The sequence below is a fragment of the Bidens hawaiensis genome, unplaced genomic scaffold (assembly GCF_021521415.1).
Source record: "Bidens hawaiensis isolate Kalapana, Puna unplaced genomic scaffold, B.hawaiensis_p1.1 tig00020232_1, whole genome shotgun sequence".
In the NCBI taxonomy this organism is placed as follows: domain Eukaryota; kingdom Viridiplantae; phylum Streptophyta; class Magnoliopsida; order Asterales; family Asteraceae; genus Bidens; species Bidens hawaiensis.
The window spans coordinates 1-66,661 of record NW_027493080.1 but is presented as its reverse complement, the minus strand read 5'-3'; the positions used below and the strand labels follow the sequence as shown (position 1 = coordinate 66,661).

At 35.8% G+C, this 66,661-nt stretch overlaps 5 protein-coding genes and 1 pseudogene across 7 annotated transcripts; 3 read left to right on the top strand and 3 right to left on the bottom strand.

Moving 5' to 3' along the window:
* The first annotated feature begins 2,583 nt into the window (after positions 1–2,583).
* Positions 2,584–6,423, top strand: LOC143560195 (ERAD-associated E3 ubiquitin-protein ligase component HRD3A-like). The gene is made up of 6 exons (XM_077048550.1): positions 2,584–3,211; positions 3,926–4,417; positions 4,854–5,069; positions 5,159–5,482; positions 5,573–5,815; positions 6,034–6,423. Exons 1-6 carry the CDS (start codon positions 2,648–2,650, stop codon positions 6,232–6,234), a joined length of 2,040 nt encoding a protein of 679 aa, XP_076904665.1. The 5' UTR covers positions 2,584–2,647; the 3' UTR covers positions 6,235–6,423.
* A 2,806-nt stretch (positions 6,424–9,229) lies between these two features.
* LOC143560194 (putative serine/threonine protein kinase IREH1) lies at positions 9,230–19,678 on the bottom strand. 2 transcript variants are annotated; one of them, XR_013140075.1, is made up of 18 exons: positions 18,989–19,678; positions 16,356–16,423; positions 16,068–16,250; positions 14,302–15,612; positions 13,901–14,073; positions 13,251–13,497; positions 13,034–13,126; positions 12,799–12,939; positions 12,273–12,365; positions 11,955–12,156; positions 11,761–11,846; positions 11,581–11,669; positions 11,416–11,467; positions 11,293–11,349; positions 10,740–10,910; positions 10,122–10,199; positions 9,509–9,645; positions 9,230–9,423 (listed from the first exon to the last, which is right to left on the bottom strand). XR_013140075.1 is itself a non-coding variant. In XM_077048549.1 (17 exons), the coding sequence occupies exons 1-17, from the start codon at positions 19,641–19,643 to the stop codon at positions 9,562–9,564; spliced, it is 3,783 nt and encodes a 1,260-aa protein (XP_076904664.1). In that variant the 5' UTR covers positions 19,644–19,678; the 3' UTR covers positions 9,487–9,561. The 2 variants fall into 2 exon arrangements, 1 of the variants encoding a protein (XP_076904664.1); XM_077048549.1 differs by lacking the exon at positions 9,230–9,423 and having other exon boundaries at positions 9,487–9,645.
* Positions 19,679–22,100: 2,422 nt separating this feature from the next.
* LOC143560177 (protein C2-DOMAIN ABA-RELATED 4-like) lies at positions 22,101–24,136 on the bottom strand. Its single transcript, XM_077048537.1, has 3 exons — positions 23,720–24,136; positions 22,737–22,832; positions 22,101–22,495 (listed from the first exon to the last, which is right to left on the bottom strand). The coding sequence occupies exons 1-3, from the start codon at positions 23,828–23,830 to the stop codon at positions 22,205–22,207; spliced, it is 498 nt and encodes a 165-aa protein (XP_076904652.1). The 5' UTR covers positions 23,831–24,136; the 3' UTR covers positions 22,101–22,204.
* A 2,234-nt stretch (positions 24,137–26,370) lies between these two features.
* Positions 26,371–29,692, top strand: LOC143560176 (putative lipid phosphate phosphatase 4). The gene is made up of 7 exons (XM_077048536.1): positions 26,371–27,538; positions 28,434–28,521; positions 28,789–28,898; positions 28,978–29,068; positions 29,171–29,359; positions 29,458–29,517; positions 29,607–29,692. Exons 1-7 carry the CDS (start codon positions 27,314–27,316, stop codon positions 29,690–29,692), a joined length of 849 nt encoding a protein of 282 aa, XP_076904651.1. The 5' UTR covers positions 26,371–27,313.
* Positions 29,693–35,233: 5,541 nt separating this feature from the next.
* On the bottom strand, positions 35,234–40,475 carry LOC143560192 (TPR repeat-containing thioredoxin TDX-like; annotated as a pseudogene). Its single transcript, XR_013140074.1, has 10 exons — positions 40,284–40,475; positions 40,166–40,199; positions 39,183–39,284; positions 38,999–39,086; positions 38,518–38,598; positions 38,211–38,275; positions 37,422–37,562; positions 37,165–37,281; positions 36,951–36,978; positions 35,234–35,820 (listed from the first exon to the last, which is right to left on the bottom strand). The product of XR_013140074.1 is annotated as a TPR repeat-containing thioredoxin TDX-like (transcript).
* A 1,507-nt stretch (positions 40,476–41,982) lies between these two features.
* Positions 41,983–45,528, top strand: LOC143560175 (ycf20-like protein). Its single transcript, XM_077048535.1, has 3 exons — positions 41,983–42,131; positions 43,554–43,720; positions 44,777–45,528. Exons 2-3 carry the CDS (start codon positions 43,557–43,559, stop codon positions 45,246–45,248), a joined length of 636 nt encoding a protein of 211 aa, XP_076904650.1. The 5' UTR covers positions 41,983–42,131; positions 43,554–43,556; the 3' UTR covers positions 45,249–45,528.
* The last annotated feature ends 21,133 nt before the right edge of the window (positions 45,529–66,661 follow it).

Below are 66,661 nucleotides of genomic sequence, written 5' to 3'. Positions count from 1 at the left end.
TCCTTTTTCTTTCTTTTATAGCAATTCTTTTGCTTTGTCATCATCATCAAAACTTAATACAATCTGAGTTGGTTCATTTCCATAAAGATAGTTGAATTCGACACGTCAGAACTTCATCACTCGATCAAGATCTTGTAAGCGAAACCAACAAGTAAAACACATAAAACTTGTTGATCATATAAGAAAACAACCAATTTATTAATGTTGTTTGTACACCAAAAAAAATGCAAATGTATTTCAAAACATAGGAGTTGTTAGTGCTACCACCTAGTATCAACTGTACGAACAGAGTAACTACAAACTTGACAGTTAAAAATAACATAAATTAGCATTTTACTCTGCGCGTTGCACCGGGGCAGGTTGGCAAAACTCAGGCAATGGTAAAACTCACGAGGTATCGTCTCAAGTGTTGAGGCGGTAAGTCGATGGGAAATCGGTCGTTCAGTCACGTGTGTTATTGTACCGGAACTAAAACCAAATTAAATAAAAACAAAAAATAATAAAATTTGAGATGGACCAAGTGGCGTCGGCTGGTAAAACTCGGTCGTAGATAAAACCTATCGTTGTCTTTCTCGGGCATTGAGACGGTGAGTCTACGCAAATTCGGTTGGTTTCTGTCACGTTCGTTACGTTATCGGAACAAAAACAAAATTGGCATTTGGTAGGTTTTAGCTACGTTTGTTACGGTACTGGAACTAAAACAAAACGTAATTAACTTTCGGTCGGTTTTCGTTACGTTTGTTACAGACCGAAACTAAAACAAACCAAAAAGGACCAATAATTGTTCGAGCGGTTTTCGTTACGTTTGTTACGGACTAAAATTAAAACAAACTAAAAAGGACCAATAAGGTACCGCAAAGTTGCCCAGTCAAGATTTTGCGGCACCAAAATTTGTAATTGTATTATATAATAATAATATGGGTCATATTTATTTGTCTATTTCCTCATGAATGAACTTTGAAAGCCACACCCACCAACCGCACTCGGATTTAGTCTTCCTGTCACTAGTCATCGTGGGTTCTTGTTTACTCTAATGGGATTCAAATAATTTTCGAGTCGAACCCGCAAACCGCTTAGCTAAACGTAGGGGTGTTGTTTGGGGCTTTTTTTTAATCGGGTTTTGGGTTTTATGTTATAGAAATTCTACTCGTTTACCGGCCCAACTAAGATTTGGGTTAATTGGTTTTGGGCTTTTAAGTAAAACTTGAAATGCATACTATAAATTTTTTACTTAACATGGTATTCATTAGATATTAACACAAATTATCAAATATAAAAACTAACAATATGATCATCATTCAATACATATCACTTAAAAAAATGTCACAAATCATAACAGTTATAACGGACGACACTCAATACAAATTAAATTAACATATTATACATACGAATAAAGCACTATTAGCTAATTAATTTAGTTATTTGTAAGCTTTTCACTTTAAAAATTATTTGTATTTGATCCAAACACCATAATTACATTCGAAATTTTGGTTTTTTTTACATGTTTTATATCGACTTTATTTTTAAATAAATTAAATAATAATAATTGTTTAATAAAAAAATCATAATATCTTGATGAGTTAATTGAGGGAAAATTCTCAAAATAACTCATTTGAAAAAAGAAGTTCCTAAAATGTCTTCCTTTTTTAAAAATTTCCAAAATAACCCGTCTCAACTTCATCTTCACGTATAAACTCGAAAGTCAACGATGAGATTCAAACAATCAAATTAGAAACTAACACGTGGCTCCAAAGATTGGTCTCAAAACTCATCATCACAACGAGATCAAGACCAATCTCATCATGATGATGAGATTTAGAGTCACGTTTCAGTTTTAATTGGGTAGTTTGAATCTCATGTAGACTTCTGAATTTATGTGTGTAGATGAAACTGAGACGGACTATTTTTAAAGATTCACAATAAGACCTATCCTCTATAGGCAGTGTAGGGGCGGTATCCCCGCGGGAACACCCCGAGGGGTGACTTTGGAGGGGTAGCAAAGGGGGAGTGGGGCGTTGTTGTGAAGACAAGGCGACTTTGAGGGGGGGGGGGATCCCACCTCTCTCTCTCTCTCTCTCTCTCTCACACACATGTATATATAGAATAGGGCAACAAACCATAACGGAGTGTCTTCAAAACCGATTTCCTACGTGACGATGACGTGGAGGGGATGGCGAATGGTCTAAGGCAGGGGTGTTAATGAGCCGAACTTCTCGCGAGCTACTCGAGATCGGCTCGTGAAAAAGCTTGATCGAGCCGAGCTTAAACAAGCCTAAACGAGCTTGTCATCTATATATTTTTTATAATATATATATATATATATATATATTAATATATACATATATATTTAATAATTATTAATTTCTATATATATTTTTATGAAACAAATAACTAAATATCATATATTATTATATATAAATTATTATATGAAAATAAATACACAAAAATAATAATAAATATACAAAACTTAATTAATAAATATTAAACGAGCATAACTCGTCTAAGGGGTCATTTTAGTAAATATTCCCGTTAAAAAAGAACATGGTGTTTTGTTGACTTTTGGTCATCAACCGGATTACCGGAAATATCTTTTACACACCGTTTACCCAACCAACAAGAAACCAATCAAAACAAACCCACCGGAGATATGCGAACTCGCCGGAAACCTAACTGCTCCGGCCACCTAATAATAATAATATCCTTCATCCTCCTCACCACCACCGTACATTCCCGTCCATTCGTTCTCATCCTCTCACAAGACGACCTCAACGACACTCCCGTAGACACCGCCACCACTTCCGACGATCCTTCATCCGTCAACGACTGGGACGAATTCGGCGATTCAAACGGTTCAACCGAACCGGACGAATCCAGTTCCACCGATCCAGCCTCCTGGCGTGTTATATTCGAACCGGACGAGTTTAATTCCGGTACAAACCCTAGGTTAGACGAGTATTATTCTATTGTACGGAAATTAATTGATGCTGTGAGTGTGAGTGATGGTGGAGAGTTGGAGGATGTTGTATTGGAGATTGAATCGGTTGCGAAGACTGGTAATTGTTATGCGCAGTCGTTGTTAGGGTTTGTGTATGGTGTAGGGATGGGTAGGGTGAGGAATGAGGCGAAGGCGGTGATGTATCATTATTTTGCGGCGGAGGGAGGTGATGTGCAGTCGAAGCTGGCGCGGGCGTATATGTATTCGAGACAAGAGGTTGTTAAGAGTTAACTTGTATACATGATGTTTGTTTTGTATGTTGGTGGCTTAGAATTATTGTCGTAGGCGTGTAAACGAAGTGAATGGACATGAACGGGGGCTGTTCGTGTTAGTTTTTTACTTTATTTAGTTTTAACGGAACACGAACGTATGAACGTAGAATCGAACATATGTTTTTGTTCATGTTTGTTCGTTAAGAAAATGAGCGTGTTCGTTGTCGTAAATGTTTGTTCATATGCGTTCGTCTAAAAGCTGAATGAACAGTTCACGAATGTAACCGAACATGAAAGACACACAAACGAACATGTGAACAAATATAAACAAACAGAAACGACATGATTGACGAATTATAAAAGAACAGAAACTCTAGTGGATGATCACAATGATTAGTTTTTTCAATAAAAAGTAATCTAGTGTGTGTGTGTGTGTGTGTGATTTAAAGAGCCCCTTTTATGTTTATATTTATATGAATGTAACTACTTATGTATTTATTAAAATTTAAACAAACAAAACATGTCTTCATGTTCTTTCATTTAATTAACTGAACAATAATTTTTGTTCATGTTCGTTCATTTATTAAAGAAATGAGCTTCCAGCTGAACAGTTCATGAACTTTCAGTTCGTTTGCAGGCCTAGTTATTGACAGTTTGAAATTTGATTGATGATTTGTTTTCTCTGTTAGGGTGAATGATATGATTTCATCTGTTGCAGTTGTATGATAAGGCAGTAGTTTTGTATGCTGAACTAGCTGAAGCTGCTGTTAATAGCTTCCTGATCTCAAAAGACTCCCCAGTGATTGAACCGGTTCGAATTCATAACGGAGCAGAAGAGAACAAAGATGCTCTCAGGAAATTCAAAGGGGAAGATGATGAAGATTTCTTGATATTGGAATATCAGGCACAGAAAGGAAGTGCATCAGCAATGTATAAAATTGGGATATTTTACTACTTTGGATTAAGAGGAGTGAGGCGTGATCATTTGAAAGCGTTATCATGGTTTTTAAAAGCTGTGGATAAGGGTGAACCGAGGTCTATGGAGCTTCTTGGTGAGATTTATGCACGAGGTGCTGGAGTTAAACGTAACTACACAAAGGCTTTTGAATGGTTAACTTTAGCATCCAAACAGCAACTTTATTCGGCTTATAACGGGATGGGATATTTATATGTTAAGGGTTATGGAGTTGAACAAAAGAATTACACAAAGGTAAGTTTGCTGAAACTTAGAATCAAGACTTTATATAATAGCTAGATGCCAAAATTTACCCTTTTGAAATACACATTTTAGGAATGTGCATTTATTAAAATAGTTGTGTATCAACTATCAACTTTGTATGGCAAGATCGATGTGAAAAATAGATAGTTTTAGTTTGTTGATGTTGCACATTACTTCACTAAATCAAGGTTTGATATTGATGCTGATATTGTCACAGACGTTTCACGAACAAATTTGAACTGGTAACGCATGTCATAAAGTTTAAACCTTTTGCCAAGATTTCCCACTACATTTAGAATCATAACTTTGTATGTAAAATCCATCCAGACACTTTTTCATAGTCGAATTCTAGCTTTTATTAGGTTATTAATTGTGTCACAAATGGATTTTATGGTATCTAGTTAAAATAATATCATTTTGATTGCAGGCGAAAGAATACTTTGAGAAAGCTGCTATAAACGAGGAACCCGGTGGCCATTACAACTTAGGTGTAATGCATCTCAAAGGAATCGGTGTTAAGAAAGACGTGAAACTAGCTTGCAAGTGTTTCATATTAGCAGCTAATGCTGGTCAACCAAAAGCCTTTTACCAGCTGGCAAAAATGTTTCACACTGGTGTAGGGCTAAAGAAGAACATTCCAATGGTATTTATGTACATCTGTTTGAAAAATATTATTGCAATAAACCGATAACACATTCATTAATCTTTGTTTTTGATAATATTTAATTTCAGGCGACATCATTGTATAAGCTAGTGGCAGAACGGGGCCCATGGAGTTCATTATCAAGATGGGCATTGGAAGCATACCTTAAAGGTGAAATTGGGAAGGCGCTTTTGTTATATTCAAGAATGGCGGAACTAGGGTATGAGGTGGCACAAAGTAATGCAGCATGGATTCTTGATAAATATGGCAAATCTAGTATGTGTATGGGTGAACTAGGGTTATGTACAAATTCAGAAAGACATCAACGAGCACATTCGTTATGGTGGCAAGCTTCTGAACAGGGTAACGAACATGCCGCATTACTAATTGGGGATGCGTATTATTATGGTCGGGTATGTTCTTTTAATGCATTCATTTTTGTTTTCTGTTTGCTTTTCAGTTTTTATATGTAAAACTGATTTTTTTTGTTTTTATCTGTGTAGGGTACTGAACGGGATTATGATCGGGCAGCAGATGCATATATGCATGCAAAAGCCCAATTAAATGGTCAAGCTATGTTTAACTTAGGATACATGCATGAACACGGGCAAGGGTTACCGTTGGATCTTCATCTTGCAAAACGTTATTATGATCAAGCCCTAGAAGTCGATTCTGCTGCTAAATTACCCGTGATGTTGGCCCTCGCTAGCTTGTGGGTCCGAAGAAACTACCCAAACACTTTTCTCGTGAGTTTTCCGTTACAATTTTGAATGTTTTAAAACCACCCCAAACAGGAAATGAGTAACTAGTACTTAAAAGTTATATTAGTAAATTGTATTTGCAATAAAATGACACAGGAGGTTTTACGAAGTAAACGAATACACAGTTTTAACTATTATATTTATGATTTGTGTACCATTATTATTATTATTTATATTTTTGTAACTTGTTTAATTTATTACAGGTGGATATTATAGATTCTTTACCGAGTGTTTTCCCGAAAGTCGATGAATGGGTAAAAAACGTTGTAATGGAGGAAGGAAACGCAACGATTCTCACCTTATTCGTGTGTCTGTTGACGGTTCTTTACTTTCGTGAGCGGAAGCGGCGGCAGGCCGCTGCAGCCGCTCCGCCGCATGTACCTGATGGTAATATTGTTAATTAAAATATAGTTGGACTCATGTGTTTTGGGTCATATATATGTTGTTCAGATAGCCAAACTGCAAGCTATACAGGAAATGCCAAAAGAATTAAGAAACATATATAGGATCTTTTTGTCTTTTTAAATAGTTTTTTATTTAGATTATTGATTTTGAGACTTATAGATGATACATTTTAGAGTATATAATACAATCTAGGTGTTTTAAGCTTTAATCCACAATTAGTGTTGTTCAAAAAGCTTGTGGCTTGCTCGATAAAAGCTTGAATAAAACTTGATTTGGAACAAGCTTAGCCGAGTTTGCTCATTTTTGTAGCCGAGCCAAATCTGTCCTAAGCTCAGCTCGGGTCATGGCTCGCCTCGTAGGCTCGATCTTAGACTCGTTTAACTTCAAAATCGAACTAGAGCTTAGCTGAGCTGCCTCATTTAATTTCGAGCTCAAGCTTGAACCCACCTTGGCTCGACTCGGCGATCAGTTGGAGTATTGGGCGATCCCGGTTTTGGTGATTTTGTCTACATGGAAACTTGATATGGTTTGATATCGGAAGGCGGATGTTAATAATAAATCTTAAAACGTGACGTGACTGATAAAAACCATATACTTTTAACATTTTACAAGTCCCATAACTCAAAACTAGTTAAGAAAATAGAAACATATAGAACCCAATATGTACAATATTTTAAACTCCTCCAAAGATGTGGATCAAACCATAAAGCCTATTTGTGTAATTAACTTACTATAAGACCATTCTTATTGGTAAACCAGTGTTCTACCGCTGTTTGAAAAAGAAAATAATAAAAAAGCAAGAATAATAGACTAACCGCTCGTGCAAACAAGCTGGTTTGCAAACAATTCTTCGACCTTTTTAATGCCACATGGCATATAGAAGTGGCTCTCTTTTTAATTTATTTTTTATATTTTTGCACTAACTAGTTTTAATTTTAATATTGTTTCTTTATTAGACTTTAATAATAATTAAGTTTAAAAAACAAATCTAAAAATATAGTCTTGTTTAGTTGTTTTTAAACACACCAGTATAATTTTTTTAAAACCAGAGTTTGTAAAAAATATATTTTTGATATAGAATATATTATCCAACACTTGTCAACTTTGTATTGGTTCATTGATAAAACTTATTATCTAAAACATCTACATCATCTGATTATATAGTTAATTTCATATGATATCATATTGGATACTTTCATATCCACTACCTTTCTTTATATGTAATTTCTTTCGATTAATATTGTCTGCTATGGATCCTTCAAATATTAATTTTCATTTTAGTCTTGAAGATTTCGAAGATTATCCCGATAGGCCGATACTCAGTCTTGTAAAACTCTACCTTTCTTCAAATTCAAGTCAAGATTTTGTCATTAAAAGTCTTGAAACCTCAAAAAATTCTGCATATCAATCAAAGGGAGGCACTAAATATGATGTTGCTGAAGATGTCGCTTTAATGTCAACATGGTGTAAAAACCAAAAGAGTTCAATGTTGTGGATGAGTAAAACAATTGTACGATGCAGCTCAAATAACGATAAAGATAGTTATCAGTATTTATCAAATTTGTTCCCATATGATGGAACACTATTGGATCAAATGTAGAAGGCATTGTTGAGAAAATATAGCTTGTTTATGATGAAATGCAAATTGAATTCATCGAACATGAGAATGATTTCTCATTACTTAGCTGGAAAGATATGTGGCCACGGAAGGTAAAGGAATGTTGGAATGTCGGAATGCCTACAAGCATCTATTATTGAACCCACCCAGCCCGACGATGCCCATTTCACCCGGTGTCAAAGTTATTGAATGGGTAAGTCGCTAATCCTTAAAACAAACTATTGGGTTACGAGCGGTCATTTTACTAGAGGCTTATTTGTGTGATTCCTGTTGGAGCATATACTCCCCAGTCCCCATTCATTAGATAGAAAAGACAACCAAGATTTTGTGATCCGCCATCGAACTTATTTCAAGACAGCTCGAATCGAATGGGTATTGTTATCCGAGCTCTCTTATTAAATTGCTCATTGAATGAACGTTCTCGATATGAGTTTTTGAAAAAGTGAGTTGAGAACTTAACATTCTTGTTTTCATGACAGTGACCTCATCTAAAGCCTATGCCATGATAACCAAGAACGAAGTTAATTTCCACACAATCATTTTCTAATCTCTTTCTCTGTCTCTCCCTCCCTCTTACGTTGGTTAAGATTGTATTTGTATTTATTGAATTTTTGCCTACAGTACCGATACCAGACCGAGCATTTTCGGTGCCGGTGCCAGTACCAAGGTTTTAGGTAATTTAGGATCGTACTAGTCAATCGACATACTCAACCTCGTAATTGGTTTTACAAAACTTGAAATACCAAAATGTTCTAAAGCATGCTAATAAAGAATAATCATAATCAATTAATTAATTATAACCAGTAATATTTAACCCCGCTTGTTAACAGCTTCTAACCCAAACGGGTAAACTGACCAATTCAAATCAGTTGGTTGATCTTATATCAATTCTGTGAATTAATTTATGTACCAAATGATTACTTTGTGCAACAGATTTCTTGTGTTGTTGTACCATCAACGTATCAAGTAGTGTACAAATTAATTTAGACGTACATATCCCTCTGAATATAATAAATCGTTGCTGAATAACCAAGTTAAATGTTCTACCCAAACACGACCCAAATCCTAATCAGTGTCAAAAGCATCAACCGTAACCCACACACACGCTTAGAATCGTGTAGCCAAAACAAACCGATTAACCCATATCTTTAAACGTGCCAAACAGGTAATAATCAAGTTCTATACATGTTGGTATGTTGTAAAAAAAATGGTTTAATAGTTAAGACTTAACGGATTAAATAGGTCAACCCGAGCATGACCCGCTTATTAAATGTGTTGGATATAACAACCCAAAACAATGTGTCGTTTTGGATCGTTCTTATCGGAAATTACCACCCCAGATAATAATAATAATAATAATAATTATAAATCACGCATAATCCAAATGTTTTAGAGACAGAAGCTGAGTTCATATAAAAACAAAAGACAACATTATTCCATTATAAAAACACCACAAAATTTGGAGGGCATTTTTCTCCAACTAAATACTTTTTAATTCAAATAAATAGTTTTCAGATGACACTCATCATTTTTGGTCATATATGTGTGGCTCATTTGACCATTTTAGTCTCTGTAAAAAGTAAACAATAATCATATTCCATAAGTTAGTTTAACTAATTTTAAATGAAAACTTATTAGTGGATAAATGGACTTACATTTACAGCCTTTCATGCCTCCATTGAGGCCCCTCCAGGGATAATTTAGTAATTCATACGTTCCGTTTTGTCGGTCGATCTTCTTTTAATCCTTTTGTAAGCAAATCATAATTGATAGAAGCAAGCTGGGATAGATTCTGAAACAGCACAGTGATATATATATTTTCAGCATAACATAAAATATAAATCGCCAAATATACTAAAAGCGCTTGAGAAAATGTAGAAGACGAAAAGAACTCTAGTTTACCATTCAAACGGGTCAACTTGAGTATTTTTGTACAGGTCAAACAGGTATGGGTTGACCCGTAACACTTTCGTTTGATTTTTTAATAATATTTTTTAGCAAATACTTTTTTAATTGTGGCTACATAAAGTAAAGTATGACAAAGGGTAAAGTAATCATTTTGAATCTATAACACTCATTTCACCATAATGGTAAACTTGTAAAATTTATTAATAAATAAGTGATCTCAAACTGCTGATTGTTATTTCACTTTAAAATACGCACTGTTTCTTAATTGAACACTTAAAAAGAGTGCTTATGTGCCATTGTAAACCGCACCAAGCACGAAAATAATAACACTAAATAAAAAAAACTAATAATTAAATGTACCTTGAAAGAGAAATTGCTAAAAGAGTAATTGACAGAAGACGGTGATCCATGTTCTGCAGGACCTCCATACTCATCAACCTGTTGCAAATGTCACCATAAACAAAAAGAATAATGCAAAAATAAAGAATAATAAATTAACGGGATAATATATGTGGATATCAAGAACGCCTATAAAATCTTTGTATAGGTTAGAAGCATTGTAGTTTTAAATAATCTTATCGGATTTTCGCAATTTGGCATTTTTTCCTATAACCATAATACATACTTTGGTAGCCTCTATATATTATATCATAACCCTAGATAAGATACAGCAAAAAAAAAAGCCAAAATTATTAAATGATAAAATGTGCTAAAAAAGTTGAAGTTTTGTCACTTCTAAACTTGTAAAATGACACAAATACCACTGAATCTACTCGTAAATGTTTAGACAATTCACCTAGAGTTGATTCTTTTGAGTAGTTTCAGAATCTCTTTTTATGTTTTTACAAGACGGAAGCTTTGAACTTGACAGAATTTTCGTCATTTTAAAATCTTTCAGGAAAGTTTAACTTGCTAGAATCAGTATAGACAAACACCTTTTTAATTTAGTAAATTATGCAAATTAATAAAGCTACTAACCACTTCATCATGGCGATTAGTTGGTGAACTACTACCACTCATGCTATCACCATCACTAGAATCTTCTGTTTCACTAGCTAGATATCCATGTTCTTCTGAGGTATTCCAAGTATACCGACTTGTGAAATAACTCGTGTCTAGTGCACTCTCCGAAGCAGGAACAAATGCAGCCTGTAATATAATGAAAACATTAATACAAAATAAGTTCACATAACAAGTATTCATAAGTAGTTAAGCTTCAATCTCAAAAGGTCAAATATTAACGGGTCAAATAGATTGAAAAAAGCCCAAAATGTTTTTAGTGCATAAAACCTCAAATCACTTTATTCAAAGGTTTAGATTATTAATGTAAAATGATTGTTTTTTAAAACACTTTTTATGCATTATTTATTTTTGTTTCTTAAAGAAAATGAACAAAAGTGTATTTTAATGCACACAGCATCCTAAAACCGTTTTTATTCAAAGAATTAGATTATTATCGTAATTATATTCTTGCCACCTCAAATTTAGGTAGATTATACACCACATGGAGATCTAAAAGACTAAAACACACCTTTTGTCGTGCAAGTGTATCCCAATTAATATCCTTAAAAAACGGGTGCTGCTTCACCTGCATAGAAGTTTGACATCAAATTATCTAGCATCATGCTTAATTAAAATACGTAACCGAGTATACCTCGGTTGTTCCTCTAGCTCCAAGTCTCTGGTTCGGATCTTCTGTCAATAATCTACAAATATAATTTAATATGAAAACATGTGTCTGATTCAAAAAAGTTATATAAATTTATATATATACAACAATATAATATTCTTGTTAACATAATTCAAGGATTTATCTTACTGATCAATTAGGTCTGCTGCTTCTGGGCTCATTTCTTCAGGTATCATTGGCCAGGGTATGTTACGGTTCAGAATGTTATCAAATATTGTCTGAATAGCAAAGTAAATAAAGCAATAATATATTAAATAAGGCGCGATTTAAATAACGTTGACACTGTGAGTATAAACAAAAGCAATAAACCTGAGGATCCTCTGCATTGAAAGGAGGAATGCCAACAATAAGCTCAAATAATATCACGCCAACTGACCACCAATCAGCCGACATACCTAAAAAAGAATGTAATAAAGTATTAAATAGCAAGCTTTATACCTTAATTAAATCATAACCATGTTTTACAAAATTGGAAATCATATTATAGTTGATAATTAACAAACCATGTCCAGTTCCCAATAGAATCTCGGGTGCCAAATAATCAGGTGTACCCACAGCAGACCGATTTTTACGCCTTTCTTGTTGACTTTCAGATACAGATGACTGGGATTCTTGTTCTCCCAATAGTGACGTGTCACTAACTGCCGGGCCCGATAAGTCAGTACTGTTAATCAGACCAACTTTTGACAGCCCAAAATCAGTTAACTGCGAAACAATGAAAGAGTTGTGTAGATTTAGTCGATAATTAAAAACAACTAATAAAACCGTCTACTTTCATAATTACATTTTAAAACACAAATCAGCATGTTTCAAGTACATACCTTAATATGACCATCATGTGCGATCAACAAATTATCGGGTTTCAAGTCACGGTGAACCACATGTAAAGAGTGAAGATATTCCAAAGCAAGCACCTGAATATAGTAAATATCATGTTCAATATGAGGCAGTACAGGTGGCAATTCAGAATCATTACTCAGATGGGTCGATTCAAGTTATGCTTCATATCTAGTAGGTAAAGTGACTTAAATGTATTTTTAACGCATAAAGCCTTTTAAGCAATTTATTAAAATAATATTTGACACACTAAGCATTTACATGCAATAATAAAATTTTGACACAAGTGGTTTTTCAGGTCAATCCATACCAAAAATAGCCGTTCAACCTGCTACCAATCGACATACTATAAAATCATTTGACACACTACATATTTATAGAAAAAATATTTGGAAAAAAAAAAGTGTTTTGTAGGACCCATAACAAAAATGACCTGTTACATAACGTGACATATTGTCACATCTATGACCCACATAATAACTCATATGGTTTGACCAAAGTCAAACTTACCACTTCTGCAATGTATACACGAGCAACATCTTCATCTAAGCAGCCTAGGTTTCTCAACAGCGAGTACAAATCGCCACCATTCAAGTATTCCATAACAAGGTACAGATTTTCACGACAAGTAAAAGAATAGAAGAAACGAACCTGAAACAATATGACAATACTCATGTAAGCTGATATCTATAAGTTAAGAAAATACTTAACTACAAAACAGGAAAAAAAAAACTAAGGTCCTGACCACAAAAGGATTGCGCACTGATATTAAAATATCACGCTCAGCCAATATACTCTCAACGGCATTTTTACGAATCATGTCAGCCTTCTTAAGGACCTGCAGGAAACAGATAGCAATTACTAAGGCATTTGTTTAAACTAAAAGACAAAGAAACTAGAATATGACACAGCAAACAAGTAAACTTTAGAGGTATGTAAGCAACTATACAGTTTCAATGTACCTTAATAGCAAAGAGATCCCCTGTTGTTCTTTTTTTGGCCAAAAAAACACGACCGAATGCTCCACGACTAATTGGTTTTATAATCTCAAAATCATCTATAGAAGTGCGATCTTTGGATGAATGTATTGGGCTGGTTCTTAGGCTTCGTACAACATCATCTTCCAGTGGTGCATCTTCATCAATAACAGTACTTGTGATATCAAGTTTATCATCATCAACCAACTCGAATAGCTGCAAATATTTCTCCCTGAAAATAAAGAAATTATTATGTATGTTTGACACACATATGAAAGTTGTTTTCTCACAGAACTGAAAAAGAACACATTTCTTGTTTTGTATAGCGCGGATTGTTGAATAAACGCTAAGGACTGTCACTAAATTCTAACACACAAGTCCTAGATTTTATTTAGCATGGTTAGATATTTAATTTTTAGGACGTCACTAAAAAATTAATTCCTTTTTGCATGATTTAATCACCATACCTTTTAAGAAATAATGAAAATGTGCCTTTTTTTTTCCCTAAACTTCATAAAGAAGGACTTTTAGTTACTTTTTAGATGATAATAAGATACAACTTTCCCTCTAGATGATGATGATGATGATAATAATAATAATAATAATAATAATAATAATAGTGGAAAGAATCTCACCGAATAAGCTTCTCTATTCGTGCTCCAAATGTCTCAACAGTAAGAGCATCAAATTTTCTGCGGTCAGTAACAACTTTTAGGTCTTCAAGACAAGTTAGTAAATACGGGAGAGAACGGTCATCATCTGAAGGTGTATTTGCAGCACATCTAGCAATATCAGCAAGTTCATTCATCTGCAAAATTATAAAGCATCCTTAAACTGTTTAGTTTTATTTCAACAAATAAAATTCATAAACTAGCTGTTCTAGTGTAATAAACAAATAGCGTATATGATTTCTAGACCACTATACACCAAAACACCAAAACATCATTAATAAATACAACCTGATGCCTTTGCGTACATTAATCCCAACTCCTAAGACAAATATAACTAAACCAAAGAAAAAAAACTTGGATTATACCTGTGGAAGGTCAGCATGCTCTGAATAAGAGCCTTTTCCCGCCAATAACAAATCTATCTGGCTAGTCCTAGGTGTCATCAATGGTGACCTTGGAGTGATGCTACCAGCAGATGATGTTGTCATTCCTTGATCCGATTTCGGCCCGAACCGTGTTTTATATGGCAGGGATGATGATGTCACACCTTTCATGTCATCAATAAAGCCCGTATTATCACCATCTGGTAAACAATCAAGCATATCTTCTGACCCTCTTCTAGACCAATCACTAAGTTTTGGAGACATAACATCATATTCTTCAGTAACACTTGAGTTAGATACTTTTGCAGCATCTGGACTTGGACTTCCAACAGGCAAAGTCAAATCCTTTTGTGTATAAGATTCCATCAATTTCTCAAGCGTTTCAGAAACCCTAACCAATCGTTCATCCACACTAAGACCTTTCTGATCGCAACGATCGGCAATTGCACAGATTCTAGAATGATCTTCTAATTGTAAAGTAGGAACCTCTTCTTCACAAATCCTACAAATAATCGAGCTTTCATCTACATAGTTCGATCGTTGGTCCCCCCACCCCCATGAAAGTTTATGCTGATGCTTGGAGGTAGTTGTGTGTGAATCTTTAGCGGTAGGAAGCTCGGGTGAAGTTACCTTTGTGTCCTTAACAGGAGCCACAACTTCTTTGGAGACTTTTCCTCCAGGAGATGGCAGTTTCTTCCATGATGCTATACGGTTTCGGCCCGTTGGCGATTCTGAGTCTAAATCTACATCTTTACTTATGTCTACACCAGGTGTAGGGATAGAAATGTCTTTTTGCTTTGTCTGGTCTTTCTTCCATCCCGAATCATGCAGTCTGTGTTGTTCTTGACTGTAATATTTTATTGTTGATGGTGGTTTTGATGTTTTTTGAGGAATGATTTTATCTGAAGGATTTAAAGATTGTCTGAGCGGGAACACAAGTTCATTTTCAGCCAATCCGCTTTCTTTATGAAACTGTAGTAATCTTGTACATCTTGTGAGAATAAAAAGCATACGGGTATGAAGCTTTTTCAAGATTCCCATTGGGAGTTCTTGACGCTTATCATCTAAATCTTGAACAATACTTTCACATTGCAGCCAAAATTCTCCAGGGGTAGTTGTAGCACATCTTTGAGCTAAAACTAGTAAATCTTCTAAAGTTTCTTGCCATTCGGGTTGCTGACTTTCCGTGTTTTTTTCAAGAATGTTGAGTAAATCGGCTGCAAATACATGTAGATCAGAATCAACTTCCTCTTTCGCTTTGTCAAACTTTGCACGTATAGTTACCAAAACCTCCTGCACAAAGTGAAATAGCAAAAACAATAATGTACTGAAAATATAGAAAATCTGCTTGTTTGTGGAATGGAATGGATTCCTTTGATTTGGTTAATTTTCACTCTCTGGACATGTTTCTTCTTTTTTTCCATCATGATGTAGGATGAAAAACTGCATGTAATCTTCGAAAACCAAAAGTTTATAAACAAGACTGAATGCTTTAATCGAACTACTTTTGTGTTCCCCAAGAGTAAATAGAAAATATATATTTTATTACAATATCATGTAAGGTTTAAATGTTAAAAAGCTTTTGTTATTGTTAATATGTATTATTATGATAAAGGGGCTTAGTTATATTTCCACTACCCTGCTAATTCCATTCCAATATCCAACTGACCAAAGAAACTAAAAATATGGAGAAAAAAATTGCACCAAAGTGTATATTAGATAGATTAAAAATATATATACGCGTTTACCTCTAAGTTATTTAAGCCACGAGGCTTCCAAAATGGATAAGGTCGTACGCCTTTTGAGTTAAGTTCATGGGAGAAACTTTTGATGTCGGCAGGATATCTCTTTCGAGGTGCATTTGTAACCCTAAGTATAGCTTGAAAGCGAGGCGATTCAGATTCCTTTGGGTTTTCACAATCATATGATGTCTACAAATTGCATAACATATTCTTTAAGAACAGAATGTGAAGAATTGATTTTGCTAAACCTGGCAGTGTAACCATAATACTTACAAAACTGTCACAGCAACTTACCTTCATTTCTGGAGTACAAACTTCAGAACTCCTCAAGCCTCCAGAAAATCCCCTCAAATTCAACTGCCCTAATTTCAATAAATATAATAACATTTTTAGGCCATAAAAGTGAAAAGGGGGGGGGGGGGGGGGGGGGTAGAATGTCCATTAATAACTAAATACTTTCAGATATGTTCATTTAATGTCCTAAACTCCTTTCTGTTATTTTATTTCCAACGTGAACTATAAATGTTTACCTTACCAAAAAAATGTAATAAACTTTAAATGTACTGTTATACAAAAAATTCATATAACAAATGTATAAAATTAAAAAGCAAGCATTTGTTTTATAATTTTGCATAATAAACCAAACAAATCTGAAAGTTCAGACATCAAAGGTTAACTTATTCATATTGGAGCAGCCAGTCCCATATCACATTATCTCAACAGCAAAATAAACACCATAGGTTTGTAAGATTATAATTACATGACCAAAGAAAAAATTAATGTGTATTAACTATAATACTATATGCATCATAAAACCATCAAATAAAAATTGCCATTACTTCACAGACGTCACATTAATATATATAGAGTGTTATACAATTAGGGAGAATGAAATAAATCCACACTTACAAAAGATTTCTTTGTATGCTAATTGTGCCATATAAAACCTGAACACCATTCCCATTAAAACAACCGCCATATAGAGAATTGATCCATTTTTCGCAACGGTTTAAATACAAAAAACGCATACTCAAAAGACAACCCTGAATCTATGTGTTGGGGCTTTTATGCGTTGACTGTTATATAGCATTATAACTTATAAAAGTTACTAAACATAGAATCCTGATAAATCTCACTTTCACAATTGGCAATAGCTTTAACGGAACCCGCAAACCACATTGGGAACCGCAAGTACTTCTCAGATGTGATCTATGCTTAATGTTGTACATAACGATTTTTTCAACGAAGTTTTTATTTTTATTAGTTTCTTATGCCACATAACACAAGATAACAAAAAACTTTAGGCGTGTTGATGCATTTTCCCGAGGGCATCAAGCGCATTTATAATTTTTAGAATAAATCGGATATGCACACGGACGGACCATACAGGTCCTCTGGTTGCAATGTTGATTTGTCAGTTAACCTTTTGGTGTAAAAAATTAGAGTTAACGCCTTTGATGATTTAAGTAAATGATGGATTAAATGGATTAATAATTATAGCATTGAAGAAGAGTACAAAAAGGTCAAAACATTGAACTTCTATGATGATGAATATCATATACTCACATATAATAAATCTACATCTAAAAAAGTTACAAAGCCAACTAACTTGCATAAAACATATTTTTCTTTAATTAATTACCAGAGGAGGACAAATGTTTCATGTGATGTGATGATATTAAATTAATTAAATATCACTTGAGCATAAAAAAACCACTTTAGTCTTACTAGTTTGACTTTTCAAAGAAAGCTAAAATTTATATCATAATGATTAATGCCCTTTTATATGGATAGCAACATTAGTTTCGTATCTAGAGCTTGTGATATGTGGATTAAAAGGAAATCTTGACTTGGTAACTAGAGCTTGTGATATGTGGATTTAAATACAGAAATCTTGTCAATATGCCATTCTAAAAAACTAAGCAAGAATGGGTTAATTCGCTAAAAAAACAAGCTACAATATGCCATTATAATAATTTTACTCATTTTCATAAACAACCAAGTTTGCTTTGTTTTTTAATACTAGTCCCCTATAGTTTAAAAGTATGACTTCAAATGCTTCCCCTAACTCAAAAGAAGCATAGAAGCAATTTTAAGCTAGTTCATAGCTAACAACAAACATGAGGCATTGTTCGTTAGGCGTGCTACAAGCAGTGTTATAGCCCGCAGAATGCCGACTTTAAACTCAATGTTCAAGAAGAAATTAAACAATTTCATCACATATAAGATGCAATTCGTTGTCTACACGACACAACATTTCATCACCGAGCAAGCTGTAAACCAATTTCCATTTAGCCATAATTATGTTTAAAATATTCCTAGTATGGATTAAGTGTTTACACGAGCAAATAACACCTAATTTGGGCAGCACATAACTTCACATCAATTACCTTTGGCAAAAGCTGATATGTGTCTACAAGTTCCTACATTAATTATTAATTAACATAAATCAAACGGTAAAACATGAGTGGGTGCTCCTAACTTTAGTCCACCTAAATAAACCCTAACATAACAAACTCTAACATCCTGAACATATGATTTCATCCTACATATATAAGATGCAACTGGATGCCTACATGACATGGCATTTTAACACGGAACAAACTACAGACTAAATTCCATTTAGCCATAATTATATTTACGATATTCTCAGTATAAATTAAGCGTTAACATGAGCAATAGAACCTGATATGCGCAGAGCACATAACCTCACATCAATTACCTTTGGCAAAAGCTGATATTGTCCACAACTTCCTATATTAATGAACATAAACCCAAGAGCTAAAATATGAGTCAGTCCTACTAATTTTAGTCCACCTAGATAACCACATCATGTAATTTCTACTATTCTCATACCTACAAACATACTACTTACAAGTCATCCTATATACAATAAAATTCTATAAAAAACATTCACGAAATCATACCAGCATCCGACGAAGACTCCGCATTATGCAACCGCGACCGACCTAACACATTCGGAGTCTGCTCCCTCGACTTCACCCTTTCACTACTACCACCACCATCATTCACCAAATCACTGCCATCACTATTCTTTGACTTCGACAAATTACTAGCACCAAGTGTAGACAACTTACCACTTCCTTTACTCTTAATACTCTTACTACTACTACTATTATTATTGTTATTATTATTACTATCAAATTTAAAAAAACTCTCCTGCGGCAACGGACCGGACCTGGTCTTAATCCGATTCAACCCTAGGGAGGACGCCAGAATTGGGGAAACCGTAGCCGGAGCCTCGGCGGTACCTTTCCGGCTCGAATTAACCGATCCTGATCCAGCGCTAGGGTTTTGAACATGATCTGGTGAAATTGAAGTGGAATTTGACGGATGTTTGACTTGAGTTTGACGAAATGAAGAGCCGATTGGCGGATGATTATTATTATTATTATGAAGTTGTGATTCAGGAGTGGATGATTTGGATTTAGGTTTTTTGGAATTGGATTTGATCGGCGAGTTGGAAGATGACGTGGTGGATCTCGGACTGTTGGATCCCTCAGGGCTTGAAACGTCGGATGATGATTTCTTTGAATGGAAGAATCTGCCTCTGAACACCATTGGAAATGGTGATGATTAATATCATCCAGGGTTTTGGATTGGAGCAGAAGAAGAGTATGATAGTGTTGTTAGTTGGATGGATTGGATGATGCTGGTGGTGGTAGTGGTAGTGGTAGTGGTAGTGGTGGTGTTATGTAGCTGTAATATGTTACCGTGATTACTGCAAAATGATACTAATAAAGTGGATTATTATTATTATTATTATTGTGGTAATCTTATTTCATAACTATTATTATATTTCGTTCGTAATCTTAGTTCATGGTTATTGTTATTGTTATTGTTATTGTTATGATATAACCAATGAGTTGGTGGTGAAATAATAAAGGAAGAAATTTGGTGTTTTATGTGATCCAGGGTTGAGATTTTTGCCCTTGTCATTTAGTTTACCGGGTGAATATGAGAGATTAAGCGAGTAAGTGTGTTCACTAGTTGGATTCTTGAACTGAACGAGTTTTATCACACCATGCTGTCGTGCTTTCAGGCGAGTGTTCAGAGGAGTTGAGGGTTTTTTCCGAATTGGAATACGAGTATATCCCAGTGTAATAGATTTAGCCAATTATCCTATTTGAAAGATTCGTTGGTCTTTCCAAAAAAAATTATAATCTTATTTCATGGTTTTTTTAACAGCTTAGTGTTAATACCTGAGTAATTGTTTATATTGATTTTGACGCTCCACGCATAACTCACTAATATCATCAGAGAGAAAATGATTGGACTAGAAGGCCAAGTACATCTTATTTCATGATTATTATTAAAATTTAAAATCTTATTTTATATAGTTAATATCATTCTCATCTTAAAAGCTGACTTTATGTTGTATTAACTACACTTTAACAAAAAATTATTTTTTTACGGCAAATAAACAAAGAATTGCCTAGTTACTCCGTACCATGTGACTTAATGGCAAAAGGTCACTGCCACATGGCTCAACGCATCCATATGAAGCCCTTAAGCGCCTCCAAGTTATCTCCAGTCTCAAGAAAAACTCACCCGCCCGAAGCTCTACTGGTGGCAAAGCCTGAACGCCCTAAACTGAAGATCACAACGATTATAGTCTTCCTTAATTGAGTCAGGCTTCTTACCAGTACACTAAGATTTAAGTTTTTAATAATTTTTAAGGTTTTTAATTAACAACTTAAATCTTATTTCGTAATTCATAATCTTCATTAAAATAAGGATAATATTACTCTCTTAAAAATACTAACTTTATGTTGTATTAATTACACTTTAATAACTTTATAATTTTCATATATATTTTTATTGTTTATCTTATTTCATATGTTTAATATCATTCTCATCTTAAAAGCTGACTTTATGTTGTATTAACTACACTTCAACAAAATTTTAATAATTTTGAGGTTTTAAATGATAGCTGAAAATCTTATTTCATAAGTCATAATCTTATTTAAAATAAAGACAATATCATCCTCATATTAAATGACTAACTTTATGTTGTATTAATTACACTTCAATAATTCTACAATTTTCAAGTGTTTAATAACTTAACATGTGTATATTACATTCTATAGGATTGCATAATATGTTGTTTCAATGAGTGTAAACGGATTTGTGTAGTCGAGCAGATACTACCATATATGTTTCACACTCATAAGAACATTCAAAACTAATCTCATACATGAATTGTCTTGAATCTTTTAGGTTTTAAGTTCTCTTGTCAGTTTTAGCTTCCTTTGGCCATCTTTTATTCAATGAAGTTTTTATTCATTATTTAACTAAAACTAGTTAAATATAAAATGTTTTTATAGTCTTACATAAATTATTTTAGATCAGGCATATATCGAACGAATTGGAAGGGAATGGAAGACGTTGTGTTGATATGATTCCAAGAATGGCAAGAATTTTACGTTATAGGGAAATTTGAACCGTAAAGTTAACTAAGTCGTAATTAAGTTTCATAACATACAACTGGTTGAATACAAAAACCCTCAAGATATGTGTTATCCTAGGATACTTACACTAGCATATGATTATATTTCAGTATAATATGTTCAAGTTCGAAAATAGTTACATTACAATACTAAGGATGAAGACGTTGTGTGACTCTGTAGTGTATACGACAGGTAATGTCATCTTATAATGGTGTGTGAAGCTCATGAAAACCACATTTTAGCCTCCAAAATAAAACGTAACGATTCATAAAGGTTTGAGTTCAATAGATTTGAGTTCGACAAGGGGGGCTCATTTCAATCTACTAAGCATAAGACGAATCGTTTTGCTCACTTATGATACCTTAGCCGACTTGCTACACTTATCAAATTGAGCAATTAAATTATCATAATATGTAACTAATAGTTGGTAATGATCCATCAGTTTTACACAAGGATGGTTAATCAAACCAAACGTATTAAAGAAACTAACATGATAATTCGAGCTAGATTTCGACATGTTATCAAAGATACATAAAAAAAAGTTAAGGAACATAGTACTATCTGACTTGGAAAATAATTCGGGTTTTCAACATATTATATATGATATGAAACATGTACATACAAACAAACCAAATATCAGTCAAATGTACAAGACATGAACATATTAGTGTTTTAAACCAATTTGCAACCCAGAACATCAATCCAATGGAGCTCGATTTCAACTTCACCACATTCGACATTTCTCAATCTCAGGCACAAATCTTGAACAACCACATTATTTCTCCATGTTATGTAGCTCTCTTCAGCCAGCCAATTTGCCTTGGTCGGTTTTATTCGATTTATAATCGTGCCACTTGGCACGTTCTTTAAATTCCTCTTTAGTCCCTCCAAAAATGGTTGTATGTCAAATTCCGCATCTCCCATTTTATCGTCTGTGCTAAAAAAGTCATGGTCGTACACTTCCTACAATCATGTTGTAAGTACAATCAACAAACATAAATATAAGACTACATTTAGTATGTGTACTATCATATGGTCCTAGTCATAATACATTGATATGGTCGTTATATATATCGTTTTCTAGGGGCGTATAGATACATATTTAGAACCTTATTATATAATATCGAGTAATCATAACAAGATAATCGAATCTTAACAAAGGAAGTAATGTTATTCTTATGAACGAATAAGTAATGAATGTTACCAGCTTTATTGGAAGATCGGTATTATAAACGAAAAGAGTTAGGTCTTCGTTCCACACGGGGTTGACATCCCTCTCCATGATACGAGTCTTTACCTTCTGCATATAATTATAAATATTTTTGGAATAAATATAAGAAAAAACAAACTTTATATTACATGACATAGATAAACTCGTCATTATGGGTAAATAAAAGTATACTTAATATAACTTGTTTATCTTGGCATTTATAACAATATTATTCTATTGCATGTAACACTGGACAAAGTGGAGAAAGAGCCGAGAAAGAGTGGGAAAGAATTGGGGGCGGCCGAGAACACCTTCCTCCAGGTTTGTCCCGGGTGTTTTTTCCACTAAATTTGTGGAATACTTAATGTTTTCCTCGGACGACTTTGATGCTTTTTGTTCCTTTTTGTTGACTTTTTCTGAAAAAAATGAAACGGGATTCTAGGAAATGGTGGGAGGACTCTGCGTCCTCTTAGTAACGTTAACGATATGTCACTAAAAATCTAGTGTCATGTCACTATTTGGCGTGTTATAATCTTTACTTAAATACAATAATAACTTATAAGTATCTTAAATAATGAAAGGTACACTATTGATTCGATTACAAGATATATTGGATTATTGTCTATCTTTAACTTTAATAACATTTAATCTAATTACGGTGCAAATGATTACACGATTCTTGTTCTTAAGAGACGTACCATTTTGAAAACGCACACCCCCACTGACCAAGCTACATACATGTTATTTATATCATCATTTCATGTATGTTTTCTTAATATTAAAAAAACGTAATTTTACAATACTTACATATTTGAAAGTTATGACACCAAAAAATGTACATCCCTTAACAATTTCACATCTTTACCAATAAGGAATCTTTAAAAAACATAGAAGTTCAAAATTATAATTTATGACAAATAAAATCCTAAAACGAAGACATTGAAGAGTAATAAATTGGCAGATTTGAGAAAGCTAACCTGTTTACCCATTCTGATGATGATATACGGATCACTGGTATTGAGATCACGAACCGCGAGATTCACACCTCTTTTGATCCGTATTCTAAGAAGACCTTTCAAATTATTCATTATAATAACCTAATCGAATCAAATCACAAATGTTTGTGATGAATTTGCATCGAATCACAAATGTTTGTGATAATTTTGCATTGAATCACAAATGTTTGTGATGGATTTGCATCGAGTCACAAATGATATTCCATTCATTAGTTTTGTTTGGTGTTTTTGGTTAGAATTCACAAGTCCATTTCTATATTTGGAAAAAGAATCATAAACCCATGTCATCAATTTCTTTGGCTATATGTGCAAAGGTCCAAAACTGAAAATTTTAAAACATTATGTAGACCTAAGAGTGACCCATGTAGTATTGCTTTGTATCGGTTTGGAACTGGTTCGATCCAAACCAAACTAGTAAAAAATAAATCTAGCTTACTATAGGATTCGAATATGATCAGGTTGAGTAGAGAACTTAAAAAGTATTTAAATTTCGACAATCCTCTTAAATTGTTTTACTGAAAAAGAAACTACAATATCGTTATAATAAACAGTTTTATAACAATAATAGATCAATCCAACGACTATGATATAATAAACATACACTTAAAAGTTTTCTTAATCGAAATAAAAATTATTAAATTTATCGACGTCTTATTTATGAACCTGGACTAAAACAAAAAAAATTCATAAATGTGTTTTTCGGAGTGATGGAGAAAAACATATCGAGAATGACAAGTCCCTAACATGGAAATGGGTGTGATTGTAACACCTTACATGAATCACACGTCGGTTATCAACTAGATATGCTTAGTTCATAAGAAATATTTGACCCCAAATCCTATCAACACACTTTTGCTTTGATCATGAACGAGAGACAGCTACACATTATATTGAAGTGTGCTTGGGTAAGAGCAATACTAGAGGTCACCCATCACCGTGTAGTCCCTACCTATGTTGCAGGAAACGCCACCCGGGTGCCGTACCCCGTCCCGGAAACTCGCCGGGGACGGCTAGAAACGTTTCTTGACCGTCTCCGGGATGTTGGGGACAGTCGTTGACCGATTCCAAGATTCGAATCTTATTACGAAACGTTTCAGGAACTTCGAGGACCATTATTAAACGCTTCCGGAAGTTAAAGGTTATTTCCAGACCGCATTTGGTGAATTCCGGCGCCACATACAGTATTCCGGCACCGGAAAACGGAAGAAGATGGAGGAAGAAGAAGAAGATGGAGGAAGAAGAAGAAGAAGGAGGCTGTTTATTAAATTAGGTTTAGGCTTAAACAATAAACCCCATTGATCTTTCAATTGTTTGCATTTAGTCCCTAAACTTTGTTAATATTTACATAAATAGTATTAAATTAGGTTATGCATTTTAACATTTAACCCTCACTATCTATACTAGCTTACATTTGGTCCTCAATTTATAAATTTATACATAAAATGTTTAAATGACATTATATATAAACAAAAATTATATATTTATTTATTTGTTACCAGTAATTAATTACCTATGTATATATATATATTATATGTATTTATTGCCGTACCCGTTTCTTGATTTTTTGGGTTTTGCCGTTTCCCGTTCCCGTACCCATGCCCGTTTCCTGTTCCCGTACCAGTTCCCGTGCAACATAGGTCCCTACTCTCTACCCTTGTAAATAATAACAAATTTGTAATCTTCTGGTGGACAAAACCGATGATTGAACCGAAAGGTTGGATGTACGTAACCTTAACCGTAATCTATATGATGATAAAATACTAAATAGAAAAATATAACAAATGATTCACCTAGTTTGTCTCAAAAATAAGCTATTAACATTTTTTGAAAGACGATTTTTTGTCATCTACCCATTCAGGGGACTTAAACTCACGACCTCTTAATTTATTGATGTTTTAAAGAATCTGTCTTTGTTGCCAACCCATTGACTTCTTTTTTTTGTTTGTAAATAAAAAAAACCATCACCATTCATATATTGTTCAGTCTACAATTTATGCATTTAATTAACAACCATTCATGCATATTGGCTAAACCACGTGTCATTTAGTGGTTAACAAAACCCAAAATCCCACAATGTTGTTCAAGTTTATGAACCAAAAAATCTTATAGGTGAAGCTTAAATTGTGCATTTAAGGTGGGCAAATTAGAAACGATCCAAAAAGGGTAATTTGCATGGGTATAAGTGGCCTACATATTCATTTATGAACCTCCATGTCCTGCACCATAATTATCTCCATCAGGATTCTATGAGCCCCCCTCCCCTAACCCATTGATCTCTCTTGGCTTTATCCCTTTATATAAAAGGTACATTCATCTATATATACATGCATGCATATATACAAATATACAAGTAGATGTAGGTCCATAAGGCATAATAATATTTTCATGTGCATAGATATGTATGTATTTCTGTTTATATATAAAGGTACAATGTTCTATATGAATATACATGCATGCATACATATATACATATACAAGTTGATTTAGGTCCATAATAACTTTTTTATACAAGTTGATTTAGGTATATATAAAGGTACACTTCTCTATATGAATGTTTATACATGCATGCATGTATATATATACATGTATGTATATATATATATACCTTGGTTTTAAAAAGCACACCTGAGACAAGCCAAGGCGAGAGGCGTCCTAAGACGAGGGCCTCTTCAATTTAGGCTAGTCAAGGCAAGCAATGTTGAAAAGGTGGGCCTATGGCGAGATTTTTAGGCAAAAAGCGACAAAGCAAAGTTGAGGCGCTCGCCTTTCGTAAGCAAAAATATTTTTAAGCATCTAAATGTTGTACATGCAATATGTTTTTTAGATTTTGTGTGTAGGTAGTGTATATACTAAATCATATATAATCCTTAAATATAGATACATTATTGGTCGGGATGTTAAAAACTCATTATATATGCATATATAAGAATTATATAAATATGTTCGTCTCGCGTATAAAAAGTGTTCGCTTTTGCGCTTGGCGCTTCATGCTCTATTTTAAACCCCGTCGTTTTTCTTCGCCTCTCGCTTTTTAGAACCAAGATATATTAACATGCAAATGTTGGTTCATAATAATATTTATATATACGTATAGATATGTGCATTTGTTTATGTATATATGACTATGCATTTATGAGTTACAAATTTACAATACATGTACATGAATGTGTGATGAAATTAATAATGAGCAAAACATGTTATTTTTTTTAAAACGTAAAACTAACATACTCTCAAATATTTTTATATATTTAAACCCACTACTACTGTAATAGACGGAGACACCTTAACACCGCACCATGTTGCTTGGCATGTTAAGTTGATTATGAAAACTTGGCACAAATAGATATGTTACTAGCACATTTCCCATGTCACGAAAATGGCACTTAAGTTGATTTTAAAAACTAACATCAATTTAAACAATACAAAATGTCAATTAGATAACAACATAACACAAAGTTCCGATTAAGGGTATGAACAAAACGCGATACATATTTTACGCTACATGAATAACATCTTATTCGTAGAATTGTATGTTCCATAGGTTAAATCGTAATAATGTCAGAGAGACATACGGGTAATGGAGCTCACACCATTAGCACCCATGGCAAACAAGTCTTAAAGGAGCATGCGCAGGATTGGGCGGTCCTTTTGCTCCTAGTTTTAACTGATGTTTTTCTTAACATGATCGAACCTTTCCATCGCTATGTGGGAGAAGATATGATGACCGACATGAAATACCCGTTCTATGAAAAAGACACCATTCCTATGTGGGCAGTTCCGGTATGAGCATTCTTTCTCATGCTTTTGTGTAGGGCTGTCAATTTATGACACAGACCTGTTAACACCACACCACACGAAATGGGTTTTAATAGGTTTGGGTTTGAGCTTAACATGTTCGTGTCTTAAACATGTCGACCTGTTTAAGACATGTTTAGATTCGTGGCCTAACAGGTCAAAGACCTGTTAACCTGTTAGTAACCTGCATAGATTTTTATTTTTAAAAAATAAATATATATACACTCCTAAATTCTTAAACCTAAAGTCATACTTACAAACGATATTTCACCAATGTCTCTCAGAACTCGATATTATATTTTTTATGGATGTTATGATTTGCATCTATGGTTTTTTGTTTCAAATATGTTTTGTCATCTTTTGTTTCTAGTCTGTTATTTGGATTTGTGGTTTCTTGTTTCAAATATGTTATGGATTATCTATTAATTAAGACTTTTATGCTCGTTTTGAAAATTTTGGTTTCGTTACACATGTATTATTCATTTTGTCTTTAAACAGGTCCCTCAACAGGTCTTAACAAGTTAACATATTACTAAACATGTTCGTGTTTGGAAAAAATAACACGATTAGTTATCGTGTCGTGTTTGTGTTTAGCACAACATGCCAACATGTCTTATCGTGTCGTGTCTGACATGTTATGACAACCCTACTTTTGTGAGTCTCTTGTAATGAGTCGTGTTTCGTATTGGGTTGTGTTTGTCCTCTCTAGTTCCTTACCGAGGTTTTTTTAAAAACTATTATTGTCATTAAAAAACATGAGACTTATGAAAGATCATAATAAAATATGATATTAGAGAAAACATAGTCATATTACAAAATTTCAAGAATTTGTATAGGTTATTATCAATGGGAGGTGACACTAAGCTCTTTCTTTATATAGTTCTATGCAGGGATAGTACCAATTACGATATTCTTTATTTATTATAATAAGAGAAAGGATGTCTATGATGTGCATAATGCTGTGCTTGGTGAGTACTTTTACCTTTCTTTTGATTTAGCTATAACCAATTAACCACAATGTTTCTTGAATGATGTTATAGCCACTAAATTAATAAAAACTTGTGTTTTTTAATACGATGAAACACTTACGTGTTAAAGAAAACATGCCGCAAAAAGATACATGTCATTTAAAAACTATGATGTGTAACGAGTTGTGTTTTCTTTAGAACAAGACAAAGTATATGCATAGAGAAGGCAAGTGAATAACAAATATTTGCTTGTGGGTTGAAATTCAGGTCTTTTATACGCACTTTTGATAACGGCTGTCATTACTGATTCGATAAAAGATGCCACTGGTCGACCAAGACCAAATTTCTATTACAGATGTTTTCCAGATGGTAAATCGGTATGAATGTTTAATGCTAGCAAAATGCATATAACCTGAACTTGTTTATTTTCTAATGAAATGTGACATGTATATGTAGGCATTTGGCAATGATGGAGATGTATTATGCCATGGAGAGAGACTTATAATAAAAGAAGGATATAAAAGCTTCCCTAGTGGGCATACTTCATGTACACTTTCAAATTATCTTATCATTATTACTTTGAAATTGATAGCTTTTAATGAGTAGAATTGCACTACTAACTTATGGACATGACTAATAAAAAATGTAGGGTCATTTGCTGGTCTTGGCTTCCTTGCTTGGTACTTATGTGGAAAACTTAAAGCCTTTAATAACAAGGGTCATGCCCATAACCTATGTATAGTCATGTTACCATATCTTTTCGCCGCACTAGTTGGAGTGAGTCGTGTAGATGACTATTGGCATCATTGGACAGACGTGTTTACCGGAGCAATCATAGGTTTTCCATCTCAAAGTTGATTTGAATATAATAAAACAAAGTTTGATTAACTCTTTCTTTCCAAAATGCTGATTAAATTGTATCTTCTATATTTGTAGGAACGACTGTTTCTGCATTCTGCTATTTACAATTCTTCCCATTTCCGAATCACGAAAATGGTAACGTGTTATAATAGTATATGTTTTTATTTACTATACATTTATTGCTTTAATCATACACGAATGACCAGTTTGACTTGAATACATAGGTTGGGCGCCACATGCGTATATCACAATGATGGAAATGGAACGATCCCGCGAATTAGAAGGTGCGAATGCTGATTTAGAAGCTTAGAAGGGGAGAGGAGACATGAATCCATCCTTAATGGAGATCTTATATGCGTCAGATAGCTTAATACGCATCTACATATAAAAATATACGCGGGGTAATAGTTTTTTAGGGATTCATTGTGATGTGTAGCATCTATTTGAACTTCCTACACATATTGTTGAGATTTTCTTTCGTGAACACTATTCATCACTATGTATTTTGTTTATATATTTGGGATTTTCCTCTAAAATGAAAAAAATATTTAGGGAAATTCAAAACACAAACAGTATGACCAATATTAATTTTGGGTCATTTGTTTTATACGAGCATACTTTTTTGATAGTGTTAGAATTTGTGAAGGCTTTTTGGGCAGGTTTTGGGTTTAGGCTTAAACTGGAGACAAGGAGAACCTAGCGGGATCGCATTGGTTTCGTGTTCATTAAGTTAATTGTTAAACATAGTTTTATCTCTATTTTACTTTGTTATGTAATTGTAATCTTGGTTGTGTGTTAATTAAGAAAACCTTAGTTGTAGCTCGTGGGTGTATGTCATCTGATATATGGGACCGAACCACGTTAAAGTTTGTGTCGTTTATATTTTCTATTTTTGCGTGATTATCGTTTATGTGTGTGTTGTCACTTCTGCATTAATAGAGACCTCATATAGTTTGGATGCCACTATATTATGCATAACATGTATTCATTATGGTCAATATACTATTTTAAAGAACTGGGTTTGGATCAAATACAAATAAAATTAATGTGTTAATTGTGAGAATCAAGTACAATAATTATATATATAAATAGAGTAATTATGTAATTACATCATAGAGAATTACATAATTACTCTATGATGATATTACATAATTACTTTACCCGTATATATAATTACTCTACTTGATTCTCACAATTAGCACGTTAATTTCATTTGTACGTTAACTTTCTTCTTATAAATCCATTCAAGTTTTGACTCTATTATATTATTTCGATATGTTTTCATAATCAGATAAAAGGTAAGTTACGATACTGTTGACAAACTTGGTTACATAAATTTAACCATAAAGGTTTTGAAAGAATTTTAAATAACAGAAACGTATTAAAACTTCATAACTTGTAAATTAATATGTTTAAAGGTGACCACAAAGAGTTGAACCATAAAATCACATTTGATTTCATATCTGACATGATATCGGTCCACATATGAAAATCATCAAATTCGTTTGAATCATATTTATTATGTGAATGAATTAAATCAAGTAAAAGTTAAAAGGTAAAATTGAGGTTTTTATATTTTGTGTTTACTATTTACTTTCCATCACTATTCCCTCATAATTAACTTAATTGTATGTGTTTATATGTGTGTGTGCTAAAATGAAAATAAAAAAATTAAAGCTATGAGAATTAAGATACAAGACACTAAATTAGTGAAGACCATAATTAGCAATAAAGTTTAATTATTTTTTTCCGGTGTTTATATTTTTTTTTTCAGTTTAATACTTATTAGATACATATAGTATGTTATTTACATAAAAAACAATCAAACTATTTTGTTCATATTATTTTTTCTAAAAGTTTTAGACGTTTGCTAACGTGTGGTTCTATGTGAAAACGAAATTTGTTTATTCTTTCTAATTTTTGAAAAAATAAATAAACATTGCATTTCAATCATTTTTTTTATATTTACAAAATTAAATCATAAAATTACATTTGCTTTTTTTATTTTACTTGATTCATCGATATAGGGAAAAAAAATATACGTAATTCGACTTTTTACATACATGGTTGCAAAAAACTCATAACTAGTTGGTCTATGGCGTCCTCCTCACAAATGTGAGGTTACGGATTTATAACCTTGCAAATGCAACGTAAAAGTAAAATTATGTTAAAAAATAATAATAAAGTATAGTTGCGGTCACAAAAATGTGTGAAGAATAATATTACAATCCTAACAACTATGATTTGGAAATAAATGAGTGATAGTGTGATAGAGAGTACAAGTCTAGTGTCCTTGTAAAATGAACAATATCTTAAGATCATCTAAAAGTTATGATGGTATAGAAATTGTACAAAGCTAACAACTATGGTTTGAACCTTTCAAAACCAAGTCATTGTACCTTATAAAACCACCCTTCTTCTGACCCGGATCCCATGAGTTTTGTACCACCTTCTTTTGTGTGAACCATAGTACCACTACACATGTAACCCACCAGCCCTTCACCTTTCGAGTAATTACTTATTACACCCTAAAGTTTTTGTTAGTTCATTGTTTATGTTTAGTTGTTTGGGTTTTTGATTTAAGAAGGATGTTTATTTAGACGCGATGGATGTTGTATGATTCGGTTTAGGGGTGCGTATAAAACCGAAAGCTAAAAGAATCAACTGAATGCACCGAATTATAACAAAAACCGACAATTTGGTTTTATGTTTTTTGTGAAAAACGAACTCATGGTTCGGTTTTGGTTTTGCATGTGACAATAACCGAAAATACAGAATCAAATTTGAGATATTCATTTTTTATTTTTTATTGTGAGTAATTTATAAGAATTTATTAAATAGGAAACTTAATTAATAATACTTTAGCTAAAATGTTAATAATTAATTAGTTAATAATTAACAAAATAATCTAGGCCTAAATTCATTACTTTGGGACAAATTTTGTTTTTTGGCTCAAAATTTTATAACTCAATTGACAAAAACCAAATCAAAAAACCCAAAAACCGAAACCGAACAGTTTTGAAAAGTCCAAAATCGGAGATTTGGTTTTTGGTTCGGTTTTTGCCTAAAACCGACCCAGACCAAACCGTACTCACCCTAATTCGGTTTTGTCTTTCATAATGGATGTATAGCTCTGCGTTAATTTCTTACACGTCAGATGAATAAGCATGAGTCTACAAGCTAGTTTAGTAATTATAAGATAGCAAGTTATGTTCAAAAGTTGTAATGTTCTCAAATACAAGTGTTACCAAGTGCATTATGATCATCTATGGTCGAACTATAGGGATCGGGGTTTAATTATAAACTCTGGTTTTTAGACGTATGTAATGTTATATGTATATCAAATGGCAACTTGTAAAGTTTAGTTTCTTAGACTTCGGCCATTAAAGTTTGGTGTATATACTTTTTGCCCCCTCAACTTTAAATACAAACTTTGATTCATTAGACTTTTGCCACAAAAGTTTAACATATATACTTTATGCCCCTTCAACTTTAGTTTCACTCAATTACTTTTTGGCCCTCGACTTTGATAATAACTATTTTTACATTTTGACCCCTTTTAGTAATAAAACTTTTGTCGCAAAACTTTTATCGTAACGAATTGAACCAGTAACGACGGACTTCCCACAGCATACTTGCCACAACGAACAATAACTTTCGAAAAACTTGTTATAATAAATAGAATGTAATACACTGTATACACAAACCACATGTAACACAAGTTTTAGAATTATGGACAGAAATATACAATACAAGTGTGTTTTATTTAACATTCTAGAACTTCTAGAACCTGTCATTTATGCTGTCCTCTACCATGATGGCCTATAAATACATAAACTTGGGTGAAGTTTCTACTTAGAGCATATTCAAAATATCATTCTTTATATCATACATTTAACGTTTTCTTTCAATATAAGTTAAGGGTTTTAGCATTCAATTTGTGCTTTGATAAGTTCAAATATAAGTTTATGCACAAAACATCTCATTTTTCATGATCTATCTACTTGTTACTTGTTGGTTATATTCTGTTATGAAGAACGAGCGGCCGGATAAAAGATTTCGACTAATGAAATGGGTTGAAGTGTCTCGATGGTGTTGCTGACAGAAGATAGAGAGCACATATGACGAAGGTGCAATTTGGATTGTGCATCTTTCTACTTTATGCTCTCTATCGTTCTGTCATCACCGCATGCCTTCTTTCCTTTATTTCATTTTTCTTTATCGAAATCTTTCTAAGGTTATTATGAAGCTTTTGTTTTTCTTTTTTTATATTTCTAGGAATGTGATCTTTAATGTAGGGAAGATAATTGGTCGGGTATGGAACGAGTTTTGGTAATCTCAATTTCATACCCGCAAGCATCCACTCGTTGAGATGCCCACTACCTAAAACATGATGTTAAACTATCAATAAAGACATGCGCGTTTATGTAATTTTAACAAGTTCAAATTTTCAACAACTTTAACATTAACATACTATTTTTCGTATTCTATACCATTATATGTGTGTGTGGTTTCGATTATGGGCAACAAGAATGAATGATTGAGTATGTGTCACCTAATATCATATCCGTCACAAGTTCTTAAAAACTTCTAAAACCAATTGTAAACGTTCATATCCCAAATAGGCAAATACTTCATGTATTTATTTTTCATGTCGGGTTTGGGTTTGATTATTATCCATATATCAAAGGCTAACACACTCTTTACTATCTATAAACTTTTCATGACCACATGTTTTAGTTTTCATGTTTTTTTCCCTCAAGCGGCCTTCTACGTTGCAAGTTCGTAGGAGGCTTCTGATGGTGGAGTCCTTGGTAATGTCGTTCACGAACGGCCATCGCCTTCCGAAACTCGAGTCTACATCGAAGCTCATTTGATAGCTGGTATCGAGCCCAGAGCCTCCATTGGAGCTCACTTATATTAATAGGTTTGAGCCATTTATTGAGCTTAATTATCTTTGAAAACTTGAACGAGCCTACTATTTATATATATACTTTTAATATATATTATGTTATACTTATAAATAATATATTTATATACGTAAATAAAATAGTTATATATTTTCTAATAAATAATATATAAGCCAAGCCCAAACAAATTTTGTGCTAGAAAAATTTTCACAAGGCAAGCTTATACTTTAGTAGATCTTGAAACAAGTCAAGTCCGAGCTTAACCTCCCATAATTTACATAAGTCGAACTTAAATTTAGACGGGTACGGCTTAACTCGTTCACGAGACAAGTTCTAACTATATATGTTCTAAAGTTACACCGAAGCAATTATGATGTCATGATTATTTTTCTCCTTAAACTTGTATAGAAAAATAACTATGAGACTTCATTCAATATATTATTAGAAATCAATATCAATTTAAAATAACATATATTATATTAGTCTTAGACATCAACATTATACATTTTGCAAAACAAATAATGATAATAAATATTAGATGGGTCTATTTACATAAATTTAATTCGTACGTTAACTCGTAGCGTAAAACACAATCCTAACCATTTTAAAGCGAACCCACATACACGTTTAGGTGAACTAACTTGGGTCGGTTATAGCGTAGCAAGATAACCGAAACCAGTTTGGAACTTGTTAAAACCAAACCATGTAAAAAAACAGTCGAAAACCAAAACTGTTTGGAAACCGAAACGTTCTTTTCTACTTGAAAACCAGTTTGTGAAAAATCGTTTTTGACTTTTGTTCACCTAAACCGGAACCAGTTTGATAAATAAATAAATAAATAAACCCTTGCGTTAAATATGTAATGAGAATTGGATTTCAACACGTGATACGCGAACCATGTTCCAGATTCATGTCACGACCATAAGCACCCAACAAACCATGTTCCAGGTTCGTGTTCACGACCATTAGCACCCTTAAGATCAAAAGTTTGGAATACGCAAAAATCACAAACTGCCCGACCGATCAGACCGGCCAAACGTTAACTCAGTTTGGGTCAAACGACTCAAAGGATACACAAGTCAACATAACCTATGTTCCGACCCGACACACATCCACGACAGTATTTAACTATTTATCCACAACCTCATCATAACATATATTTTAAAACATTTTAAAACAAAATGTTGAAAAGAAGCTAGCTCATGAAGCATACTTGGCGATTTTCGTTTCAAGTGAAGATTTATCGGCCCCAACAACCTTGTCAATTTCCTTTCCGTTTTTAGTAAAAAAGAACGTTGGCACGCTGCTAATGTTCCACTTTGCAGCCACATCGCTCGCTTCATCAATGTCAATTTTCAAGAACAATGTTTTGGGGTACTTAGCCGCAGGTCTTTGTAGACAGGAGCCATGAAGCGGCAGGGCCCGCACCATGTAGCTGTGAAGTACAAAATGGCTAGCTGGTTTGACTTTGATGAAGCGGTCAACCTTGTTTCCAACTCGCTAGCTTTGTGAATGGCAATTACTTCACCTAAACATTAACATATACACATATAAACATTAAAACAAGATTGTATTTATGTAACATATCAAATTTTATTTACAATTTTTAATTACTTTCTACATATTTATTATATATTCTTCAATTTTTTATTAAATCCACAAACATTTACCAAGTAACTATATATTACATTGTATAATACAAAACATTATTATATTCTATAAATAATAGGCACATTTCTAACTCGTGTATGAAGCTCTGGCTTAAGCGAAGTTATCAAACGAGTTCCAATTCAACCTTGAGCTAGGCCCGAGCTCGTTTTAAGCTTGGATCAATTCAAGATTTTAACCAGTGATATAAAGTAGCTCACACGCAACTCGCCTCACTCGCGCCCCTGGTCGCAAGTCACCCAGCGTGCATTTCTAAAGCACACAAACCCTCCTTAATTACTTTATTTGATGAATTATATTATTATTGTAACAATATAGTATTTAACTAGTAGACCCCCGGCGCGTTGCGCCGTAGTTGTGCAACGTATGCGTTTATTTTATCGTGTGTCCCGCAAAGAAAATTCGGTTGGTATTGGTTCTAGATAAAACATAACCCCAATAAACATGTTAGAGACAATACACAACATGAGTTTGAGCCGTTAAGAGATAAGATATGACCTCAGTTCATCCCATTAGAGATATAACCTAACATGTCCGTCCTGTTAAATATACAAAAGGATGTGAAAAGGTAGGGGCCTAAATCAGACATAGACAAAATCAAGGTGCTAAATATATAACACATATATATTAATTAATAGCAGGGACTAAAATATGTATAACTCAAGCAACAGGGACTAAAACTGTATAACTATAAACTTTACTGTAGATTGCTACAGTATTCATTAGTTATCCTTTTATATATAGAGTAATATTTAATACATTACATCCTGATTAATCAATATAAAAGACTAAAGCTGAGAAAAAATGTTTAAGATCAACCAAACCCGCCTGCACACAAGGTTATGACATGTCACCCAACCCTTACCAGAAGGGTTGGGCCAGAATAATGAGGAATATATAGTGCATAAAACAAACAGTAGTCTTTTAATATTACACTAATCATGTTGGGATATCGTTTAATAGCATGAGCATAAAGGTGAAATCACATACCGTATGTTTGAGCTGAAGTCTTCACAGGCTGCAGCAAAAGAAAAACTATATGTTAGCCTCAAATAAACCGTGTTTTAACTTAATCAAAACTGTTAGAATCAGATCTCCCTGACCCAATATCAAAATTTAGTGATCAGATGTTAGATTTTGTTAAAATCATAAATTAAATAATAAAAATTATGATGAATTTCTAAATTTACAAATAGTAACATGCCTCGGTTTCAGCTTGGGCCTTTTGCTTTCCATGATCAGTTGCTTTAGTTTTCTTCTCTCTCCTTAGCCGTTCATACTTCCTTCGATGCTCTTTGATCTTGTGGACATTAGGTTCAATCTGAAATAGGATAATAAGGTAAATTGATAACGATACCAGAAGTCGTTTTTCAACTTGTCTACCTAAAAAATGAGTCAACTGACCTCCTACAGGTCAAATTTTGCATATATGTAATGAAGATTAAAAAATGGGCTGAGAACCTTTTTCAGAGTTGAACCGATTTCCTCGTCATGATCTATATTTGATGCTAAGCCCAAATCATGTGCCGCTTCTTCCCAAAGACCAAGCATAGCCCTTGCCAGTCCACGTGTTTTATACCCTTTTGCGGAGTCAGCATTGATCTGCAAAATTCAAATGATGAAAGATTAAGTTGTTTAGAAAAAAAATTTAAACTAGGCACAAAAGGAGACCTAGGTTTTCCTTTTTCTATTATAAAAGGTATTTTAGTCATTATAAAAGTTTAACAGTTGCAGAACACTGGACTGAGTTTGTAATGTCCAGAAAACTATGTACCGAATCCATTATACAGACATACCACAGGGACCATCCGTATTGGTGGCGGTGGTTATGGGTCCCACAAAAATCATAATTTATTTCTTATTTTTTATTGTAAAGGGTGTTTTAGTCATTTTAAAATTTTAACCACTAAGAGAAATTTTATTACGGGTTGTAGCAAAAAAGCAGCATGTGAACGTCATTAATTTAGTTTATATGCATATACCACAGTCCACATGGCATGTAACTTAATTTATAATATATTTTTTCAAATATACTTTTCTGAAGAAATATATTATCTTTGCAAACACGTAAATATAATTATTTATTTAATTAATATTGCTTTTCAGATATTTTCACATTTCTGACTGTGAAATAGCAATTTACAAATAAAATCAAGTAAAATGAAGTTGGTTGCTAAAATTAAAAAAAAACTTCATTTCTATTTCATGCAGTGAGCGCTAACCGCTATTAGCTAAGGTATAAAGACAGACCTTTAACGCTGCATCGGCATCTCGAATTGCAGCATTCGGCTTTTTGAGTTTCACAAATACACTAGCTGCAATTATGCACAAAAGACGAAATTATAAATAACCAAATGAAAACTCAAAAGCAAGACAGTTAGATTTGGATAATTGGATGTGAGTTTGTAATAATTATTAAAATAATCAGTTTTAGGAGTTGAACATATATGATTTTGATCTTAACTTGATGATTATTTAGGGGAACGACAATCACTTTGAAAACACAGATCCAAATACCACTTAAATATTAATCTTTTATTTCGCAAATGAGAAATACCTCTCGTGGCATACAATATAGCCGAACTTGGATTTAGTGTTATAGCTTCAGTTAGGTGATCTATGGCTTCATCCAGATTGCCTGCGGCATAATATTTTTTCAAAGAACAGTAGACAGATTAAATTAAAATAAATAAATAAAAACATCAGCATATTAAAGGTAGCCATTTTGACCAGTTTACTTAATAAAACGCTGCAACTGACCTCATGTGAGTTGCGGGTCGAAATGCATAAAAAAAACTGTTTTAATCAAAGATTCAGATTATTAATATAACAATATTGTCATTACTCATACATATCACATAACTACTTATTAAGAATAAGTGTTCGTGGATCAACAGTCAACACAACCAGTTCCGTTTTTTCAACCCGTACTAAAAACTGACCCGTTTCAGCAATTCCATCTGAACCCATTTTGACCCGCTGGCCGCTACCCTACCCACCCGTCCCAATTTGCCACCTCAGCAATTTACAGAACATACCTTCAGAGATTGCCTCAATAGCCTTTGACTTCAAATTTTGTGCAAGATCACGGTTTTCATCAGTAACTTCAATCGAGGGATCTCCCATCTAAAATCAAAGGTAAATATTTGATAACAGTATTACGAAAAAGGAACACTTGCATAACGGTAGTTGACCAAGTCAAAATTCATCAACTTTTACCACCTTTTGTGGAGGGTCATCATCAGGTTTTACGACATCAGAATCATCTAACTCCAGGTCAGACTCAACAATATCCTCGTTGGCCGTGTGTCCATTTTCAGCACCCTTCATTTTTCGGTAATATCAAGAAAAAAAAATTAACAAAATATATTTAAAAAATGTGAAAGAAAAGCAAGTAAATAAAAATACATCAAAAGAATCAAGGGTTATTTGTTTTTTAACAAAATCAGTCGATGGACATCTTAATCACGTATTTTTAAATAAAAATAATTTAAAATGTATATGAATTAACTAATCAATAATAAACAACCTGAGCCCAAACCAAGTCCGAGCTTGAAAAAACAACCTCACGAGCCAAACTCGAGCTTTCATAAGTCATTACAAGCCAAAGCCAAGCTCGAGCCTAGTTGAGGTCGTGCTCGGCTCGTTTACACCCCTAGCCCATGCCTGGCACATTTATTATTTATTAATTAACTTATATACATTTTTAATTTTTTTAAATATTTTGAGAAAAACCTTAAACTTAAACGAGACTAAAGTTAATAATAATAATAATAACATTAATAATAATAATAATTAGTTATTATTACTATTAATTAATAATTAAAATGAGAAAAACCTTGGGCTCGGTAGCTTTTTATTGATCCAAGCTCAAGTAGCTCCGGGTGGGGGGGCTCAGCCCGACCATTTGAAAAAGAGCTTGAAAAATAACTAGTAATAATATTATTATTTTTAATTATTTTTCAAGCTCTTTTATTATTATTATTATTATTATTATTATTATTATTATTATTATTATTTTATTATTATTATTATTATTAAAATGAGCTCAGCTTTTGAAAATGAGCTGAGCTCAAGCTCTCGTAAGTTAAAACGAGCCGAACTCGAGGCTAATCAAGCTCGTGCTTGGCTCGATTACATCGTTAAAAACGATAAATACTTAAACAAGCACTAAATCGATACAATAAGTGAAAATTAGGGCTCACGGATGTTGACGCTGGTGGAATTTTAGCTCCGAGACTGAACACAAACAATTAAATGAATCAATAAACCCGAAATTGTAATAATAATAATAATAATAATAATAATAATAAGTAATTATACCTTTGCAGAAAGGTTTTAAAGAACCCTAGTGATGGTTTATGAAGGATTGAAGGATCCGATTGGCAGCTTTCAACGAACAACTTTAGTTCTTCAAGTTTGGAATCATCCATCGGTTTCGTTTGCTATTTCTGATTAATGTGTGAGTAGTTTATGAAATGAAAGAAATATGAACAAGTTGTTAGAGAACCTTCAAGAAATATTTTGTTGAGGGTTTTTTTATATAAAATAAATTTGAATTTTGAGAAGAAAATTGTAAGGAAAGAAAAGATAATAATAGCTTTTAGACATGATACACAAAGAAATGATATACAAATGCTCGACATGAATCTATACGACTTTAACAGACATGAGTATAACTTTAACATGTTTCGTGTATTGTTTATAAAACAACATGTTAATTTTTATGTCTAAATAAGTATCAGACATTTGACAAAATGTCATAACACTCATTTTCCTCCTCGGGTAAACCGAGCTCATGTTTCGATGTTTTAGATGTTATACTCTTGTGCTCTGCAGCTAAATGATATCGGACATGGAAAATCCTGAAAAACCAAGACATAAATTTTATTTGATTGATGAAGGTTTCAATGTTTTAGCTATGTCATATCCAGTGTTGCAAAAATCCCGACTAGTCACCGATTAATCCCCGATTAATCGCTAGTCCCACTTCACTGATTAATTTTGGGCTAGTCGGCCAATTAATCGGTTAACGGTCAAATTCGGCCAATATCGACGTTTTTTCGGCGTGATTCCGACCAAAATCAGTGGTTTCCGGCGAGATTCCGACCCAAATCAACTATATTCGGCGAGATTGCAGCAAAAACTAGTGGTTTCCAGCGAAATTCCAGCCAATTTCCGGCCAAAATATGTTTGTGTATGTATAAAACTGAAAATTACATATAAAAATGTGTATGTGTATGTATAAAACTGAAAAATATACATTAATGTCCGATCCGATTAATCCCGATTAATCTCGACTAATCCCGATTAATCGCTAGTCCCCACTCCACCGCCCGACCACCGACTAGCGATTTTTGCAACACTAGTCATATCATACTTGTTTGTTTTAGTTGAATGCTTCTTTACAGGACAGTTGTGGTTAACGAGTTTGAGTTCAACTCCGCTCGCTTGTAGTATAGTTGTTCAAAAAGCTCATGACTCGTGGTTAGGTAAATAAAAGCTAGCTAAGAAAACTTGTCTTGAAACGATCTGAGCCGAGCTGGCTCATTTTTGTAACCAACCCGAGCCGAGCTCAAGCCAAGCTTGGCTTGGCCTGTATTGCTCATAGACTCGTTTAGAGGTGGCAAATAAACCGGCTAACCGAACCGACCGAAACCGAACCAGTTTGAAATCAGTTATGTAGAAACCAACTTAGAACCGATTGACACCGTAGGATCATAACCACTTAATAATATTCTCTATCAAAACCGGTCAAAACCTGAACCGAAACTGATTGTAGCATGGTCAAGAAACCGGTTTTAACCCGAATTGAGACCGATTATAAGCCGGTTTTGACCTTTGTTAACCAAACCGAACCAGTTTTGAGTTTAAAATGATTTGTGCATCTCTAGACTCGTTTAACTTCAAGCTCGAGCGAAGCTGAGCTGCCTTGTTTAACTTCAAGCTTGAATGAAGCCGAGCTGCCTTGTTTAATCTCGAGCTCGAACCCATGCTGGCTTGGTTTTTTGTGCTCACTTGCTCTGAACCCCTCTCTTCTGCAAATCGCTATCGGCGATTGACTCAAAGCTGCCACCGTCCCAACCGTAATAATCCGTCGCTTCTCCGGCGGACTTCTGTACGGACACCGTAGACTCCTGCAATTCGACTTGTACCATTCCACAAGACCAGGTAACAATATTATTATTATTAATCGGACTCTCTCTCTCTTTCGATTATGTAACCTATGCGAACATCATATAATGTAATAATGTGTATACACTGTTACATCTTCCTAGTTTTACATTATCTCATTATTATTATTATTATTATTAACATGTGTGCCAGTAGCTGTGTTTATACTTTATACCTGTTCCTCTTTCTGAAACCCTAATAGTAGTTGATTACTCATAGTTCCGTATTCTCGGCTTGCAGAATCTTAAACCCTAGCATTTTACGATTATGTGAATAATCGGAGTTGAATTTGAAACGAGACTAAAAGTAAGCTCGTTTAATAAACGGACCCGAGCCTGTGCTTCACTTATCTAGCTCGAGCCGGTTCGCGAGCCTAAACGAGCCTGTCATTTATGTAATTTTTATAATGTATACGTAAGATAATAAATATTATATATATATAATTATATATAGTTATGAATTTAAACTAAATAATATATATTATGCTACATATAAAATTATAACTGAAAAAATATATAAAAATAATTGTAAATATATAAAAAAATTAATAAATTGTAAACGAGCCGAGCTCGACCTTAAAAAAACTACTCACGAGCCGAGCTCGAGCTCTAGAAATAGAGATCGAATCGAGCTTGAGCTCTGTGTAAGTTAAACGAGCCGAGCTCGAGGCTCAGCTCGGCTCGTTTACATCCCTAGTTACAAATAAGTCATGCCGCTCACGAGCTACTCAAGCTAGGATCAATAAAAGCTCAAAACCAGCCGAGCTGCTCACGAGAGCTTGGATCGATAGAAAGCTCGAAATGAGCCGAGGTTTTTCGAGCCCGAGCCTCAAATAAAGCTCGCTTGGTTATCAATCCCGAGCTCAAGCCTTGAATGGGAAGCTCGTCTAGGCTCGTCGAGCCTTAATTAGCCTTGTGTAGTTTTAAGTTTGACCTGTTTTGGACTTCTATGTATTAATTACACGCTGCACTCCGGTCTTTGCCTTGTTTAAGCTACTACACAAGCTCGAGTTGAGCTAGGCTCATTTATGGTTTTTCTCAAAATATATAAAAATAACTAAAAACATATATAAATTATTTGATAAATAATGATATACAAGCCGAGCCCGAGCTTGAAAAAGCAACTCCCGAGCCGAGCTCGAGCTTTAGAAAAGGAGCTGGAAACGAGCCAGGCTCGAGCTGTTGTAAGTCAAAATGAGCCGTGCTCAAGCTTACCCGAGTTTAGGTTTGACTCGGTTAATTTACCCCCCTAATTAAAAGTTAAACTAAATGGTATTGATACCGAAAACATGAAAATCGAGTACCGGTACAATATCTGTATGGTACCGGTATTTGATAAGAAATGCTCATCCCAATTTGAAATTACTCCTCGATTATTCGACCAAGACTTGAATTGATAGCTGATTTGTTGTTTTGACAGTCGATGGCTTGTGGATTTCAAATTTTGGCGCTGAAGTGTTATTCGTTGTCGGCAATTGTGAACGAAACCGATGAACGTGCCATTGTTAAGGAGAGTTCAGATTCAGTGAGGCACTGGAAAGATAAACATAGTTTGTTCACAGGGGTATCAGCTTTCAGAAGCAAAAGGTAACTAACTACCTTCAATTATATGCAATGTTTGAATGTATTAATGATTATTATACTGCTGTATGCATCTAGTTGAGTAATTATATAGCTGTTGAATACTACAATATGATTAAATGATTGATAATATGCTTGGTTTCTGGTTAGAATGGTGCATTTGGTGTTATAGTTATACAGTGCAAGATGGCCAATTTTTAAAATATGTATAGTATTTTAAATGTGTTTTAGTTTGCAGTCTGTAAGTATGCTTTGTTCTCTATCTGTGTTCACTAGAATGCATTGGGGTAGTTTTTCTTTTGCCAGTTTTTGTGTTAGTTATGTTTTAGTTGCTTATATATAAATATATAATGCTACAAATACTGTATCAAATTAGTGGAAATCTTGCATATGTTATACGAAGCGAATTGAGGCGTTATTGCTAAAATAAAAATATATAATAACACAAAACTTCTCACAGTTTGGAAGTAGGGCCATCCCAAAAGTCAAAAGACACAATTTTAGAGTTTCTGTTTAATGAATAAAACCTTGACCCCTAATCCCTATAATATAGTTATTCCTTATTCTTTAACTTGTTTTAGCAAGAAACTATGAAAAAGAAAGTAATTACTCTAATAAAAAAGACCCTTAACCCTCTTAATTTCAACACGTATCTTGGCGCCCCTTGCTTACTTTGATCAACACCAGTAAACCTAATTTATGCGTGATTCCGTGTTCTGAAAAGTTTTATCCAGCACCTGGCGGTTAGATGACCTTTTAATGCTTCATAGCCTAAGTGATTTCTTTAATGTTTTTTTTATTATATGCATATTCTTATTAAAATTTTATTATGTTACAACTGTTCTGAATTTCCAATTTCACTGTGATACAATTACATGGAAATATTACTTCCTAGTTGTGATATTTACTTGTGAATATGTCAATTTGGTTTGTGTTTTTATCTCTAATCGGCCAAAATAATATATTGTTGAAATAATATAGTTGTTTAATCATATATGACACTCATCTATAGAAACCGAAAACATAAAGGAACAAAAGTATAAAATATATTTGTTGCAACAGTTTCCGGGGAAGGCAACGCACTATGGGAATGGCATTTGCTTTAAACACGGGCGGTTTGCCAAGCAACGGTGACCAAGAAGGCATAAACGGGGACCAACCAACGGGCTTAGGCCAAACAAGATTGGGTCGCCTAGTCAGCGCAGGCGGGAGACAATTATTAGAAAAGCTAAATTCAGCCAGAAAAAACTTCCCCGTGAAGGTATTTCTTCTCCTCCTTGGTTTCTACACCGCCAATGCACTCGCCACCATCCTCGGTCAAACCGGTGACTGGGATGTTTTAGTGGCGGGTGTGGTGGTGGCAGCAATCGAGGGTATCGGTATGCTTATGTACAAAAAATCTAATTTATCTACCGGTAGCGGTAGTAGTAGTGGTAGAAGCAAGAGATTTGAGTCCTTGATAGTGATGGTAAACTATTGGAAAGCTGGTGTTTGTTTAGGGCTCTTTGTAGATGCCTTTAAATTAGGTAGTTAATTGTTATTTTTTACTATATTGTAAAATGTAAAGTAACTTGCTTTTTGTAATTTGAGATATTAATAAGTGTGTTTTAGTTCTTAGACTATGCAATTTTATTTAGGGGTGGAAGCTGGGGTGGAAGCTAACTGAGATCGACTTGCTAATAGCTTGAAACAAGTCGAGCTTAAATGAGCTCAAGCCCGACCAGTGGCAAAGCTTGGGCTAAGTCATGGGGGTGACCGAAGTCACTAAGGGGTGGCCAGGCTTAATATATATAAATTTTCGGACGAAATCGCGAAAAATTTACCTTAAAGCGAAAAAACGATGGTGACCGGGGACACCCCCGGCCCCTTAAAAGCTATGCCCTTGAGCCCGACACTGCATTGGAGTTCTGTAATAAATGAGCTTAAGCCCAAGGTTTACTTGTAAAGTTTGATTACTTATAAATGAGCTCGTGTGCTAACTAAGATCGGCTTGTTGAAATCTCGAATCAAGTCGAGCTTAAATGAGTCCGAGCCCGACTCTCCATTAGAGCTTCTTTAATGATTGAGCTTAAGCCTAAGGTTTACTTGTAAAGTTCGATTACTTATAAATGAGCTCGTGAGCTAACTAAGATCGACTTGTTGAAAGCTCGAATCAAGTCGAGCTTAAGTGAGCTCGAGCTCGACCCTCCATTGGAGCGTCTTTAATAAATGAGCTTTAGCCCAAGGTTTACTTATAAAGTGTGATTAGATAAAATATCTAAGAGCCTCTTATTTATTTAACTTTTGAATAATATAAAGTAGATTCGCATGTAATTATTGATATACAAACACAAATGATTAGTAGTAAGCTTGAGCTTGAAAAACTACTCATCGGTTAAAATGAAGCTTACATGATAATCATAAACATATTGGTAAGCATAAAATAAACTTGGGTTACATGTAATCTAATTGGGAATTGCTGTCTGGATATCGGTTGAAGGATTCTTCCACTTGGAAACCGTTTTTAAAAAAACGATCTGGTTTGAAAAAGAAACAATCAATCTTTTACTATATTTGACTGAACCAGACCGGTTTGGGTTCAAAAACCAATGTGTGCACCTCTTTGCTTTATCATGGTTTATTGAAACGTATTAAAATATGGGTTATTATAGTCCTTCGTGTAACTCAAATAAGGTCACGTAGGATTTCATACAAGCTAACATTCACTAAAACAATTGTAATTGTCAAATTGAAACAAGTCATCAGTTTGAGATTCAAACGGTAAAACTGAATAGTTAAACCGTCAAACTAGCAAAACCAGTTTGTCCAACCCACCCACCTACTCACCCGAGTTAATTTGGTTTGACGTTTTTTAGTTAGGGGTTTAGCGGAGAATATTTGTCAAAACTAACCAAGCCAAAACATAATCACCCTAGTATTATGGATCACACCCGATGTTGGTAGACTTGGTCAATAAAGAGCACATTTAAGTAAATAGATATTTTAAAAATAGACCGGTAACAATATAACAAACTCAACATGTGACTTGCATTTTTCAAAGTTAACGTGAAAAAGCCAACATACCACAAAGAGGTTAGTGATGTTGTTCACTTTATCAAATTTAGCATTATTAACGCATATAACGTCTTAGCTGCGAAAATTGTATATTTTTATATATTTTTTTACAATCATTACTAGAAAGTTGAACCTAAAGTGCTAGACGATGCCAACCTGTAAAATTAAATTGTATATATATATATATATATATATATATATATATTTAACTTTTATTTATTAGTTTAACCTAACTATACAAAGTTGTTTTTACATATTCAGTTAAGATTAATATTTTTAAAAAAACGTCATGAAATACAATTAAATAAAATATTATATTGTGTGTTAGTTATGTGGGCTAGCAATACTAGCCCATTAATAAACAGACGTCAATTGAGTTATCAATATTCAATAATGTGAATATGTGATAGCATGTTGTGAGGTGAAGTGTGAACATGAGCCGGTTTGTGAATCGGAAGCGGTTTTTAACCTGAACCGAAATTGATTATGAAACCGATTTGGTGAAACTGGTCGTGCTTTAGACTGAACTGACAGTTTGTATATGAGTATATCAGTTTAAGAACTCTTTCAGTTGGAAACTGGTTTCAAAACTGATCGATTTGAAGGGAAAAAAAAACGGTTATCGTCTATATTTGATCGAACCAAGCTGGTATGGGCTCAAAAACCTATAGGAGATTAATCCTTGATTCATTCACATTATAATATCGGTACATATATACAAAGCCAAATCCCATATATTTTGGGATTGATTTTCAAGCAAATCCTATCTATACATAACATGATATATATCAAATAAAGAAAACCGATAATGATCACATATTGCTATTAGACCCCCACAGTCGTAGCCGGAGGTTCTCGAAGGCTCAGACTGTTTCGAAAATCTTCAAATAGTGCTCTTGGCAGCCCTTTAGTGAAAATATCAGCTACTTGATATCGAGAAGGGACGTGAAGAACCCGAACCAGACCACGCTGAACATGTTCACGGACGAAGTGAATGTCAAGCTCTATGTGCTTCGTCCGCTGATGTTGAATTGGATTTCCCGAAAGATAGATCGAGCTAATATTATCGCAGTAGACTAGAGATGCTCGAGTAAGGGGGCAGTGAAGCTCCAGAAGAAGATTGCGGATCTAGCAAATATCAGCGACCACGTTAGCAATACCGCGATATTCTGCTTCAGCACTTGAACGGGAAATCGTGGTCTGACGTTTCGATGACCAGGAGATTAAATTGTTCCCAATGTAAACGCAATACCCGGAAGTGGAACGCCGTGTGTCAGGACAACCAGCCCAGTCAGCGTCAGTATAAGCTCGGAGCTCGGAGCGTGTGGGACGTGATTGGGCCGAGTGTGAGGCCGAGATCGTATGTCCCCCGAAGATACCGAAGGATCCGTTTAAGGCTATCCCAGTGTTGAATGCGAGGAGAATGCATATGCATACAAATTTGTTGAACTGCATAAGAAATATCTGTGTGACATCTGCCCCGATCCGACCCGACCCAGGTACCCGTTTCTCTGATCCGATCTCTTTCTTTTATGATTTAATATTTATTTATACTTATATTTTACTTTTAATAATAATAATATATTTTCCTTCCCGCCTCTTTCTCTCTCTTTCTTTCCGCCGTCCCGTCCCTCTTCTTCTCTCTTTCCGCCTTCTTTTCCCTCTTGTCGCCGTCCCACCCTTAAGCCTTGAACCCCTAACTGTCCTTTGTTCCTTCCCGCCTAAGGTTGTCTGCGCAGCTCCACGTTCCAGACTCCTTACAAGGAAGCCTGCGTGAAGACCACCTGTTACTGCGATACGCGAGACGAACTGTCCCCGCAGCGCGCTATGGATACCGTTCTTCCCGCGACGCGCTAAGGAATATAGTTCTTCTCGCGACGCGCTTAGAATTGAAGTTCTTCCCGCGGCGCGCTTAGAAATGTAGTTCTTCCCGCGACGCGTTAAGGTTGGTTCTGTCTGCCTTCGCGCTCGCGCACTCTTGACCTTCTGTGTCTGCCTTCGCGCTCAAGCTTTCTCGCGCTATGTCTTGAGTCTTTTCTTCTGTTTAATCCAGCCGTTTGCTTTTGTGTTGTCTTATCTTCTGTGCTGTTGACCTAACCTGTCTTATGTCTGAAAAGCCACTTTTGGCGCAGCATGCGCACCAACCCCATTGGTTGGCAGAAAAAGTGACTGACATTATCTTTTGAGATCTGCTTTTCCATGCTTGACCAGTACCTTTATCTGACCCGCCCATGCCTGTTTACTGTTACCTGTCAGCTTTTCCTTTGCCCCCTGCAGCTGCCATATCTTTTGATATCTTTTGCTTTTGGAATCTTTTACTTTTTGGAGATCTTTTCCCCTTTTATAGGGATTGTGTTCCCTAGGGTTTCCCTATAAATAATAATGTTAATTTCCTAACACTGCACACACAAAGCACTTAAACTCTCCTTTTCTCTCTTGCTCCTTGCCGTTGTTCTTCCTCTGCCGTCTCCTCTCTCTTTGCCTTCGTCTTCTATCCTGTTCTGCCCTGCTTTTCCGGTAATATATATATTATATATAATAATTTACTTATTAATTATGCTAACTTATAATCAAGACTTAAAACAAATCATTAAAACAATAATCTTATTTATAGGTTAACTTGTGCTTGTTTAAAGTTGGTTCTTGCTTTATCTTACACCGCATCGTTTATCAAGTGAGTAATCTCGTACCTAATCCCTTTTTATTTTACTGTTTTGGAATGTTCATGTGTTCGTACAAACTTAGAGTCTTAATCTGTTTATGAACTTTAGTCGCGCAGTATCCCATGTGTTGAGGACGTAGACTTGGCTGTTTATTTGTATGTGTGGATCATTAACCGTCTTGTCGGTCTATTCCGCAGTTCTCATGGTACCATTAGATGAACACGGGAGAACTATCGTTTATGATTTTCTCTTTTGTTTACACTTGCACAGTCTTTCTTGTTTGTGAGCTCAATCGTGAGCACTGGCAGTCTATGAGTATGAATCTTAGAGTTGGTCCCGATCGGATTACACCCTTGTTGAAAACCAGACATACACATGTTGCGCGCAGATTTATTGTTATCTATGTATTGTATTAAACTTGATTTCTCACCAACACGCAAGTGTTTGACGTTTATTTTAACACATGTTCAGGTTTGCAGTAGCTGTTTTGGAGCTTGTGGACACGTAGGAAGTTTTCTTTATTTTGGACCTAGATTAAAATGTATCAAGACAAGTTATTGTTGTTCGAATATTATGATTTATAATATATTGATTTATGATGATTTATGTTATCTTGTCTACTTTGCGCGTGCGCGAATGAATATATTTATTAAATATTGACACCAATAGTGTCACGAGTAATGAAACAATATGTGGCGCCCGATGTATAATCCGCCTTTGGTCGGGGTGTTACAGATTGGTATCAGAGCTCGTTGACTTTAGGATAGGTGGTTAGACGTAACGGCCTAGAATACCTAAGAGTCCCTTCTCGCGCATGAGAGAAATCTCATGTTTGCGTGCTTATTGTTAATTACTCGTTATTTATGAATATGCTCGCGCCTGCGCAGTATATGATTTTATGTTTTATTCCGCGATATTTCGATTTTTGTTGAATTTCGATTTTTATTGATTTTACTTACATATTCGTTTGTTGGATTTGAAAATCCGAAAAGTCATGGTGATACATGAATAGTTGATTTTCAATTTCCATTTATGATTATGTTCTGAGGTTGGAGACTTGAAAAGTCATGGTGATACATGAATTGTCAACCTCCAATACTCATTTTCTTGTATATTTTATATTGAAGATTGAAAAGTCATGGTGATACATGAATCGTCAATCTCCAATACTCGTTTGCTCGTATATTTTAAATTGAGAATTCGGAAAGTCATGGTGATACATGAATTGTCGATTCTTGATTCGAATTTGTTACCTTTATTAAGTCTGCATTTAGGGTCATTTATTTTACTTTAACTTTTGACAGTAACTGACTCCGCGAAACCAAGCTTTTCGAGGTTATACTTTGCGCTAAAACCAAGATATTAACTAAAAATTAAAACTTTTATAGAATGCCTCCGCTATCAGCTCGCCATCTCAAGAAGAAAGAAGCCGCGCGCAGACGTTCGCTGCAACGTTCCCAGGAAATGGCCGCCGCAATAGCCCAAGCCTTAAACCAAAACAATGCTAACACCTCTGGTTACAACATTAAGTCCTTTAACGCGGGTAACCCTCCAAAGTTCACAGGTCTTGAAGGAGCCACCGTGATGCTCCAGTGGCTTGAGAAAATAGAAAACACTTTCCTCCACACCCAATGCCCCTCAGACAGACGAACCCTATATGCCTCCAGTGTCCTGGAAGCAAGGGCGCTTACATGGTGGAATGGAGTAGCTCATGCGCGTGGCGCAGAAGCTGCTTCTAGCATGACATGGGAGGAATTCAAGGAAATTCTGACGCGAGAATTCTGCCCTCCCAACGAAGTTAAGCGCCTGGAGGAGGAATTTTGGAATCTTAAGCAATACAGCGGTGAAGCGCGCGAGTACGCGACGCGCTTCCATGAACTAAGCCTGCTTGTCCCTCACCTTGTTACCCCTTCCCGCCGAGCCATAGCGAAATTCCTTGGGGGTCTCCCCATGGAAATTCAAGACTCTGTATGGGCCAGAAACCCAGTTACCCTCTCTGACGCCATCGAATTGGCCGCTGTGCTCAGCGACAACCATGTCAGAGCAGGAACCCTGTTCCTGCGGGGAACTGAGAAGACCAAACCCACCAAAACTGTCTCTGAACCCGCAGAAACCAAACCAGAACCCTCAAACCATAACCAGAAACGTAGGCGCAGACAAGTCTACGCGCTTACCAGCCCGCCCATAGTCCAGCAACCCGCCTACCAACCTCTAGTATACGCCCCTCAACCCCTGTCAGCCTACCCAACCCCCCCTGTAGTCCACAACTATGCCCTAACCAATCCCGCACTCCCTGCCCCGCCAACTAAGAAACCCTACACAGAAAACCACCCCTTTTGCCCAACCTGTAGACTCCACCACCCACCTCAAGTCCCATGTCGACTTTGTAACCGATGTGGCCGCGCTGGTCACCTTGCAGAAAACTGTAGAGTCCTTCCCGCCAATCCAATTGCGCCAACACCACCAGTCTACCCGCGGAACCCACAACCAACCTACCAAAACCCACGACCCAGATCGTGCTTCAACTGCGGTGATCCCAGTCATTTCCGGAACGCATGCCCGAGGCTACAAGTTCAGATTACGCAAGCGAATCCGGTGAACCAGATTTCGAACCAAGTAACACGCGGACGAGCTTTTAACATAACCGCGCACCAAGCGCAAGCGAATAATGACGTAGTTAATGGTACATTTTTGCTTAACGGATTTTATGCTTCTGTACTTTTTGATACTGGCGCCGATCGAAGTTTTATTTCTCGCGCGTTTGAGCAGAAGCTTGCGCGACCGCGCAACGATTTAAAAGAAAATTTTTCAGTTGAATTGGCTAATGGCGAAACTGTTTTAATTAACTCAGTGATTAAAGATTGCACGCTTAACCTTAACGAAAACGATTTTCTGATCGACCTCATCCCCATGCCTCTTGGAAGCTTTGATGTTATCATTGGTATGGACTGGCTTACGCATAATCGCGCCGAAGTTATTTGCGCCAAGAAGATGATTCGCATACCTCGAGAAAATGGTGATCTTCATATCTACGGCGAGAAACCCTCCCGCGGTCTTAAACTTATGTCTTGCGCCGAAGCCCGAAGGCTCATGCGGAAAAGGTGTATTGCATTCTTAGCCCATGTGGTTAAACCTGCTGAAGAAAAGAAGCTTCGCGATATCCCTGTTGTGCGTGATTTCCCTGAAGTTTTTCCTGATGATCTTCCTGGTATCCCTCCCGCTCGTGAAGTCGAGTTTCGTGTTGATCTTGTCCCTGGTGCTTCCCCCGTAGCTAAATCTCCTTACCGTCTTGCGCCCGCTGAGATGCAAGAATTAGCAAGCCAACTTCAAGAGTTGACTGCTAAAGGATTCATCCGCCCTAGCTCTTCGCCCTGGGGTGCTCCGGTGTTGTTCGTTAAAAAGAAAGATGGATCGTTTCGCATGTGTATTGATTACCGCGAGTTGAACAAACTCACCATTAAGAACCGGTATCCCTTACCGCGCATTGACGACCTCTTTGATCAACTCCAAGGTGCCTCTTGTTTTTCCAAGATTGATCTCCGCTCTGGCTATCACCAGTTGCGCATCCGCGATGAAGATGTTCCGAAGACTGCTTTTCGAACTCGTTATGGCCATTTTGAATTCTTGGTCATGTCCTTCGGTTTAACCAACGCACCCGCCGTTTTCATGGATCTAATGAATCGGGTGTGTAGGCCTTTCTTGGACCGATTTGTGATCGTGTTTATCGATGATGTTCTGGTGTATTCTAAGACCAAGGCCGAGCATGAGCAACATCTTCGGTTGGTATTGCAAAAGCTTCGAACCGAGCAGCTCTTTGCCAAGCTCTCCAAGTGTGAATTCTGGTCTGATGAAGTACAGTTTCTTGGCCATATTGTGAACAAGATGGGTATTCATGTCGACCCATCCAAAATTGAAGCAATCAAGAACTGGATTACTCCTACCGAGATCCGTTCCTTTCTGGGCTTAGCTGGTTATTACCGGCGCTTCATTTCGAACTTCTCGAAGATCGCTTTGCCTTTAACAGCTCTAACGCACAAAGGTAAACCGTATATTTGGGGCTCGAAGCAAGAAGAAGCCTTTCTAACGCTCAAGCGTTTGTTGTGTGAAGCTCCTGTCCTTGCGCTACCTGAGGGTAATGATGATTTTGTCGTGTACTGCGATGCCTCCAACCAAGGTCTCGGTTGTGTTCTTATGCAACGAGGCAAGGTTATCGCTTACGCATCGAGGCAACTCAAGATTCACGAGAAGAATTATACAACTCACGACCTCGAACTAGGCGCAGTTGTTTTTGCCTTGAAGATCTGGAGACACTACCTTTATGGTACTAAGTGTATCCTCTACACTGACCATAAAAGCCTTCAGCATATCTTTGATCAGAAAGAACTTAACATGAGGCAACGCCGATGGAACGAACTCATCAGCGATTACGATTGTGAGATCCGGTATCATCCTAGTAAGGCTAATGTGGTAGCCGATGCGCTCAGCCGCAAACCCTGCCAGCTTAACTGTATCTTGCCGCGCACGCAGCTTCACTTTGCGCCGATTCAGAGCAATCTGGAATCACGCATTCGTGACGCGCAACGCGCATCCATCAGTAATGGTAACCTTCGCGCCGAGTTAGCGTGTGGCGCGGAAGCACATTTTGTGCCCAATCTGAGTGGGATTCTCTGCTATCTTAATCGCATCTGGATTCCCTTTGATGAGAATTTGCGCGCTGAGATCCTGTGTGAAGCGCACAAATCTCGGTATTCCGTTCATCCTGGCGCTGATAAGATGTACAAGGTTTTGCGCATTACTTATTGGTGGCCCGGTATGAAAAAGGATATTGTTGTGTTCGTAGCTAAATGCCTGACTTGTTATAAGGTAAAAGCTGAACACCAACGCCCATCTGGTTTGCTCGAACAACCAGAAATTCCTACTTGGAAATGGGAAGGTATAGCGATGGACTTCATTACCAAGTTACATTTGACAGCAAGCAAACATGATAGCATTTGGGTAATAGTGGATCGTTTGACTAAGTCTGCTCACTTTCTGCCCATTCGTGAAAACTACCGTGTTGAGCAACTCGCGCAGCTTTATGTCAAGGAAATTGTCTGCCGTCATGGTACTCCTTTGAGCATCATATCCGATCGCGATGGCCGTTTTATATCTCGCTTTTGGAAATCTCTCCAATCTGCGCTAGGAACTCGCTTGGACATGAGTACGGCATATCATCCTCAGACTGACGGTCAGTCTGAGCGAACTATTCAAACTCTTGAGGATATGCTCCGATCTAGTGTTCTTGATTTTGGAGGTAATTGGGATTCGCACCTGCCTTTGATCGAGTTCTCTTATAATAACAGCTATCATTCCAGTATCGGTATGGCCCCATTTGAAGCACTTTACGGTCGTAAGTGCCGCTCACCGATTTGTTGGAGCGAAGTGGGTGAAGCTCAAATCACAGGACCCGAACTAGTTCAAGAGACAACCGATAAAATCGCCAAGATCCGTGATCATCTGCTGACTGCCAGAAGCCGACAGAAGAGTTACGCAGATCGCAGGCGAAAGCCTCTCGAATTTCAAGTTGGTGATCTTGTTCTCCTCAAAGTGTCGCCCTGGAAGGGTGTTGTCCGCTTTGGGAAGAAAGGTAAGCTTGCTCCTCATTATGTTGGTCCATTCAAGATTCTCGCGCGTGTGGGAAAAGTTGCCTACAGACTAGACCTGCCGCCCGCGCTCAGCAATGTGCATCCAACGTTCCATGTTTCCAATCTCAAGAAATGTTTAGCTGACGAGAACCTTCACATACCACTTGATGAAGTTCAAGTTGATGAATCTATGCATTTCGTTGAGAAGCCTGTTGAGATTATGGATCGCGAGGTTAAGCAAACCAAGCGCAGTCGCATCCCCATCGTGAAAGTTCGCTGGGAGTCCAAGCGCGGAGCCGAGTTTACATGGGAAAGGGAAGATCAAATGAAGATCAAGTACCCGCACCTGTTCTCTGCGCAACCTACTTCGAGATAAATTTCGGGACGAAATTTTTAAAGTAGGGGAGACTGTGACATCTGCCCCGATCCGACCCGACCTAGGTACCCGTTTCTCTGATCCGATCTCTTTCTTTTATGATTTAATATTTATTTATACTTATATTTTACTTTTAATAATAATAATATATTTTCCTTCCCGCCTCTTTCTCTCTCTTTCTTTCCGTCGTCCCGTCCCTCTTCTTCTCTCTTTCCGCCTTCTTTTCCCTCTTGTCGCCGTCCCGCCCTTAAGCCTTGAACCCCTAACTGTCCTTTGTTCCTTCCCGCCTAAGGTTGTCTGCGCAGCTCCACGCGCCAGACTCCTTACAAGGAAGCCTGCGTGAAGACCACCTGTTACTGCGATACGCGAGACGAACTGTCCCCGCAGCGCGCTATGGATACCGTTCTTCCCGCGACGCGCTAAGGAATATAGTTCTTCTCGCGACGCGCTTAGAATTGAAGTTCTTCCCGCGGCGCGCTTAGAAATGTAGTTCTTCCCGCGACGCGTTAAGGTTGGTTCTGTCTGCCTTCGTGCTCGCGCACTCTTGACCTTCTGTGTCTGCCTTCGCGCTCAAGCTTTCTCGCGCTATGTCTTGAGTCTTTTCTTCTGTTTAATCCAGCCGTTTGCTTTTGTGTTGTCTTATCTTCTGTGCTGTTGACCTAACCTGTCTTATGTCTGAAAAGCCACTTTTGGCGCAGCATGCGCACCAACCCCATTGGTTGGCAGAAAAAGTGACTGACATTATCTTTTGAGATCTGCTTTTCCATGCTTGACCAGTACCTTTATCTGACCCGCCCATGCCTGTTTACTGTTACCTGTCAGCTTTTCCTTTGCCCCCTGCAGCTGCCATATCTTTTGATATCTTTTGCTTTTGGAATCTTTTACTTTTTGGAGATCTTTTCCCCTTTTATAGGGATTGTGTTCCCTAGGGTTTCCCTATAAATAATAATGTTAATTTCCTAACACTGCACACACAAAGCACTTAAACTCTCCTTTTCTCTCTTGCTCCTTGCCGTTGTTCTTCCTCTGCCGTCTCCTCTCTCTTTGCCTTCGTCTTCTATCCTGTTCTGCCCTGCTTTTCCGGTAATATATATATTATATATAATAATTTACTTATTAATTATGCTAACTTATAATCAAGACTTAAAACAAATCATTAAAACAATAATCTTATTTATAGGTTAACTTGTGCTTGTTTAAAGTTGGTTCTTGCTTTATCTTACACCGCGTCGTTTATCAAGTGAGTAATCTCGTACCTAATCCCTTTTTATTTTACTGTTTTGGGATGTTCATGTGTTCGTACAAACTTAGAGTCTTAATCTGTTTATGAACTTTAGTCGCGCAGTATCCCATGTGTTGAGGACGTAGACTTGGCTGTTTATTTGTATGTGTGGATCATTAACCGTCTTGTCGGTCTATTCCGCAGTTCTCATGGTACCATTAGATGAACACGGGAGAACTATCGTTTATGATTTTCTCTTTTGTTTACACTTGCAAAGTCTTTCTTGTTTGTGAGCTCAATCGTGAGCACTGGCAGTCTATGAGTATGAATCTTAGAGTTGGTCCCGATCGGATTACACCCTTGTTGAAAACCAGACATACACATGTTGCGCGCAGATTTATTGTTATCTATGTATTGTATTAAACTTGATTTCTCACCAACACGCAAGTGTTTGACGTTTATTTTAACACATGTTCAGGTTTGCATTAGCTGTTTTGGAGCTTGTGGACACGTAGGAAGTTTTCTTTATTTTGGACCTAGATTAAAATGTATCAAGACAAGTTATTGTTGTTCGAATATTATGATTTATAATATATTGATTTATGATGATTTATGTTATCTTGTCTACTATGCGCGTGCGCGAATGAATATATTTATTAAATATTGACACCAATAGTGTCACGAGTAATGAAACAATATGTGGCGCCCCGATGTATAATCCGCCTTTGGTCGGGGTGTTACAATCTGGCCGCGTGAATGTGAGGTATTGAAGCGCCCCTACTAGGCTTCGAAACAAAGAAGGGTTTTTAAATTCCGGACCAGAAGCACTGAGTTTGCCTTTCGTGTCAACGGGTGTGGCAACCGGTTTACACGATGTCAAGCCAGTTCGATTTATGATATCTCTGGTGTAGTTTTCCTGTGATAAGAACATAGTATTTTCCTTACTTGTTACCGAGATACCCAAAAAATAGCTTACCGAACCCAAGTCTTTTATAGCGAATTTAGACCCAAGACTATTCATGAGAGTCTGATGAAGCTTGTCAGAGGAGGTCGTCAATAAAATGTCATCGACATATAGTAGTAAATAAGTTGTGTCCGGTCCGTTACGGTAGATGAACAGGGAGTTATCACTCCGACTTTGAGTAAATCCCAACGATAAAACGTAATCCGTGAATCGTTTGTACCAAGCCCGAGGTGCCTGTTTAAGGCCGTACAGTGACTTCTTAAATAGACATACGTGGTCCGGATGCGTTTTATCTCTAAAACCCATGGGTTGATACATGTAGACCGTCTCGAATAAATTATCGTGTAAAAATGCGTTTGTCACATCAAGTTGATGGACTGCCCATGACTGTGATAAAGCTAACGAGAGAACGGTCCGAATCGTGGCCGGTTTAACAACCGGATTGAATGTTTCTCCACAATCAATGCCAACCTGTTGTCCCCGACCGTCACAAACCAACCGTCGTTTGTAGCGCTCTAAAGATCCGTCAGATCTAAATTTGTTCTAAACAGCCACATACTACGAATAACATTCATGTGAGGTTGGCGTGGGACTAACTCCCACGTCTTATTTGTAATAAGAGCATCGTACTCTGTCACACCCTCAAAATCCACTAACGGAGTTTTTACCGTCAGAGGGTGTGAACTAACAGGATCGGAATCATTAGTTATAATCAAACCATAAAAACGTTTAAATGAAAATAAGTGCGGAAGCGTAAAAACCAAAGACAAAAGTTACGTCACGCAGGACGACTTAAAAACCCAAGTAATAATAGTTAAAACATGTTTGCATATCAGAATGTTCAAAAACCATGCATGATCCTATACCGCGCGCCCGCCTCGGCTACCTGAGAATAACATACTTAAAGTGTCAACACGGGGTTGGTGAGTTCACAAGTTTATATAAATTAAAGCGTTTAGCGTTTGCGTTCAGCGTTTTGCGTTCAGCGTTTTGCGTTAAGCGTTTTGCGTTACCAGATAGTGTTATGTCAATTATATATCTATAGGTAGCTAGCCTATAAAACAAGTATTACTAAGTGTTCGACACCGAAGCTGACTGTTTATCATTTGCCTTGCCACCAGGTCTATCCCGACCATGGTATGTGTTTAGCCAAGATTACACCCACTCGACCTCCAGTCGAGTTTAGCGTTGGGTGGGGTTTGTCAAACCCAGTAGTACTACTCAACAATGACTCGCTATTATCCAATATTAAACGGTTCGATGTGAATGAAGGACTTTAGTTAACGCGTTTGCCACTTAGTCTTTACAAGTGATATATAATTTATACTAACAAAATCTTAAATGCGTTTTCGGAGTATGTTATCTCCCCCAAGTGAAAAGCGTTTGAAAATAGTTTAGAAGGGGTAAGTGAACTCACTGTTTGCGAAGAATTCCCAAAAATAAATCACCAAAGGATGCGCGTCACAGAAAAACTCTCTCTAGCTTTCTAAAACAACAAAGAGATTTTTTTTCTAAGTGTCGGAACTATTATCGAGTCTCTAGACCCGGCACATAATACCTATGCACACAATGTGTTTCGTGTTTCGTTTGTGAATCGTGTGTGACTTTAACAAGTACATTTGTGATACATTACATGTGTGAGCAATTATTTACGTGTCATGTATTAATAATGTACATCACTAGCAATTACTCCCCGTGAGGGCAATTTGGTCAACACATAACAATTAACTAGCAATTATTCCCCGCAAGGGCAATTTGGTCAAAACACGACAATTAATTAGCAATCATTCCCCTCAAGGGCAATTTGGTCAAAACACAACAATTAATTAGCAATTACCATGTTTCATGCAACTTTTACAAAATTCAGCAACTAGTTTCTTAAAGTCAGAATTCTACTTGTAAAACTTGTCTATTCCACAGATCATAGCATCTCAATTAATTTACCAAAAATCATCACAAAAGCATATATGTGTTAGGTTTCCAGAACATATTTTGTTGTATTTTTATTCCATATATATTTCTCATAATGATCAATTTACCACAGCAAACTCATAACAGTCAAATTTATGCGCAACAGAAAGTTATTTGCAATTCCCGTTAAATGAAAAATCCAACAAATGCAAGACCACTTGGGTTAGGTTCCTAACTCAACAAGCCAACTTCCAGAAGTGGAACCAACCCAATTGGTCTCGTAGTTCATGAGATATAATATTTACAAAACAACCTAACAGCAGGTCTAACAACTCAGCTTTGCACAACGTTTTTGTAAAATCATAAAGGTTAACTTTTACATGTCCAAAAATTACAAATTTATATTCTTTAGAAACTAGACTCAACCTAGTTTACTGTAGTATCAATTATGTCAACCAGTTTTCACATTTACACCCCGTTACAGTCAATTGAACATCGACAACACAATCTGTCCAGAAACTGTTTGCATCCAAACTCAACATATTAACTATCTATGGACCATAATCCATTCATATAACACTCTAGACACCATAACCACTATCCATGCATATCAATTACACCATACATACATGGTTAGGGTTTTATTCGATCTCAAAATCAAAGACACAACAATTAACATGCAATAGCACCAATACTAGCTATCAATTCAACAATCAATACATCTTTCAATCAAAACAAGACACATGAACACCATCACATATAAAAATCAGACCTAGGGTTTATAATTAACCCATTAAAACCGAAATTAAACATAGAGGATGCATAGGATAGTTGTTTATACCTTCCTAGCACCTTAATCTTCAATCAAACTTGAACAATCTTGATTGTATGTGTGTGTATGAGGCCGATCGCAAGGGGGGGGGGGGTCTAGAGGCTGCCGTCGGTTTGGGAGAGAAAGGAAGAGGAGAGTTAGGGTTTTAGGTTTATATTAATAATAATAATATAATACACTTTGGTCCCTTAACTTTCAAATGTTACATTACTAGCTTAATTAACTAATTCTAGCACATTGAGTTAACGTTATATAACATGTTATCACATAACACATAAGTCTAACACATAATTATCACATAATTATTGTTTTGACGTTTTTTCGTTTATTCACTAATCGTTTGCGTCAACTCCTTTGCGTTTCGGTGAAATTCCCGAAAGACTACACATGTAGTAAGTGTTAAGCGTCATTTAAACCCTAGTTTAAATGTAATGAGATGTGCGTTATAAATTCAGTGATCTTTAAGTTTGAATTGACGGAGTTGAGTTAATGGAGTTAACCTGAAATTGACGATTGTCACATACTCGTTGTTCATAGCGTTTCGCCATTCAGGTGTGGACAAGGCGGCTTTGGGCGATTTTGGTAAGGGTTCGATGGTAGTGGTGTGCAGGTTGAACGTTGGTTTTGGTTTGGAGATCCCGTCCATTGCGCGGGTGCGCATGGCACGAGTCGTAGTGTGAGGGGGCGGGGTTGGTTGGGCTGGAGCAGGAGGCTGAGAGGTGGCTGTGTTGACGGGATGTCGTTTGTTCCGTCTTGAGTAGGTGAGGATTTTCGGGGGAGGTAGGGGCTAGAGAGTAAGTTGCCGGTGGTAATGGAGGGTCCGGTTGTTACGAGGGTGTGAGGGGGAGCGGAGGCAGGGCTGAGTGTTTGAGGTGGAGTGGCAGTGGGTTGATGTTGAGGTGGGGGTGAAGTATTATCATGAGTGGTGGAGGGTGTGTGAGAAGGTGGGGCCGAGGAGTGAATGTGGTTTCCACATGCTCGGATGAGGTGGGTCTGCCAGAAAACGATATGGGTCGTTCAGTGGGGCGGAGTAGTGGCATACGGGAAGGTTTGCTCGTCAAAGATCACATGTCTTGAGGTGATCATTTGACGAGTGGTTAGATCTAGGCAGCGGTATCCCCTATGGTTTGGTGGGTAGCCGAGGGAAAACACATGCGTTGGAGCGGTGTTGGAGTTTGTGAATGGTGGTTGGGGGTTTGAGAGGATAGCACAAACACCCGAACACACGGAGATGGTCGTATGAGGGAGAGCGGTTGTAGAGAATTGTGGTTGGGTTACTGAGTTTTGAGGGTTTGTTTGGGAGTATGTTCAATAAGTACGTGGCGGTTTCGAGGGCATAGTGCCAGTATGTATTTGGAAGGTTGGCTTTAGCTAGAAGGGTTCGAACCATGTTATTAATTGTGCGGATTTTGCGTTCCGCTTTCCCCCGTTTTGGGAGGAGGTATAGGGACATGATAAGCGGAGAATCATGCCGTGTTGGGTGAAAAAGTGGTTAAAGGAACTGTTGACATATTCCTTACCGTTGTCACATTGTAATTGTTTTATTCGTTTTTCAAATTGGGTGTGAATTAAATTATAAAAGTGACAAAAGGTATTATAGACTTGGGATTTTCTAGCAAGTGGGAAAGTCCATACGAAATCGGAAAAGTCATCAATAAACAAAATGTAATATCGGTGACCCCCGGAACTCAAACCGGTGAGGTCCAAAGGTCACTGTGAACAATATCAAAAGGTGCAGAAGTACGATTGCATGAATCAATAAACGGAGTTTAACACTTTCCCCAAAATACATGGTTCACAAATGTTTTTATTAAATTTAGGAAACGAAATAAAAGAAGACTTCTTGAGGGTTTGCAAGGGTTGTGTGCCAGGGTGCCCAAGACGTTGATGCCCACAGTTTTTGAGTGATCACCACATTTGCCGAGTGAGCCTTGACTTTTGAGAGCATCTGTGGCGTGAGGAGGTAGAGATCACCGGTACTGTTGCATCTGAGGATATGGGTCCGCGTCTTGAGGTCCTTCACAGAGAAACCAAAATGATCAAATTTAATCGAAACCCAATTATCAGTAGTTAGGCGTCGTACAGATAACAGATTATGAATTAAATTGGGCGCGTATAGGACATTTGTTAATTTAAGGGGTGGAATGGGGGTAGTAGGGTCTGATTGCCTTGTCCAACAACGAGTATGGTCGACCCGTTTCCAACGATTATATTACGATTATTGCAATTATTAAAATAAGACGAGAAGTTACCTGGTTGATTTGTCATGTGTGAAGTAGCACCGATGTCCATGGCCAAGGAGTATCCGGAGGGTTAAGCGACATGGTGTATAGTGCTTGTTCGATGTCTGTCGGTGCATACCCAGCTGCATAGGTTGTAGTCGGCCTTGGTCCAAGAATGCCGGGTGACTGGTTGTTGTTGGGTCGGGGGGTAGTCGGGTAGGGGCAGGGGGTTGGTTATTCCAAGGGGTGGATTGAGTCGATTGACCCCATGCAGGTTGGAAAATCCATTGACCCGGTACCGATGTGTTCTGGGGACCAAAGTAAGCTTGGCCACGACTTTGATGTGACCGATCCCCGTTCCTGCCACGGCCACGACCGCGGGATCTGCCACGTCCACGGCCACGGTCAGAGGCTGTGTCAGTGGTGCGTTGTTCCTGTCGGGTGGAGGTGGTATCCGATTTGTAGGTGGCGGCTTTGATACCATATAGGAGATTAATCCTTGATTCATTCACATTATAAAATCGGTACATATATACAAAGCCAAATCCCATATATTTTGGGATTGATCTTCAAACAAATCCTATCTATACTAACATGATATATGTCAAATATAGAAAACCGATAATGATCACATATTGCTATTAAAACCGAATTTTGCACCTCTAGTTTTGTTATGGTTAATTAAAACGTATTATAGTGATGGTAATCATATAGACATGTGTATATGATATTTGGCTTAAATATAGAGTGTTATTTTATTATCTAAATGAAAATTATAAACAAATTAAGATTATTTTCTCATTAAAACAATACTGGCTTAGCACTAGCTCGGTTGTTGAAGGAGAGGGGGTGTTATTTGGTTGTTGGGGTTTTCAAGTCGAACAAAAAACGTCAAATAACTATGGACGGGCTGTTGAAACTCTGTGACGTACAAACTCGGAAACATTGTTCGAGAAAAGAAAACATGAACAACAAAAGTGAATCATATATTCACTTTAATAAGTTTGTGTTTTTAAGTGGTTGGTGGAGTTGGTTAATAAAGAGTAAATGCCATATAAATGCGATATATATATTATTTATTTTATTTTTTAAGTATGTACATTTTACAAACAATAAGATTTTTTATTGAAGTGTTTTATCAGGATTTGATGTTTTATTAAAGTGTGACAACTAAGAATATAGTTAAAATTTCAACAAAATTAAAGACTGAGTACTTAGATTTTAGTTTGTTAATATCTGACTAGGCGTTACGTGACGCATAATGTCTTGATCACGGGCTTTATGACTACTCATGTTCTTAGATCGAGTCAAAATATAAAGGAAATATGGTTTCATATATTGAACTTGGTTAGAATCACGGTTCTCAAACCTACATGAGTGTGTTATTTGTATAAATATAATAGTTCATAAATGACTAACAGTCATTGAAACGATCGCACCTTGTAAATTGAAATAACTCATTGACTTAAAATTCAAATGGCAAAACAGAACTATTAATCTCTCAAACGAATAAAATTAGCTGGTCCAAGCTTAACTGGTCAGTTTGTTTGTCTTTCTTTAAAATTGTAGTTAACGTTCGGATCAAAAATATTTGTCAAACCTAGTAAAATCAAACCGTAATCACCCTAGTATGATGGATCATACTCGAGGTTGGTAACTTGGTATACCATATCAACAAAGAGTACGTTTAAATAAAAAGGTGTTATGAAATACCTATTAAAACGACTTGTAAGAGTATAATTATTATTAGTATTTTACTATTATTATATTTTATTGTCATTTTTTATATTTTATGATTTGTTGCGTCTCTTGCTAGGAGTTCATCCATATTGTCTATTACATTATTTTTCTATAAATATTTTTCTATTATTAATTTATTTAAATATTATGCTTGGGGAGGAAGGATAAAAAGTGGTCCACAATTTTTCTATATATGTTTTTCTATTATTACTTTATCTAAAAATATTATGCTTGGTGAACAAGGAAAAAAAGTGGTCCATAAAATATATTAACTATTATTGAAATGGAATGAAATATTGGCCATTCGGGTGTTTGTGTCTGCTTGGCACAATTCGGAATTTAATAAAAGATACATTTAAAAACAATAATTATAATATGATGAAACATGAGGGATTTAGGGCAGTGATTATTAAAAAAATACTGTGTCAGGACAACATATATTAAATAAAAAGTAGTTATGCTAAAATGAAAATAATATCTAAAAATGTAGGAAGTCGGGAGACTTCACACATCTAAGAAAATTATCACAAACGTGTTGTTGAAAACATATGTGTTGGCGTACCATTGAGAAAAATACGTATCAATGTAGCATATATATATATATATATATATATATATATTCACAAACGTACCGTGGTAACATTTTTTTACGCTTTTTAAATGCAAATTTTCTTTTATTAAAACCTTTAATTGTATGCATGTGATTTAATAATCTATATTATAGTTTACTCTAAAGATGTATGTGTAAAAGGCGTAAGCAACAAAAACTCAAAAGGTAGGATATACAAAAATTCTTTCAAACAATTATTTTTCTATCTAATTTAACCTATGGCACCGTTATTGAAATTATAAAAGTGAGATGCTGAGTGACGGTTTTAAGTCATTGTCATGTTGAGTCAATAACAACGTATGGGATTCCTTTATTAGATATGAAGTTCTATATTTTAAGTACACTATATTCATTGGTTATCTTTTTAATTTAATATTTGAAAACTTCTTTTGCATAGGTTCGTATTATTTTCGATGTAAGTCATTCATATTTTCATATATTTCTAGCTTCTATACATATATTTCATCTTTTTGAATTTAATATTTTATGTTTTGATGTCATGTATTTGTACCTCTGTTTCATGTATTTATACCTTTATTTTTATATATTTTCATGCAAAAAATTTAGCGAAAATTTGGTTTTGGTTATTAACCGAACCATACCAAAAACCGATAAACTAACCAATGACAATCAGTAGCTAAACATAAATGATTGTTGTTGTAAATATTTAAATTGTAGGGACTAAAGTGCTAATATATCTTTTTTTAACGATCAATGAACATAGAATTACTAAGTACTTCGTATGAAGTGACCCAGTGGCAAAAGGCCACTGCCAGCTGGCTCAACCCAGCCGTACAAAGACCTTAAACGCCTCCAATTTATCTCCAGTTTCAGGAAAAACCATCCACCTGAAGGCCAACTAGTGGTAAAACTCAGACGCCTCATGATCGAACAAGAAATCACAAATATCCCGATCTTCCTTCGTCGAGACACTCAAGTCCTCTCCAAAGTGTTGTAAGTGAGAAGCAAACCTGAGTATCTATTGAAAAACTCAAACATTCTACCACTACAACACATTATAAATAACATGCTAATATGGTTTGTACTTCCATACCGAAGCCTTAGCCTACTTAAGTTGATATTTTTAAGAATGAAAGTACAAATGAATTGATGAACACCTTCTTATGTTCTAATTCTTATTATTCATGATTACCAATTGATTTCATAACAATATTCGAGTTCATAACATAGTCTAAACGAGCTAAGCTGCTTGTAAGTTAGTTGACACCCGGGTTGATAATATGTTTAAACGAGCTAAGTTTTTGTGAGCTCGAGCTAAAGTTCAAGCTTTAAATCGTTTGGTTATTTAGTCTAAACTCGAGCCTTGTGGTTTTTTAAATTATACTTATTTTGGATTTATATGTACTACTCTCTCACACTACACAATTGAACTTAAGCCGAACTTGGATTCGTTTAAGGTTTTCTTTTCCATAATATATAAAACTTATCAAAAACATATATATTTTAATTAATAAATAAGGTAAACCCAAACTTAAAAATAACTCACGAGCCGAATTCAAGTTTAAAGAAAAAAGTTTGATACGAACCAAACTTAAATCTAGTCAACCTCATGCTTGACTCGACTCACTGAGGCACTCAATCTTATATCCAACCTACTTTTAAGTTTTTAGTTTATCATCTAAAATTTTAAAATGAATAAATTAAATAACATATTTGATTTATTCCATAAATTAAAGAACTTATATATTATACAAACTCTGAAACAAGA

Bases quoted from the DNA above. Each gene is read 5' to 3' on its own strand.
- LOC143560195 (XM_077048550.1), top strand. From the start codon at position 2,648: ATGCGAACTCGCCGGAAACCTAACTGCTCCGGCCACCTAATAATAATA. The intron at 4,418-4,853 runs GTAAGTTTGCTG...TTTTGATTGCAG, and splicing joins AACAAAAGAATTACACAAAG to GCGAAAGAATACTTTGAGAA. The intron at 5,483-5,572 runs GTATGTTCTTTT...TTATCTGTGTAG, and splicing joins ATGCGTATTATTATGGTCGG to GGTACTGAACGGGATTATGA.
- LOC143560194 (XM_077048549.1), bottom strand. From the start codon at position 19,643: ATGGTGTTCAGAGGCAGATTCTTCCATTCAAAGAAATCATCATCCGAC. The intron at 15,613-16,067 runs GTAAACGCGTAT...CACTTTGTGCAG, and splicing joins GTGGCTTAAATAACTTAGAG to GAGGTTTTGGTAACTATACG. The intron at 13,127-13,250 runs GTACATTGAAAC...TGTTTCCTGCAG, and splicing joins GGGATCTCTTTGCTATTAAG to GTCCTTAAGAAGGCTGACAT.
- LOC143560177 (XM_077048537.1), bottom strand. From the start codon at position 23,830: ATGAATAATTTGAAAGGTCTTCTTAGAATACGGATCAAAAGAGGTGTG. The intron at 22,833-23,719 runs GTTAGCTTTCTC...AATTATATGCAG, and splicing joins TCATCAGAATGGGTAAACAG to AAGGTAAAGACTCGTATCAT. The intron at 22,496-22,736 runs GTAACATTCATT...ACATGATTGTAG, and splicing joins CCGATCTTCCAATAAAGCTG to GAAGTGTACGACCATGACTT.
- LOC143560176 (XM_077048536.1), top strand. From the start codon at position 27,314: ATGTCAGAGAGACATACGGGTAATGGAGCTCACACCATTAGCACCCAT. The intron at 29,360-29,457 runs GTTTTCCATCTC...CTATATTTGTAG, and splicing joins GTTTACCGGAGCAATCATAG to GAACGACTGTTTCTGCATTC. The intron at 29,518-29,606 runs GTAACGTGTTAT...TTGAATACATAG, and splicing joins ATTTCCGAATCACGAAAATG to GTTGGGCGCCACATGCGTAT.
- LOC143560175 (XM_077048535.1), top strand. From the start codon at position 43,557: ATGGCTTGTGGATTTCAAATTTTGGCGCTGAAGTGTTATTCGTTGTCG. The intron at 43,721-44,776 runs GTAACTAACTAC...TTGTTGCAACAG, and splicing joins TCAGCTTTCAGAAGCAAAAG to TTTCCGGGGAAGGCAACGCA.